Below are 56,090 nucleotides of genomic sequence, written 5' to 3'. Positions count from 1 at the left end.
CGACAGAGAAGACTCTGTCTCAAAAAAAAAAAAAAAAGAAAAGAAAAGAGCAAGGAGAATTGTCAGTTGATCCTATGACTGGAATCCTGCAGCTAAGATGCCCCTAACCCACTGGATGCTACTGGAGGAACATGGCAAATGCTCACACTCCAAGTCCCCCAGCTCACATTTCTTCAATGACTTCCCTTTTCCATTTGCACAATGCACTACTATGTAGCACGCTAACTCTGCTGGGTGCTAATAGGTTTACCATGAAGTTTCTTGGTCAAATAAAATAAGGAGATGTTGCCCTAAACAATGCTAACCAGGCTTATTTACTGCAGAACTTCTCAGGGCCTTTAATATGCTAATAAACTTTGTACTTTTCCTTCATGGCACTTATTTCAACATAATTAAATGTAATTATTTGCTTAATATCTGTCTCTCCCACTGGACTGTAGGATCCGTGTGAGAAGGAACTCTGCATTATCTTGTATCACTAAGAGTTCAGTTAGAAAAATGGAAAGAGGCAGGATGCCGTGGCTCATGCCTGTAATCCCAGCACTTTGGGATGCCAAGACAGGCAGATCACAAGGTCAGGAGTTCGAGACTGCCTGGCCAACATAGTGAAACCCCGTCTCTACTAAAAATACAAAAAATTAGCTGGGCGTGGTGGTGGGTGCCTGTAATCCCAGCTACTCAGGAGGCTGAGGCAGGAGAATCACTTGAACCTGGGAGGCGGAGGTTGTAGTGAGCCAAGATAGCACCACTCCACTCCAGCCCGGGTGATAGTGTGATTCTCCATCTCAAAAAATAAAAAGAAAAATGGAAAGAATTTAATATCAGGAAATTGGTGGCTACCAGGGAACTAGAAAAGCAAAGGAAGACATTGAGGTAACAGAGAAAGTAACTGCAGGATGCAGGCACCCCCTCAAGGACTGGGGACAATAGTAAGAGATTAGGTTGTGAGAACCTAGAAGGTCAACAGAGGGACCCCCCAGGACCTGCAACCCAGACACCTGAGCAGAGACCAGCTGGGGCTGGCTCCTGGGAGCTCAGATCAGGGCTTCTGCAGAGCTGGGACCCAGACCTCTGGCGGGGGAGCACTGCCCAGTGGAGCCTCTGAAGAGAGAGATGAAGCTGATTCTAGGAGTGTGGAAAAAACTGGAAACTGGAAGTGAAATGACACTGCTGAGATGACATTGGCATGAACAACAAAGACAACAGAAAGGAGTGTATCTTTGTCTGCCTGACAGCCCCTAACAAGGAGCCGGCTGGCAAAACTAATGTAATTCAGACAGTTCCAGTCCCACCATTGCCAAGTTAAGTATGGAAGGCTCAGTTTGGAGCTGAGAGTCAGTAGCTTCTCTTTTTTCATTTTGAGATGGAGTTTCACTCTTGTTGCCCAGTCGGGAGTACAATGACACGATCTTGGCTCCCTGCAACCTCTGCCTCCCAGGTTCAAGTGATTCTCCTGCCTCAGCCTTCCAAGTAGCTGGGATTACAGGCACCCGCCACCATGCCCAGCTAATTTTTGTATTTTTAGCAGAGGCAGGGTTTTGCCATGTTGGCCAGGCTGGTCTTGAACTACTGACCTCAGGTGATCCATCCACCTCGGCCTCCGAAAGTGCTGGAATTACCTGACACTGCACCTAACCAGGTGTCAATAGCTTCTCACTGGCCCAGCCACCCCTTTTGTTGCTCAGCATCCACACACATTCTTCTACAGATATTAAGTCTTCTGTACTACATTAATAAATGTATATTTTTTGTATAACAAGTTTCAATGCATCCTTCATATTAACACAAGGCCCTCTCCCCTTCTCCCACAGAGGGGAGATAGGAAGCCCCAACAGACACTGCACCCATCTTTTGAGTGAGGTTATTCCTTGGCAGTTCTGCCTGAAGAGTTTATAACCTACAAGCTCCTGCCAATAATCCTTCTATAAAATAACAAGGATAAAAGAGGAAACAAAAGAAAAAATTAGTTAATAAAAACAAATATGCTAGCCAGGCATGGTGGCTTGTGCCTGTAACCTCAGCTACTTGGGAAGCTGAGGCAGGAGGATCTCTTGAGCCCAGGAGTTTGAGGGCAACCTGGGCAACACAGCAAGACCTTATCTCTTAAAACAAAACAGACTGAGTGCAGTTGCTAACACCTGTAAACCTAGCACTTTAGGAGGCTAAGGCAGGCGGATCACCTGAGGTCAGGATTTCAAGACCAGCCTAGCCAACATGGTGAAACCCCATCTCTACTAAAAATACAAAAATTAGCTGGGCATGGTGATGCATGCCTGTAATCCCAGCTACTCAGGAGGGTGAGGCAGGAGAATTGCTTGAACCCAGGAGGCAGAGGTTGTGGTGAGCTGAGATCCGCCACTGCACTCCAGCCTGGGTGATACAGCGAGACCCCCTCTCAAAACAAAACAAAACAAAATGTGCATATAGATTAATAAATAGAAAGATAGATGACATAGATACAGATAGACATACACATACAAACAAGGAGAAAAAACTGTATCACTACTATAGTTCTCTTTCTGTAACTGGTCACAATGCTGTAGTTAATATTCATAAATTCCTTCTTACATTATTCATCCCAGGTTCCGTTTGCCTTGAGCCCACCCTTCCATTGTTCTGGCTTTTTACCAGTAGGGTGATCAAAACCTTCATTCCTGAAGGGTCCAAACCCTTAGTGGTCCTGCCTTTGTTGGTTATTTAGTTGGTTGGGTTAGTTTTTTATGAACGTTTACTGTGGTCAGTGGAAGTACCAAGAGGTGTCCTGGAGAACTGCTGGGTTCCATACAGCATTCCCTTTCTCCTAATGGATGGCAGCATTATCTTCTATATCCAGCCTTCTCTCAGGAGCCAGGAGAAACTGGTGGTAACACAGATCATAACAGCATAGAGTTGCTCCCAGAGAACTCAGTAGGGATTACTTTACCCTGGAGGCCAGCAAGCCAGGGAGGTTACCTGGAAAAAGAAAGATCTACTCGGTAACCTAAAAAAGAACAGACAAATGCAGCAGGGTTGGTAAGAGTGTTAAAGGCAGAGGGGACAGCATGTGCAAAAGGATTACAGTTGGGAGAAGACACGTCATAAATAGGGAGTTCCAATTAATTCAGGAGCATGAGCTAACAGTATGAAAGGAGACAAAGGGGAAGAGACGAAGCCCAAGAGGTGGGGGGGTGAGGACAAAGGTTATGGTTGTCTTTCACCCTAAGGCAGTGGGGAGCAAGGGAAGGCTTTAGGCAGGTAACATAGTAACTCATTTGTTCTTTAAAAAGACTTCTTTGATTAAATATAGAGAAGAGGCCAAAGGAGGTCAGATTAGGTAGGAGATACTTCTGGAAAGATGATGCGAGAGAGAAGCATGTGAAGGACATGGGCTCAGGGTGATGGGATAGGTGATCTGGGATCCTGGTCCTGGCCTAACCCTAACCCGAACCCTAACCCCTAACCCTAACCCTAACCCTAACCCTATTGCCTTGGTTTTCTTCTAGGGTTTTTATGGTTTTGGGTTTTACTTTTAAGTCTTTAACCCATCTTGACATAATTTTTGCATAAGGTGTGAGAAAGAGGTCTAGTTTCTGTTTTCTGCATATGGCTAGCCAGTTTTCCCAGCACCATTTATTAAATAGGGAATCCTTTCCCCATTGCTTGTTTTTGTCAGGTTTGTCAAAGATCAGATGGTTGTAGATGTGTGGTGTTATTCCTGAGGCCTCTGTTCTGTTCCATTGTTCTATATTTCTGTTTTGGTACCAGTACCATGCTGTTTTGGTTACTGTAGCCTTGTAGTATAGTCTGAAGTCAGGTAGCGTGATGCCTCCAGCTTTGTTCATTTGGCCTAGGGTACTCTTGGCTATACGGGCTCTTTTTTTGGTTCTATATGAAATTTAAAGTAGTTTTTTCTAATTCTTTGAAGACAGTCACTGGAAGTTTGATGTGAATAGCATTTAATCTATAAATTAGTTTGGGCAGTATAGCCATTTTCACTATATTGATTCTTCCTATCCATGAGTATGAAATGGTTTTCCATTGTTTTGTGTCCTCTCTTATTTCCTTGAGCAGTGGTTTGTAGTTCTCCTTGAAGACGTCCTTCACACCCCTTGTAAGTTGTATTCCTAGGTACTTCATTTTCTTTGTAGCAATTGTGAATGGGAGTTCACTCATGACTTTGCTCTCTGTCTATTGTTGCTGTATATGAATGCTTGTGATTTTTGCACATCGATTTTGTATCCTGAGACTTTGCTGAAGTTGCTTATCAGCTTAAGGAGTTTTTGGGCTGAGACGATGGGGTTTTCTAAATATAAAATCATGTCATCTGCAAACAGAGATAATTTGACTTCCTCTCTTCCTATTTGAATATGTTTTATTTCTTTCTCTGATTGCCCTTGCCAGAACTTCCAGTACTATGTTAAATAGGAGTGGTGAGAGAAGGCATCCTCGTCTTGTGCCAGTTTTTAAAGGGAATGCTTCCAGCTTTTGTCCATTCAGTATGATATTGGCTGTGGATTTGTCATAGATAGCTCTTATTATTTTGAGATACGTTCCATCAATACCTAGTTTATGGAGAGTTTTTAGCATGAAGGGATGTTGAATAATGTTGAGTAACTGAACACCAACATGGCTTCATCTCCAACAGTGAAATTGCTCATATGAAGGTCACCAGTAAGCTCAAAAGGTCCCATCTGCCTTCATTATTTGACCTCTCGGCAACTTTTAAAGTATCAGATCATGCTCTATGATCAAGACATTTTCCTTTCTCACTTCTTGATGACACCACATAAAACTAGTTTTCCTCCTTCTTCACAAACAAACTTTTTGGGTTTCTTTTTTTGTTTGAGACAGGGTCTCACCCTGTCACCCAGAAAATACATCCAAAATGATAGACTTGAATAGGAATAGTAATTAAAAGTCCAAGACTTCAGATCTGTCCGTAGACTCAAGCCTGGCATAGGTCACTTGCTAGCTGGGAGTCTAGGCAAGACGTTTTATCTTTCTAATTCTGTTTCCTCATGAGCAAAATGTGGGCACTATAGTTATCAGTTGGTAAGGATTAAATGAGCTGGTACGGTCATAGCTTAGTCACATCACACAGTTCTCAGAATATTTTATTTTAGTTTAATGAATACGGATCCTTAGTGTACAAAGATAAATTTATAGAATAAATAAATTTTCTAACTACAACTTCTCACCATCATATAGAGTTTTTAACCTCCATGAGGAATATGAGTTCAACATCTCTGTAACTCTTAATATAAAATATTGAACTGATGATACGGTTTGACTCTGTTTCCCAACCCAAATCTCATATAGAATTTTAATCCCCACCCTAACCCTAACAGTCATAACCCTATGCTATGTCTAACCTAACTGAAAATGATTAGAGCCTAACAGTTGACTGAATAAATGATGATTGATCCTAAAGGAATTAAGTAAATAATTCATTAGAGAATTATTAAAGAATTAAGAATTAATATTCCACAAATACTCACTGTGTCTCAGTGGTGCTCCTTGATGCTCCTAGGCTTTGGCTAACCACCCCCGCTTAACCTTCGCAACCACCCCATGGAAGGTCCTAGTACCATCTCCATTTTACAGGTGAGACGTTTGAGAACCTGCCTAGGGTCACACACCTGGGCAGTATCAGGCCTAAATATGAGCAGGCACAGGTGGTCTCAGAAGAGACGCTGATGTCATAACAGTACAAGGAAAAGAAGGAGCAGAAGTGAGCATGGTGTGATGGCCAAACATGCCATGGGCTGACCCCGCGTGGATCCAGCCCCACAGCTGGCCAGGATACACTTTTCCTGTCCTTACATGAAGTTTTCACTTCATCATAGGAAGAGCACAGAGTGCAGGGAGAGTGTTCAAACAGCACTGGTACGTACTAGGAACTAAAGACGTTGGCTATCACTGACTCACTGAAAAGCAATCAGACAAAATACTAGAAATAAACCACAGGGACAGCTGGCTTTCTCTTTAGGTGTCAGGCCTGCATGTGTTTCCTTCGAAGTCTGTCCCCTCATTCTGCAAAACAGACATGAACTCAGGTGATGAGTCAGGGTGCAGGAGCAGTGTGGGGTCAGAGGAAGCCCCCAACCCCAGTCCCTGACGTGGGCTCCTTGCTGGTGGCTTCCCCATCCCTGGGGTCTGACCTTGTCCCCGTGTCGGGGCCCTGGCACCGGCACACCCACTCCACGCTCCAGTCTCCATCTGAGGAGGGAAAGGAACTGATCACGAGCTGGTCCCATGGCCATGGGATGATAGTACCTGGCAGCCAGTGGCTCTGAAACTGTCTCTGCTCCAGGAAAGTCCGAGGCTAAGGCCAGCGGCTCCCACGGTCCTTGGATTGTCTCTGGGGATTGTGGAGGCCCCTTTTCCTCACGTCCCTCTGCAAGCGATGAGATGGGAGGGGAGGCTTAGTGAGACTCCGTCCGGGTGCCAGTCTCCTTCCCAGCAAGCAAGAGCAGCCCTGCTGGCTGCAAAGGCTGTTGCCACGGGGCCATCCAAATATTCTTGCTTTCTTCGCAGGTCTTTCGTCTGAACCAACAATCCATTACTACTAATCCAAGACACCCCAAATCCTGGTGCTTGGTTCACCTCTCAAATATACTCACTGAACCCTCCTCTTGCCACACGATGCCCTCGTCTCCAGCTCAGCTCCTGGCCCTGCCACACAGTGACCTCGGATTGCAAATGAGCAGCCACAGCTCCGCCTTCCAGCCGGGCTGGAGGTTTTGTTGTTTGGGGGTCGGGGGACTTGTCCTTCAGATGAGCTTGACAGCTGAGCAGGTGTGCAACCGGTTTGCCAGTCGCTGGTGGCGCCAAACACCCTTTTCCCGGGGCATGGAGCCCAGCTTCCATTCCTTTAGCACGGGAGAGCGCAGAGGCGGCTCTGACAGCTCATTCCACCGAGAGAGGGAGCGGGAGCCCAGCCGAGCCCCTGTGCGCACAGCAGGTATGGCACTCGGTGCACGGTGCCCTGGAGTCCGCAGCGAGTGCTCGGGGAGGCAGAGAGCTCTCGGCGTGGGCGGCACCCACAGGCGCTGCCTCCCCAGGCTGCCCCCATACCCGGGCCTGCGCGGTGCCGGCGGGGCCATTTGCGCAGCCGCCCGCACACGACCCCTTGCTCCACCCGGACAAAGCGCCCAGGGCCATCCTGAGTCCCTGCAGGGTCAGGGCCTGCGGAATCGCGTGGCCTTTGCCCCACAAAACCACTGTGTGCTGGAAGAGCGCTTTGTCCGCTTTGCCTCGAAACTGGACCCGCACATCTGAGCCTGCGTTTCCGTTTCCCCGAGAGACCCCGGACTCCCTCCCCAAAGGACAGGAACGCAACGCACTGGCAGAGCTCGCTGATTGGATGGGGCAGAGAAGTGGGCGGAGTGAGCACTAGGAGATCCTGTCATTGGATAAGAAAGAGAAGTGGGCAGGGTGGGCACTGGTAGAGTCTCTACTGGTTGGATAGGAGCGAGAAGCGGGCGGGGCTAGCACTGAGATCCTGCAATTGGACGGGCATGAAGTAGGTGGGGCGAGCACTGAGGAGACCCTGCCAATTGGACAAGAGAGAGAAGTGGGCTGAGTAAGCATTGGTAAAGCCTGCTGATTGGACAAGAGACAGGAGTGGTAGGAGCAAGGACTGCGGAGAAGGCTGCTATTGGATGTTAGGGAAAAGAGGGCGGAACAAGAAGGTGGCGAGCTCTGCAGATTGGACAGGAGAGATAAGCAGGAGGAGCGAGCAATGAGTGGAGCCAGCGGTGAAAAGAGCCCTGATAATTAAACAGGGGAGAGCAGTGGAACCAGAATACAGGTTACGGTCACGGTGACAGCCAGAAAGGAAATTCCAGCACGGATGCCGACCGCACCAACCCAAAACTATGACCCGAGTCCTAACCCACCCTAACCCGGCCAAAACCGAACACCAAACCCTGACTAAATGCGAAACGCTGACCCGGACCTGGACCCGGACCTAGTACGAACCCAAGCCTGAACCCTAACCCCTAACCCCTAACCCCTAATCCTAATCCTAGACCCTAACCCCGACCCTAAACCCTGACCCTGACCCTGAAGGGGGACATAGAGGAAAGAGATTGAGAGGTTTGCATATTCAATGACATACATTTTCTTCGTTAGTCGATGTTAGAAAGCAAAGGCTTTTATCTTGAGAAATTTCTGACCTAAAGAATGATGTACAATAAACTGTATTCAACAATTGATCGACATTTTCTAACAAGGTGGAATGAAAATATAAAGTGTGGGGATTGCTACTAGTCCTAATACACTAATCTGTGGTTAGGAAGGTTTATTTTTTTCCCTCCAAACCTAAGCAGTACATGTCTTAAATTACCTTCCAAAATGTACGACTCTTGGAGCCTCAGATGGGCTGGCGTTAGTCAATACTCCACGGCTGTTTGTTGGATGAGTGGACAACAGCATGGTCGACAGGTCCTGGTGCAAAATGTCTTGGGCTGCCTCAGTTTGAATCCTGCTTCTGCCATCGACCAGCCGTGTGATTCTGTAAAAGTATTTTAACCTCTCTGGGCCTTAGTTTCCCCATCTGTAACTTGAGGGCCCACCTCAAATGGGTTCCTGGTGAAGAGTAACAAGACTATATCCGGAGTAGGTTTCAGTTGCCTTTTCCTCCGTCTTTCCAACCTCCCCTCCTACCCTTCCAAATCTTTTTTTTTTCTTTTTTTCTTTTTTTCTTTTTTTTTTTTTGACAAGGTCTCCCTCTGTTGCCCAGGCTGGAGTGCAATGGCGTGATCTCGGCTCACTGCAATCCCCACTTTCCAGGCTCAAGCGATCCTCCTCCTCCTACCTCAGCCTCCTGAATAGCTGGGGCTACAGGTGTGTGCCACCACGCTAGGCTAATTGTCATTGTGTGTGTGTGTCTGTGTGTGTAGAGGCATGGTTTCTCCATGTTGACCAGGCTGGTCTCGAACTCCAGGCCTCAAGCAATTCTCCCACCTCGACCTCCAAAAGTGCTAGGACTTACAGGCGTGAGCCACCGCCCCCACCCCCTTCAAATCTATTAAAAGGTGAGAGTCTCGCCAAGGCAATGAGATCGCAATATGAAGTTTCCATTTACTTTGGATTATATGTCATTATAAATATTAACAAATAAGACTTAAAAAGGACACCTTCGGGTAGGTCAGACCAAAATACAAAACTTGTCTGTGGGACTGCAGTTTGAGGACAGTGTCTGCAGCCGTCACATGGCAGCAAAACGGGGTTAAGCAGTGCACGAGAGTCTGCGTCGACGACAGCCAGAGTCCATGCATCGGGAGGTTCACTCGGCTTGCGAAGGAACAACGGGCAGGGCATGCACGGCCCGGGCTCGGCGGGCGGACGAGCCGGGGCGCAGTTCCCCGCGCTCGCCACTAGAGGTCAGGAGGTGACCGCTTCGGGGCTGGAAGACTGGCCCGTCGGGGATTGGCGCAGGCGGCGGGCGGGGCGGCGGGCGGGGCGGCGGGCGGGGCGGCGGGCGGGGCGGGGCTGGAGGCAGCGCCTGGTTACTGACACCTGGAATGACTTTTTTTTTTTTTTGGCATCAGATTTCCTGTCTTTGTGGGGATGATGGACCCGAGTAAAGATGCCCATTCGGGGTCAAAGGCAGAGCCGCTTCTGCAGCTTCTCAAAGCGTTTTTTGTTTTTTTTTTTTTCTGAGACGGAGTCTTGCTCTGTCGCCCAGGCTGGAGTGCCGTGGCGCGATCTTGGCTCACTGCAGCCTTCACCTCCCGGGTTCAAGCGATTCTCGTGCCTCGGCCTCCCTGAGTAGCTGGGACTACAGGCGTGCGCCACCACACCCGGCTAATTTTTGTATTTTTAGTAGAGATGGAGTTTCGCCCTGTTGGCCAGGTGGGTTTCAAACTCCTGACCTCAGGTGATCCGCCAGCCTCGGCCTCCCAAAGTGCTGCAATTACAGGCGTGAGCCATCGTGCCTCAAAACGCTTTAACAGAAAGACAATCTGCACGGGATCTAAAAGGGTGCTGAGATCCTAGGGAAAGAAGGTTTCCAAACTTCCTGGGGAGTTCCTGCCCGAGTGCCTGTGCTGCCCCTGGGCTGGCTGGCCAGCAAGCCCGCCTCCCAGCCTGAATGTCCCCATCTTTCGGTCCCAGCCCCATTTGCACAGCCTGGGCAGTAGAGGGCCCTGGACTGGGGGGCTGGAGTTCTGGGTTCTTGTCCCAGCTGTGCCCCTTCAGGCCCCTCTCACCCACTGGGCCTCACATTCCCCATGTGCCTAATAAGGAAGTCATGGTAGGTGGGGGGTACAGCCTCTTCTCGCTCTGCCATTCACTTCTGTGTCTTCAGAGAGGCTGTCAAATCTCCTCTCTGAATGAGACCCCCAAAAAAGCAAAGCTAAGAAGATACCCAGAGCTTAACTAGACACCAGGCCTTTTAGAAAGAGACCACCTCTTACCTTAGGCCCTCAGAGGGTGCCCATTCTGTGTGGAGAAAAGAGGAGCCCTTGCCTCAGCCCCCAGAGGCTAGGGTGGGGTGGCTGAGTTTTGGGGCCAGGTTAGACACCTCTGGGGAAGCCTGAAGTAGCACGGATAGTTTCAAAGCCAGCGGATGAGGTGGCAGGACAGTGACAAGACCCCAGGTCTCCATCAAGCACCTGAGCTTACTGAGCCTTCACCTGGTGTCTCTGCTGAGTCTCCGACAGACCAAGAGGGAAGGGACTGGGGGTACCGACCCCCAGAGAGAGAAAGTGGCAGTCAGAGGACCTGGGTTTGAGTCCTGGTTCACCCCTTCCTGGCTGTGTGGCCTTGGCAAACTACTCAGACTCTGGGAACCTGTTTCACCTGCAAGATGGGGATGAGAATCAAACCCACCTTGCAGGGCTGTGAACATGCGTTCAGACCAGTGCATGCAAAAACCTTCACATAGAAACCCTTCCTAAAGGTGGGGAGACAAGTCTCCATGAGCAGCAGGTGGCCAGGGACTGTGTGGGGGCTGGGGTCCTGTTTTCCCTGCAACCTGGGAAAGGCCTGATGGGCACTTGGTAGGATTCAAATCACAACCCTGGACCTCAGGTGGTGGTGTGCTTTGTGTCTGCAGTTGCAAGGTCCCACCGTCGTGCCTGTGAGTCCCTCTATCGGTGTTGAAGGGGTGGGCAGCAGGCGGGGGAACCCCAGGCTGGCAGCTAGCAGGACCTCTCTGGTGTGAGGTCAGCACGTCAATTCCCCTGAAGTGTGGTGTCCAGCACTCTGGGCTGGGGGCTGTGGATCCTGGTCCCAGCTGTGTGGGGGCTGGAAGGCCCTGGGCAGGTCACCTGACCTCTCTGGGCCTCTGTTTCCATCACACACTGATGGGCTGAGCATCACACTGGGACTCTGGCTGTGCAACTCCTTGGCTCTGTATTTGTTCACCCAGCGTTCCTGAGGGGCCCTTGGTAGGCAGAGAAAGTTTGTGGGCTTCAGGCATGGGCCCCAAGATTCAGATAATCTCAAGCCTCCTGGGGAGTCTCACTCAGGGGAGCAGACAGGCCCACCAGCCCGGGTGATTCTTGCTCAGCTCCTGGAGGGTGGACAAGGCCCTGGACGGCCACTGATTACTCCCAAAAGGGACATCTGTGGCGGTAGTGGGACCAAGATGCCATGAGCAAGCACCCGGAGGCCCCCAGTGTGAGCCAGGGAGTGGAGGGGAGGGGAGGGGAGAGTCAGGACGTGTAGGAATGCTTGCTTTTTTCCCAAGCACAAGGGACCCTTTTCTCCACCGCAGCTGACCTGATGCTTATGCCGGGAAGGAGGAGGGGCGGGCTCCGCCCTTGAGGTCCCTCAGGAGTAGAAAGAGATCAGAGTGGGAGACTTGGGTCTGAGGTCTGAACTTCAGCCCACACCAGTTTCTCCATGGTGTTTCCATCACGTCCCCCACCTCCTGCCTCGAGCCTCACACCTTCCTAACAAACCCTCCCCTGGAGAGGAGACCCTGGGTCCACAGCACCCCGGCCCCATTGGCTTTCTCTCTCCAGGCCGTTTTAGACCACTCCCACTGCCTGGACTGCTTTTAGAAGCCCCCACTCACCCTCCATAGGCCTTACGGAAGCACCACCTCCTCCAGGAAGCCTTCCCTGACCTCCCGGCAGAGTCAACAGAGCCCACAGTACTTGCAGACTGGCCAAGCTGGTCTTGGTATTTCTCACCCCAGTTGGAATGGTTTGTTCCCAGCTTCCTGACTAGATGGGAACTCCCTGAGGGCAGGCCCTGTGTCTCATTCACCCCCAGGGCTTGTGGAATAATTGAGTGAAGCATGTGCCAATTTACCCGTCATCAGGAGCCTCCGGGAACTCTGGCAGACTTTCGGCCGGCAGGCCCACTTCTTCCATCTGTCCAGCAGCGAAGGAGATGAGGGATGCAGTCAGGCTTTCTTGGGCTGGAGCAGCCAGTCTTCAAGGTCCCATCCTCCACCTGTCTGTCTGCTCACCACCTCCCTCCTCTGTTCCCACTGTCTGCCAAGGCACCCCCACACTCCTGTCCTCTCAACCAGGGCTGGCCTCTAGAAGGGTCTTTGCTCCCAGATGGGCGTGTCCCCTTCCCCTGGGCAGGTGCTGAGGTCTCTTTCCACCACCGGCCTCTTGGGCGCCAGGGGGCTGAGAGCCCCCCACCCCAGCTCCTTGCCCTCCCCGTCCCAGAGTGGCTGAGCCCTCCACATCCTCCGAGCGGGGACTGCAGTGGCTCTGTGTCCAAGCAGGGGTTCTGGATCTCCCCCAGTGTGGGGGCCACAGGCCTTGGTGGCTGCTGGGGAAGCCCGGGGCCGGAAGTGCTAGGCGCAGGTGGCGGCAGGGGTAGCAGTGGCGGGTGGGCATCAGTCGCTGAGCACGGCCCCTGGGAGCTCGCTGGTGAGCGTGTGCCAGGGCTCGATGCGCTTGTCCTTGTTCTTCAGGCAGTCAAACCAGTGCTTCAGGCGCTCCCCCTTGGTGTGGATGCCCAGAACCACACCACCTGCAGGAGGACAGGAGGGGCAGCTGGGGCACAGGGACCCCCAACTCCCAGGCGTGGGGCCCATGCCCCCTCCCAGGTTCTGTGCTCGAAGGCCAGCCTCTCCCACTGCCCGCTGAGTTCTGAGCATGAACAGGACCTGACCTCCATGCCACACTCTGGCCCCGTCAGGGCCCAGCCATCCTGTCTCTCTTCCACCAGGGCAGGGATAGGGGCAGGGTGCAGAGGCAGCATCAGGGGTCAAGGAATGGGGGCCTGAAGAGGGGAGAAAGGGCCAGGCAGCCCCACTATGCGCAGCCACCAGGCCCACTGGGAATTTGGGGACTCTAGCGCTCAGAGTCCAGCCCGAGGCACTGCCCATCATTGTCTCTTGTCTGTGCTCCACCACAGAGTGCTGTGTGACCCTCCCAGAACTCCTTCCATCTCTGGGTCTGTCTCTTCCTGGGGCACAAGGGTCAGGCTGGAGAAGGTCTGAGGCCCCTGACCTAGGGGCAGGTGGTCCGTGGTTCCAGCTTTCCCCATGGACCAGGAAAGAGGGGCTGTGGCCTGATCCAGGACAGGCACACAGTGAGACGGTGTTCCCACTATGCCCCCTTACCAATGAAATCATTGGATTTTCCAATGTCGTAATCCCAAACGGTGACCTCCAGGGACTTCTTGGCCAGGTCCCCATGCTTGATCTCGTAACAGAACTCCTGCTGGCAAGAAGGGAGTATTAGGGCTGATGCCACGAGGCCTGGGCCTTGGCCGGGGGCCAGGAGGGGTATGAGGTGTAGGGAAAGAGGAGGGACGGGGGTGATCAGTGCTCAGAGTGGATGAGGGGTGGATGCTCACATGTCTCGCCCACTTCCCCCTGAGCTCCACTGGGGTCTTCAGGGCCCCTGTCCCCTCGCCCGCTTGCTCCTTGTCCCTGAGCCTGCTCTCCCCACACCCCGGGAGCCTCCTGACTGCAGAGGCACTGCACGCCCCACAGTCCTTGTCATCCTGGGCCTCTCTGGGGCCTGGCTTTGCTGACCCCTCCCTTCTCTGTGGGACCCTCCCTTCCATCCGGGGTTCCCCTCACTCTCTGGAAGCATCTTCTCGACCTCCCCTGCCTGCCTCTGGATCACTGGTGTGGTGTGGGCTCTACCCAAAGCCCCTCTGCTCTTCTTTCCTTCTTGTTCCTTGGGGGGAATCCGCATTTCCAGCCATACTTGCCGCCTTGGGCGGAAGACTTCCTGGGGCCCCAGGGTGTCTCGAGTCCCCTTGCCCCACACAGAGTTTCTCCCCATCTTTCTCACCCCCTCTTTGCCCTGTTGCCTCCATTAAGAACCCAGGACTCCCCTCAACACTTCCCTCCCCCCAGCCCTACATCCGACAAGTCCTGCCAAGAGCTTTCCAGGGGTCCCCCAGCTCCCCTGTGTCTGTGGTTTGGTGCGGCCCCTCCCCACCGTCTCTGACCACCCTCCCCATCGCGCCATGACCTTTTGAAAACCCAGCCACACCCCCACTGCTGTGGGGCAGAGGAATGGCCTTCATGAAGCTTCACCAGCCCCTCACACCTCATTAAACTCCGGGTTCAGGGTTTTTTTCTTCACCGCTGTCTTATGTTTGGATTTCTTGTCCACATCTGGCCTCAGGTATCTGGAATTACATCCAATGGACAGGCAGAGGATGGGGACATGCTATGGGGTATAGATCAAGCCAGCAGGTATTCAAAGAGCTTTCTGTCCCTGGAGAGAGATTCCTGGGCCCTTCTTTTGTCCTAGTCATTGGATTTTCCCAACGCTATTTTGTGGCAAAGGCGAGACGTTGTTTTCGAGAAGCAAGTGGTCCCTTCATCCATCGCACTTCTGTTCACACACACATTCCTGAAGTTAACCCTGGGGGGTGCCCTCCATCCCCCTAGGAAAGGGGTTTTTCCTCATTTCTGGAAGTCTAATTTTCATAAAGCTCACGTTTCCCACCAGAACAGAGTTTTTAGCAGAGTTGGTCTCTTGTTCAAACTTCTTTTTTTTTTTTTTTCAGATGGCTGACTGCAACCTCCGCCTCCCGGGTTCAAGTGATTCTCCTGCCTCAGCCTCCAGAGTAGCTGGGACTACAGGCATGTGCCGCCATGCGCAGGTAATTTTTGTATTTTCAGTAGAGACAGGGTTTCACCATGTTGGCCAGGCTGGTCTCTAGCTCCTGACCTCAGGTGATCCACCTGCCCTGGCCTCCCAAAGTGCTGGGATTACAGGTGTGAGCCACCACCCCCGGCCTCAAGCTTCTTTTATAAAATAGCAGATTTATTGAGATATAATTCACATATCATAAAATCCATCCTTCTGAAGTGTAAAATGCAGTAGCCTTTAGTAGGCTCCCAGAGTTGTACAACCATCACCACTACCTCCATTGGAGCTTTGAGGAAGGACAAGACCTTTTGTGCAGTCACAGGGAGGCCACCTAGATGTTCTTCCCTCCACAGCCACTAAGGCCTTAGACTCTGATGCAGAACAGCTGTCTTCCTCTGAGGCTCAGAGAGGGGGAGTGACTTGCCCAAGGTCACACAGCCCGCAAGCACAAGTGTGGTGCTTGAAAGCCAGGCTCAGACTCCTTTCTCTATGACAGGGAGGTCATATGCAGGCTGGAGAAGGGGACAAGAGGTCCCCAACTTCTTTGCAAAGCTTCTCACCCTGTTCCTGCATAGATAATTGCATGACAATTGCCTTGTCCCTGCTGAATGTGCTCTGGGGTCTCTGGGGTCTCACCCATGACCAACTCCCTGGGCCTGGCACCAGGGAGCTTAACAAACATCTGTCCAGCGAATACCTGCATCCCTAGGAGTGAAGCCACCGCCCAAAGACACGCCCATGTCCAGCTTAACCTGCATCCCTAGAAGTGAAGGCACCGCCCAAAGACATGCCCATGTCCAGCTTATTCTGCCCAGTTCCTCTCCAGAAAGGCTGCATGGTTGACACACAGTGCCTGCGACAAAGCTGAATGCTATCATTTAAAAACTCGTTGCTGGTTTGACAGGCAGAAAATGATATCTCATAGTTGCTTTACTTTGCATATTTTAAAATTGTGACTTTCATGGCATAAATAATACTGGTTTATTACAGAAGCACTAGAAAATGCATGTGGACAAAAGTTGGGATTAGGAGAGAGAAATGAAGACATATGTCCACACAAAAACCTGTTCATTGCAGCTTTCTACCATCACCAAAAATTGCAAACAACCACACGCCCTTCAACTGGGGAACTCATCAACAACAAACTTGTGGTTTACCCACACAATGGAAGACCACTTAGCAACAAAAAGGACCAAACTCTTGGTACATGCAACTGACAGATGAATCTCAAACGCATTCCTCCGTGTGAAAGAAGCCGGACTCACAGGGCAACACACTATCTGACTGTTTCATGGGAAAGTCTGGAAACCGCAACACTATTGAGACAGAAAACAGGTGAGTGGTTGCCTGGGGCCAGGGAACTTTCTGGGGTCATATTCTCTATGTTGATTCTGGTGGTGGAAACAAGACTATACTAGCCTGGGTGATACAGCGAGACCCCATCTCTACCAAAAAATTAAAAATTAGCTGGGCATGGTGGTGCATGCCTGTAGTCCCAGCTATTCACAGTGCTGAGGTGGGAAGATGCTTGAGCCCAGGAGTTCAAGGCTGCAATGAGCTATGATTGCGCCACTGCACTTTGGCCTGGACAACAGAGCAAGACCCTGTCTCTAAAAAAAGAAAAGAAAAGAAAAACTCACTGGATATGAATGATACAGGTTGAGGATCCATTATCTGAAATGCTTGGACCAGATGTTTTGAATTTTGGATTTTTTCATATTTCGTAATCTTTGCAGTATATTTACCAGTTCAGCATCCCTAACTCAAAAATTCAAAAATCTGAAATCCCAAACGCGCCAATGAGCATTCCCTTTGAGCGTCATGTCGGTGCTTGGAATGTTTGGGGTTTTGGATTTACAGCTTTGGGACGCTCAACCTGTACCTCAATAAACCTGATTTAAAAAAAGTTTGGGGGGATTCCCCTAAGCCCGCCACCCGGAAACAGCGGATTTCCTTAGTTACTTACTATGCTCCTTGGCCATTTCTCTACGTATTGGTATTGTGTCTGCTGTGAACTGTCCTTGGCCTGTTTGGTGACGGGTGAGGAGCAGGGACAGAAGGGTCCTGCGTGCCCTGCCTTCACAAGCCCCTGGAAGGAAAGTTGTTTTGGGATCTCTGCACCCTCAGCCTGGACAACTTGTGCCCATCTGGTGACCCCTCACTCAGCCACCAGACTTCCACGACAGGCTCCAGCCTCGGCACCTTCAGCCATGGACAGTTCCGCCAGCGTTGCCCTCTGTTCTGCTATTTTCTCTACCAGAAGTGCCCTTCCCTCCTCATCTGACCACTCTGGGGAGATCCCTCAGCACCCTCCCTGAGCACACCCTACTCTGGCACAAGCCCACCCTGCAAAGCCCCTGAGGCCCACCCTGTGGCGTCTCTCCCTCCCTTGCTGTCAGGACAGTGGTCCTGGCCACCGGGGCTCACAGAGCCGCCCTGTGCCGCGTACCTCTGAGCCCTCTGCACAGTGCCTTCTGCTTGCCTGTGGCTTTGAGAAGAAACCCCTTCTGGTTATACATAAGACAGCCAGAGAAGGGAGTTGCCCAGGGTGGCACAGCACGTTGCTGCCAGTTACTGCCATTTTCGCTGGCATGAAATGGAGATAACAACAGGAGCGACAGCACAGGCTGCTGAGCGCGTCACACGCAGCCATCGCGCAGCTCAGGGATATTACGTGTAACTTGACATGTCAGCGATTGTCACAGGCACTGCTACTCCTGGGGTTTTCCATCAAACCCTCAAGAGCTGGGCCTGGGGTCAACTTCCAGCCTGGGGAAACTGGGGCAAGTATCACCAGAGATGAGCTTTATAAAAATAATGGTGCTAGCTGGGCATGGTGGCTTGCACCTGTAATCCCAGCACTTTGGGAGGCCGAGCTAGGAGGATCGTTTGAGTCCAGCAGTTTGAGACCAGCCTGGCCTATACGGCAAAACCCAGTCTCTACAAAAAATACAAAAAACAACTAGCCAGGCATGGTGGTGCACACCTGTAGTCCCAGCTACTCAGGAGGCTGAGGGGGAAGGACTGCTTGAGCCCAGGAGTTTGAGGCTGCTGTGAGCTGTGATCGCATCACTGCATTCCAGCCCAGTGACAGAGTGAGTCACTGTCTCAAAAAAGAAAGGAAGAAATAAAGAAAACAAATAAAAATAATAGTGCAGACAAAAGGCCTTGACCCATCTAGCTTTGGCCCTCAGCATCAACCGCTAGATACGTCCCTCCCTTTCTTCTGGGGCACAGGCCACACTCTCTTCCAGGTCTAGGATGCAGCTGAGGGGTGCCCCTATTACCATCTAATCTGTGCCCTTATTTCCTCTGCTTTAGTGAGGAAGAGGCCCCTGGTCCATGAAGGGGCCTTTCAGAGATGGGGACCCCTGAGGAGCCCTGAGCAGCAGCCCTCGTGTCTCACCCAGGGTGTCTGAAACAGACGTGGAGGTCTCAGGTGAGGCGTGGCTCAGATATAGGGAGTGGCCCACAGCTCGGCCTGTCTTTGAAAGGCCACGTGACCTGGCCCACGGCTGGCAGGTGGGACCCAGCTGCAGGGGTCCAGCAGCACCCACAACAGCCACCTGTGGCAGGGAGGAGCTTGTGGTACAGTGGACAGGCCCTGCCCAGATGGCCCCCCACCTGCCTGTGGAAGTTGACCAGACCATCTGTCACAGCAGGTAAGACTCTGCTTTCTGGGCAACCCAGCAGGTGACCCTGGAATTCCTGTCCATCTGGCAGGTGGGCATTGAAACTGGTTTTAAAATGTCACACCATAGGCCGGGCACAGTGGCTCACGCCTGTAATCCCAGCCCTTTGGGAGGCCAGGGTGGGTGGATCACTTGAGGTCAGGAGTTCAAGACCAGCCTGGCCAACATGGTGAAACCCCGTCTACTAAAAATACAAAAATTAGCCTGGCGTGGTGGCGCATGCCTGTAATCCCAGCTACTTGGGAAGCTGAGGGATGAGAACTGCTTGAACCTGGGAGACAGAGGTTGCAGTGAGCTGAGATCACGCCACTGCACTCCAGCCTGGGCAACAGAGTAAGACTCTGTCTCAAAAAAAAAAAAAATCACACCATTTTGGCTTCAGATTGCATATCCTCCTGCAAGGATATATACGCGTGAGATTCAAGTCAATGACAAGTCAGAAGAAAAAACACATATATACGCAAACCAGTATCCTACTGTGTGTGTCGTTTGTTGTGTTTTCGACAGCTGTCCATGTTACAATAATTCCTCTAGTTCAAATTTATTCATTTTTAACTTCATAGTACCACATTCTACACACTGCCCATGTCCCCTCAAGCTTCCCCTGGCTCCTGCAACCACAAATCTAGTCTCTGCCTCTGTGGGTTGACCTATTCTGGACACTTCATAGAAATAGAGTCCTGCAACACGTGGCCGTCTGTGTCTGGCTTCTCTCGCTTAGCATCTTGTTTTCAAGGTCCTCCCACCGTGTAGCATGCACCTGCTACACTCCTTCTTAAGGCTAATATTCCACACACCCGCTACACTCCTTCTTAGGGCTGATATTCCACACACCTGCTACACTCCTTCTTAGGGCTGATATTCCACGCACCTGCTACACTCCTTCTTAGGGCTGATATTCCACACACCTGCTACACTCCTTCTTAGGGCTGATAGTCCACGCACCTGCTACACTCCTTCTTAGGGCTGATATTCCACTGCAGGGACAGACTTCATTTGTGTATCCATTCATCAGTGGACGGACGCTTGGGGTGTTTCCACTTTTGGCTGTTGTGGATAGTGCTGCTATGAACATTCCTGCACAAGTTTTAGGATGGACATGTTTTTCTTATCTCTTGGGTATATAACTAGGAGTGGAATTGCCAGATCAAATGGTGATTCTGTGTTTAACTTTCTGAGGAACTATCAGCTGCTTCCCAAAGTGGCCATCCCATTATTGTCATATTATTTTTATTTGTTTATTATTATTTTGAGACAGTGTCTCGCTCTGTCACCCTGGCTGGAGTGCAGTGGTGTGATCTCGGGTCACTGCAATCTCCGCCTCCCAGGTTGAAGTGATTTTCCTGCCTCAGCCTCCCAAGTAGCTGGGATTACAGGCGCCCGCCACCACACCCAGCTAATTTTTTTGTTTTTAGTAGAGACGGGTTTCCCCATATTGGCCAAGCTGGTCTCAAACTCCTGACCTCAGGTGATCCGTGCGCCTCGGCCTCCCAAAGTACTGGGATTACAGGCACGAGCCACTGCACTCGGCCTAATTTATTACTATTTTTAACTGTAGAGACAAGGTCTCAGTATGTTGCCAAGGCTGGTCTCAAATTCCTGGGTTCAAGCAATCCTCTCAAGTAGTTAGGACTACAGGGACATGCCACTACACCAGGCTAATTTTTAATTTTTTTGTAGAGATGGAGGTCTCACTATGTTGCCCAGGATGGTCTCAAACTCCTAGCCTCAAGCAATCCTCCTGCCTTGGCCTCCCAAAGTGTTGGGAATGTAAGTGTAACTCACTGCACCTGCCACATACAATTTTTAAAGTGACAGAAATATGATCATGGCCATGGGAATGGTGCCCCTAGAGCTGTGCCACGAGGAGTACTGGCCTCTTCATGGTGCCAAGATGTCCCTGAGGCCTTAGTCACCTGGGTCCTTGGTGTCCCCTAGGTCAGGGCCATCCCTCTGTCATTCCCCCTCCCTGAAGCACCTGCCCCTCCTTTCTGCTGAACTAAATTCCTCCCCAAGTCTCACTTTTCCAGAGTCTCCCTGTGAGCTCACACTCATACCTACCTAGTTTCTGAAGAGCCCCGAGCACTGACGGTAGTCACTGTGGCACCTGTAGCACCCTCTCCAAAGGGTCGCCAGCTCCTGCCTGGCTCTCAGAGCTACACAGCCTCTCCTGACCAGGCTCACAGCTCCACAGCTCTGTGGCCCAGGCCACCTGGCATGGCCCCCTGAGTTAGTGTCTCTCCCCAGGCCCACCATCAGCCCTGTTGGTAGAGCTGGGTGGACTCTTATCCACATCTGTGGCCCCAGTATAGGGCTGGGCAAATGTGGGCAGTTGCAAAGGCCTGGCAGAGTTCCTCTGCATCCTCCCCCAGCCTCCTGGCTACCCCTGGCACTGGCCCCGCCTTCTGTCCCCTCCTCCGACTCATGGCCCCTCCTGGGCCCCTCAGTCACAGAGAGGCCTGGACATAGCATCAGGTGATAACTAATATCTGCATGACCCTGGGAAGCCACTCAGCTTCTCTGTCCCTCAGTTTCCCCATCTGTGAAATGGGCTGGCCATGCTTAACCCCTGGAGTTGCCAAGGTAGCCCATCAGGGAACACGGCGCCCCTGTACCTCAGGCACTCCCTGGGTGCCTGCCACCTGGGACCACAGAGCCGGCACACGGACCCCCGTCCTTGGAGGTGAAGACGTGGCAGGCGCCCCTGTACCTCAGGTACTCCCTGGGTGCCTGCCACCTGAGACCACGGAGCCGGCACACGGACCCCCATCCTTGGAGGTGAAGACGTGGCAGGCGCCCCTGTACCTCAGGTACTCCCTGGGTGCCTGCCACCTGGGACCACGGAGCTGGCACACGGACCCCCGTCCTTGGAGGTGAAGATGTGGCAGGTGGTCACATGCACGGCACACTCACGTTTTCACGTAGGGGTCCGAGTAGCCATTGGCGTCCATGGCGGCCAGGTGGGCGCACTGCACGATGCCTACCAGCAGGCCCTGCTTCTGCGAGCTGTACTTGAGGGAGATGAGGATGCGGCCCCGCTCCTCCAGGGACTTGTCTTCGGTCTTGTCCACCTGTTGGACGGGACGGTCACTCAGTCCTCACCTGCTCCCACCCCTCTCTTGGCCGTCCTTGGCCTCCTCTTCCTGAGCCCGCCCATCCAGCTGCTGCAGCCGGGCCTGGTCACGGTCCCTGGTGAGTGGCCTCACTGTGAACTCACAGCCCTTCTGTCATCTCTTCCCTCCCAAGGGCTCTTCCAGGGCTGGATCTCACCCACACCCTCCCTGTTCTTGGCTGCATGTGGCCTACGGTGGCCTTCACAGCCCAGCAAGGGCCAGCCCAGGGGTTGGCAACTGCAGCCCGGGGGCCAGATCAGGCCCGACGCCTGGCTCTGTGTGGGATGTGAGCTAAGCATGGCTCTTACCCTTATTTTAAACAATTTCTTTTTCAAAAAAATAGAGACAGGGGTCTCACTATTTTGCCCAGGCTGATCTCAAACTCCTGGGCTCAAGGGATCTTCCCACCTTGGCCTCCCAAAGTGCTGGGATTACAGACATGAGCCACCATGCCCAGCTGGTTCTTACTTTTTGGAATAGCAGAAAGAAAAATGAAATGAAAAATATTTTGTGACACGTGAAAATGACATGAAATTCACACTTCAGCTTCCATTAACACCATGTTGTTGGAACGCAGCCTTGCCAGCTCCGTGATGCTTCTCTATGGCTGCTTTTGCCCTAAGGACAGAGCTGCATGGTGGCCACAGATTGCAAGGCACACAGAGCCTAACATTAGTGCTAAGCGGCCCTTCACGGGTCTGCAGCCCCCGGCCTGGCGCGCTCGGCTTCCGCGGATGGTCTTCCACCAGGTCCTCCTCACAGCCCGCCCTGACTTTCCCTTGGCTTTGAAGCCGGGTCCCACCTCCACACCTTTGCGCACCCTTAATCCACAGCTCCAGCACCCTCCTCTGACCTCCTCAGTGTTCACCGTTGATAAGTTCCTGGTCCTTCTGGGCCTGGGGGGCTTTTCTGACCCTCAGGGTGGGTTGGCCGTCCCCTCTGCGTGCCCACTGCCTCGGGTTTATCCTGTCATGGCCCGGTGTGGCCCCCTGCTTCCTCAGGGGTCTGCCCCAGCCCCTAAGTTCCTTGAAGTTGGAACTCTACCTGTAAATTTTTATTTTGACAGAGTCTGACTCTTGTCACCCAGGCTGGAGTGCAGTGGCACGATCGTGGCTCACTACAACCTCTGCCTCCCGGGTTTAAGCGATTCTCCTGCCTCAGCCTTCTGAGTAGCTGGGACTACACAGTCTAATTTTTGTATTTTTTGGTAGAGACAGGGTTTTGCCATGTCTGCCAGGCTGGTCTCGAATTCCTGACCTCAAGTGATCCACCCACCTCAGCCTCCTAAAGTGCTGGGATTACAGGTATGAACCACCGCATCCAGATAATACCTGCGTCATCTTTAATACCTCAGGGCTGGGCAAGGGCCTGGCACTAAGGGCCCACTGGAGGCTTGTACTAGTGAAGGCAGGAATGGAGGGACAGATGGTCCCCTGTGCGTTCAACCTCATACAAGCAACTCCAGCCTGGGGGTTCAAAGAAAGGCAGAAAGGTCTGCCCATGACAATGGAGCCTGGTGGATGGAAAAGGGTCACCGTGGCCCCAGTTCCCTGAAGGTGCTTCCTGGAGCCTCTCAGGGTGCTGGATGTGGCTCCCTCAGGAGAACCCCGAAGACAGAGTTCTGGTACATTCCTCACCCTGGAGAAGCTGGGAGCCAGGTAGGGAGCCCATCCAGTGGCTTCCCTGCCTCAGCAGCTGCCAGTGCCTGCCTCTCAAGGCAGATCTCAGCTCCAGGCCTCCCCATCCCCAGCCAGCCTGATGCTTCTCCATTCCTTGCCCTCCCGAGACTACCCGGCTTCTTCCTTCTGGCTGCTGCACACCCCAAACCCTCTCTCCTAGGCCCTCAGCCCACCCAGACAAACCCAGCTTGAGCCCACTCAGACAAACCCAGCTTGAGCCCACCCACACATGCCCAGCTTGAGCCCACCCAGACACATCCAGCTTGAGCCCATGCAGACACGCCCAGCTTGAGCCCACCCAGACACGCCCAGCTTGAGCCATGCAGACACGCCCAGCTTGAGCCCACCCAGACATACCCAGCTTGAGCCCACTCAGACAAACCCAGCTTGAGCCCACCCAGACATACCCAGCTTGAGCCCACCCAGACATACCCAGCTTGAGCCCACCCAGACATACCCAGCTTGAGCCCACCCAGACATACCCAGCATGAGCCTACCCAGACATACCCAGCTTGAGCCCACCCAGACATACACAGCTTGAGCCCACCCAGACATACCCAGCTTGAGCCCACCCAGACATACACAGCTTGAGCCCACCCAGACATACCCAGCATGAGCCCATGCAGACATACCCAGCTTGAGCCCACCCAGACAAACCCAGCTTGAGCCCACCCAGACATACCCAGCATGAGCCCATGCAGACATACCCAGCTTGAGCCCACCCACACATGCCCAGCTTGAGCCCACTCAGACAAACCCAGCTTGAGCCCACCCACACATGCCCAGCTTGAGCCCACCCAGACAAACCCAGCTTGAGCCCACCCAGACATACCCAGCTTGAGCCCACCCAGACATACCCAGCTTGAGCCCACCCAGACATACCCAGCTTGAGCCCACCCAGACATGCCCAGCTTGAGCCCACCCAGACATACCCAGCTTGAGCCCACCCACACATGCCCAGCTTGAGCCCACCCAGACAAACCCAGCTTGAGCCCACCCAGACATACCCAGCTTGAGCCCACCCAGACATACCCAGCTTGAGCCCACCCAGACATACCCAGCTTGAGCCCACCCAGACATACCCAGCTTGAGCCCACCCACACATGCCCAGCTTGAGCCCACCCAGACAAACCCAGCTTGAGCCCACCCAGACATACCCAGCTTGAGCCCACTCAGACAAACCCAGCTTGAGCCCACCCACACATGCCCAGCTTGAGCCCACTCAGACAAACCCAGCTTGAGCCCACCCACACATGCCCAGCTTGAGCCCACCCAGACAAACCCAGCTTGAGCCCACCCAGACATACCCAGCTTGAGCCCACCCAGACATACCCAGCTTGAGCCCACCCAGACATACCCAGCTTGAGCCCACCCAGACATACCCAGCTTGAGCCCACCCAGACACATCCAGCTTGAGCCCACCCAGACATACCCAGCTTGAGCCCACCCAGACATACCCAGCTTGAGCCATGCAGACACGCCCAGCTTGAGCCCACACGGACACGCCCAGCTTGAGCCCTGTGTCCCCCTGGATCTCCTTAGGACTCTAACAGGCTCCTCTCCTAAGCAGCCCCAGCCACCTCCTTTTGCTCACAACCGTGCCCCCTAAGCAGCCCCAGCCACCTCCTTTTGCTCACAACCGTGCCCCCTAAGCAGCCCCAGCCACCTCCTTTTGCTCAAAACTGTGCCCCCTAAGCAGCCCCAGCCACCTCCTTTTGCTCAAAACCGTGCCCCCTAAGCAGCCCCAGCCACCTCCTTTTGCTCACAACCGTGCGCCCCAAGCAGCCCCAGCCACCTCCTTTTGCTCACAACCGTGCCCCCCAAGCAGCCGCAGCCACCTCCTTTTGCTCACAACCGTGCCCCCTAAGCAGCCCCAGCCACCTCCTTTTGCTCACAACCGTGCCCTGCCTAACACCAAAGTGAGTCCCTCTGGCTACATCTAACCCTTTCTGGAGATGAGACTCCTGTGAGGTGAGCAGGGATGTTGAGCAGGGAAGACATACATGCCCCACCGGCCACCTTCGCCACCTCCCACGCCCAGAGCAGACATGGCTAATCGATCCTAGCATTTGCCCTGGGCTCCAATGCCACCTCAGAATCCTTTTCAACACAGTGCTCAGGCAGCCATTCCTGGTGGATCAGGCCAGGCCTGCGAGATCTCGCTATCTGCCGCTCAGGCAGAGCTTTGTGTGTGAGGGCCTCAATGCCCTGTGCTGCTTGTGTCAGTGTGTGTGGTGTGAAAATTAAACAATATAAACCAGCAGGGGCCAGGCACAGTGGCTCATGCCTGTAACCCCAGCACTTTGGGAGGCCAAGGCGGGCAGATCACCTGAGGTCAGCAGTACAGGACCAGCCTGGCCAACATGGTGAGACCCCGTCTCTACTAAAAATACAAAAATTAGCTGGGTGTGGTGGCGGGCCCCTGTAATCCCAGCTATTGGGAGGCTGAGGCAGAAGAATCACTTGAACCCGGGAGGTGGAGGTTGAAGTAAGCCGACATTGCGCCACTGCACTCCAGCCTGGGCGACATAGACTCCATCTCATTAAAAAAAAAAAAAAACCAACCAACCAGCAGGCATATTTTTAGCTCTTTTTTCAGGGGTGGGACATTGTACTTCGGGTTGTTTCATATGAAGACCACTGGGTCTTGCTCAGTATTGCCTTAAAACAGATAATGTTCACAGACTGTAAATTCTAAAACCTACCGCCAGAGGCCTGGCACAGGGGCTCATGCCTGTAATCCCAGCACTTTGGGAGGCCAAGGCAGGAGGATCACTGGAGGTCAGGAGTTTGAGACTTGCCTGGCCAACATGGCGAACCCCCGTCTCTACTAAAAATACCAAAATTAGCCAGGCGTGGTGGCGCACACCTGTAATCCCAGCACTTTGGGAGGCTGAGGCAGGTGGATCATTCAAGGTCAGGAGTTTGAGACACCTGGGCAATATGGTGAAACCCCATCTCTACCAAATATACAAAAATTAACCAGGCGTGGCGGCACACGCCTGTAGTCCCAGCTACTCGGGAGGCTGAGGCATGAGAATTGCTTGAACTCAGGAGGTAGAAGTTGCAGTGAGCAGAGATTTTGCCACTGAACTCCAGCCTGGATGACAGAGCAAGACTCAGTCTCAAAAAAATAATAATAATAAAAGTACCACCAGAATGTGGCTGTACTGCCAGGGGTGCATCCCCAGCTGCACTCCTGCGGTCACTGTGAGTCCCCGAATGGCACCAATGAGCCGGTAGCGCATCCAGCAACACCCTGATCATGGCCATGCACAGGGACGCACATGCTTTCACGAACGCATACCACACATGTGGACACACACACTGTCGCACACAGACACGTACTGACATATGCTCTTACACACAATTCACACACGAGCACACACACACACACGCTGACACCCCACGTACATACCCACGTGGTTGTTTGTTTATGCCAGTGATGAAAACTCAGGAACACTAAGGCAGGGCTGGTGTTGCTTTCTTTTTTTTTTTTGAGACAGAGTCTTGCTCTTGCTCTTGTCACCCAGGCTGGAGTGCAGTGGTGCAATCTCGGCTCACTGCAACCTCCGCCTCTCAGGTTCAAGCGATTCTCCTGCCTCAGCCTCCTGAGTAGCTGGGATTACAGGCATGCACCCCCACACCCGGCTAATTTTTTTATTTTTAGCAGAGACGGGGTTTCGCCATGTTGGCCAGGCTCTCTCGAACTCTTGACCTCATGACCCACCTGCCTTGGCCTCCTAAGATGTTGCCTTTCTTAAGTGACATAGACCATGTGGAAAAACCGGGTTACCTGTGGTTAGTGACTAATAATAAAACAGGAAAAGTTATATCCATCACACAAATGTCTGAGGGGGAGAGAATGTGACAAGGAATAAAATTGGATCAAATTCTGCAAAAGTAACTGGGATTCTAGGAAGAAGCCGTGGCCTCAGGCTGACTCGCCCCCGGGGCTTGACTTGGGCTAAGCTTGAGGTGAGTCCAAGTCCCCGGGCCCCACTGGGGCTGGGTACACTGGGGACAGCCACCGGGCTCTGTCCTCCCAAACTTGCCCCTTGCCCAGTCCTCTTAGGGGGACAACGTGCCATCGAGGGGACCGTGCCTCCGCCTGTGTCCTGAACACTGGGAGGCTGAGGCCCCAGGATTTCTCTTGACCCCAGTGGCACGGGGGACTCCTGGCTTCACCAGCCCTATGAACCAGGTGAAGGTGAGGCCATAGACAAGGGAGGATAGGGGAGGGAAGAGGGACATAGAGACCAAGACTCAGAGGGCGTAGCTGCTGGAGCAGGCCGGGGGCAAATCTGTTCTGACATAACGTTGAGACAAATGCCATTTCTAGGAAAGGATACTCTGCTGTCTCCTCTGCGTATCTCACAGGCACTCAGGTCTAACATGTTCCAAGCGTGCTCCTTGCACGTCCTGTCCACCCATGGTCCCTGCTGAGTCCTCTGAGCGCAGCAAACAGCCCCTCAGGCTTCAGTGGCTCAGGCCCCAAACCTTGGATCTGCCCTTCCCTCACCCAAGGACGTCCTATCTGCTGCCTGCACATCCGGTTCAGAATCAAGCCCTCCTACCGCTGCCAAGGTCAGGCCAGGGTTGTGCCCATCTCTCCCCATCTCCCCAGGCCTCCTGCCCTCTCCTCCCTCTTCTTCAAGCCATCCTGAGCCCAGGCCAGCGAGCCTGGTAAAATGTCATGCCCCGTGATCCCTCAGCTTAGCACCCTCCCGTGGCCACTCAGAGTGAAAGCCAGGGTCCTTCCTCACCTCCACCCCCTTGACTCTCCATGCTCACCTCCCTGGTCTCCCCTCCCCTCTCACTCTGCCCCTCATGAGTCCCATCACAGGCAGGAAGTTCTGCCTTCCCAGCACCTGCCACCGAGCCAGGTACACAGCAGGTGCTCAATCAATCCTCTCACCGGCAGCGGCTTCTCCAGGCAGATGCTGAAGGTCTTGGTGTGGTTGGGTTTCAGCTTCTTCAGGGGCACACGTGTCTCCCCGATGAACTCATTGTGCCGGAATTTGTCCTCGTCACACACAGAGATCCTAGCGGGGGCGGTGGTGAGGGGCACAGCCAGTGCCTCAGACGCACTGGGCATGGTGGAGATGTGCGCAGGTAGGGCCAGCCCTGGCTTCTCCTGCCCCAAGCCCTGCCCTGGTCTGGGGTGGGAGATGCACAAGATGCCTGGGCCCTGACAGGGGCAGAGTGTGGCACGATATCAGGCACTGTCGTCATGGACAAGTGTCCTCAGGTTGGAAGAGGGGACAGGAGAAGGCAGAACCAGTGCCAGGAGTAGCCAGGAGGCTGGGAGAGCCGGTTCTCTGGAGGGAACCACCTCCAGCACCCTGAGAGGCCCCAGGAAGCACCTTCAGGGGACTGGGGCCAGGGTGACCCTTTTCCACCCACCAGGCTCCATTGGCATGGGCAGACCTTTCTGCCTTTCTTCAAGCCCCCAGGCTGGAGTTGCTGGCATGAGGTTGAACCCACAGGGGACCATCTGACCCTCCAGTCCTGCCTTCATTAGGAAAAGCCGGGTGGGAGTGGGGGTTGGGGAGGGAGCAGGCGGCCTGGGGCCCTCACCCACCGCAGGGTCTTGCGGATCATGTCTTCATCTGTGATCCCGTAGTAAGTGAGGGTCTCGTTCCATGTGGGGTTCAGAGTGTTACGGAGAGTTTTTGTTCTGAGCTTATTTGCCTGGAGAAGAGAAAAATGATCTTATTAGCATCAAAGTGTGTGTCAAACAGAAAAATGGCCCCCAGAGATGGCCACATGCTCATCTTGGAGCCTGTGAATGTGTTATCAACATGGCCAAGTGGACTGAGGCTGCAGGTGGACTTAGGGTTGGTAATGAGCTGACATTAGAATAGGGAGATTATCCTAGATTGTTGGGTGGCCCAACGTGGTCACAGGGTTCTTAAAAGCAGAAGAATGGACAGAGAAGACAGTCAGGGACGTCACCAAGGAAGGGGGCCAGAGAGATGCAATGGGGCCCCCTGTGAAGGTGGAGGAAGGGGCCACAAGCCCAGGAGGGCCGATGGCCTCTAGAAGCTGGAAAGAGCTAGGAAACTGTGGGCTCCCCGGGCTCCAGAAGGAATGCAGCCTTGCCGACACCTTGATTTTAGCCCAGAGAGAGACCACTGTTGGACTTCTAACCTGCAGAGCAGTCCGAGAGTAAACTCGCTGCTTTAAGCCACGAAGTTTGTGGTCATTTGTTGGCAGCAGCCATAGGAGGCTCATCCAAGGAGGACCCCACCTCCAGCCCGATGCCACGGGGTAGGTTCTGCAGGAGGCCTGTGTGGAACTGGAGTCTCCTTCCCAGGGCATTCCCTGCCTTTGTGGACCGTCCCCTCTGCCTGGAACCCATCCCGTCCTTGGGTCTGCCTTGGGGGTGGCCTCTCCGAGCTGGAATATTGCTGCCACTCCCTCCTCCTGTGCCAGCGGCTCTGAGCTCCTTGCCTGAATCGGTCTGATGCCTGCCACACCCGGCCCAGGCTGGGAGGTCAGACAGCCTGGGCTTCCAATTCCAGCTCTGTGGCAGCATCAGGTTCCCCACTGTGGAAAGAGCACAGGAATCCCTCTCTCCCATTGCTTTCAGGAGCTGTTTGTAAGGAGACTGCTCTTTATAAAACACTAGGGAAAGTCCTGGGGACTTCCTACAACTGGGCAGCCATGCACTGCCAGCTCCAGTCCCACAAATGAAGGGTCACTGAGCACACTTCCCTGGTCATACTCGCCCTTGGCCCTCACATCCCTGAGCCCTTCTTGCAGCATAAGGGCATCAAGACCCGGTGTGGGGAGCCCATTTCTTCCCCAGGAGTAGGTGGTGGGGCACTGCCATTTCTCCTACAGCCCTGCCTTCCCTAGAGAAGGGGGAAGGGCCCCTTCTGGGGTGGTCCTCCTGGGCTGCTGTGGGCCCCAGGCCTACCCATTTAGCCCCCACGTAAACTCAGACTCTGCCCCATGAAATTAAAAATAAAACAGCACTGAAGTGTAGGATGCACAGAAGGAAGTCTAATTAAGTTCTGACTTTCCATGGCCCAAGGTCACCTTGATGCTTTTATTTAACAGCAATTTTTCTCTCTCCTGTCTGAGATGCACCTGTTGTGCTGGTGCCCTGAGCACATGTGTGGTCGGACGCTTGGGTCATCCGGCGTAGGAATGAGGGGCAGATTCTGCCCACTTCATCCCCCTTACGGAGAGTCAGGGCATCCTGTGGTCAAACACATGGGGCAGATTCTGCCCACTTCATCCCCCTTACGGAGAGTCAGGGAACAGCCCATCAACACGTTAGATGCTCTGAGAAGTCCTGTGGTACAGAAACCTGTTTAACAATGTTTCCCCATGTTATTTAACCACGGAGTCCTTTGTTTGCACCTAATAGTAACTTCCAGCTGAGAATGCTTCTTATAAAATGCTGGCCTGGAAATTCTCCTGGGGTTTCCCCAGATCAGCAGGTAGGTAACGCTGACTCGTGAGGTCCCCAGGAGGCAACAGGGTGTGGGGCAGACTGGGTGCTCTGTGTGCAGTTGAATGGTTGAGGTCCCATCAGCTTGCTTGGACTCTGAGGGGAGTGGCAGCTGTGGTCCTCCCTGGGTGCCCGCAGCCCAGTCCAGGCCCCAAAGCGAAAGGACCAGAGTGCATTGCCTGAGGTGGTGGGCGGGTGCAGCTGGTGGGCAGGCCTGGGTGGAACCCCTCACCTTACTGGCTCCTGGCAGCAGGTGCAGCTTGACGTAGGGGTCTGCCAGCCCATTGTGGTCCATTGGCTTCAGGCCCTGGGCAGAGAACAGCAAACGGTGTGAACTGGAAATCGGGGAGATGGAACTGACAGGGCCTGCAGATGCCCTTGTCCCCTGGGTCTCCTGGCTGGGTCCATTCATGGCCCGTTTCACAGAAGCCCCCGGGCCCCACACCTCCAGATGGAGGGAGTGAGGATGGCTCAATGCTGATGCAATCTCCCCTCCCCAAAACATCCTGGCCCAGGGCAGCTGTCATGGGGCCTCTGTCAGGACAGACTTTCTCTTCTCCTCATCCTGGAAGCCAGGTGGCTCCCCCTTCTCTGAGCCTCCCTCTCCACCCCGCTTTGCTCAGGCCCTGCCATCATCCTGACTCCCGTCCCCCATCTACCAAGCATGGCCTCCTGAGTGGCCACGCCCCTCACTGACCCTAAATCCACGTAACCCCGGGACACAGTCCGAGACTAGGCCCCATTTCTGGCCATATTTGTCACAACTCCCAGTCAGTCCACAGAGATCACACAAGCAGACTGGCCACAGAGGGTCCCTCCACAAGATGGCACCCCTCTCTCACTTTGGTTCTTTTAGAAAACCCAGCCACGCGTGCACAGCCAGAGGCACACAGAAGCATGGACAGAGAGGGGCTTTGCTGACCTCAGCAGGCTCTCGTCTCTGAAAATTGCATTTGTTTCCTTCTGGGATGGTGCACAGGGATGCAGGGAGGCAGCTGTGGCATCTGTGGGGGTGCAGCCGGCAACCCCAGGATAGTATTCAAAGGGCTTCTACCCAGCCAGGCCGGGGAGGCAGCTCGGCGGCTCACACCAGGCCCATCTCCAAGGGAAGGCTGGGGCTCCCTCCCAGGCCCACCCCACCTCGGTTTGACGGAGCTCTGGGGGATGCGGCAGGGGCTTCCAACCACCTACTTCCCTGCCACTGGCAAAGGGCAGAGGTTTGGGGGCCTGGCTGGCTTGGGCTCCAGGCTCAGCTCCTGTTCACCAGCTGGGAAGTGGATGAGTTACTTTGCACGCTAAGCCTCAGCTTTATCATCTGTTAAAGGGGTTGGCCGGGCACGGTGGCTCACGCCTGTAATCCCAGCGCTTGAGCCCAGGAGTTCAAGACCAGCCTGGGCAACACAGTAAGACCCTGTCTCTTCAAAAAACTAAAAAATTAGCTGGGTGGGGTGGCATGTGCCTGTGGTTCCAGCAACTAGAGAAGCTGAGGTGGGAGGATCGCTTGAACCTGGGACACGGAGGCTGCAGTGAACCGTGATCGCACCACTGCACTCCAGCCTGGGTGACAGAGTGAGACCCTGTCTCAAGTTAAAAAAAAAAAAAAAGGGCAGGGGTGTAATAATCCCACCTTCCTAGGGCTGGAGTGAGAGGGAGGGAGACCGTGTGGACACAGGGCCTGGCAGGCAGGGTTTGCTCCCTTCCCTGCACGCCAGGCCCCCATGAGACGCCGGAGAAGTGGCTGAGGTCTGCTGGGTGCATCTGAGCTGTGCCCTGCACTGTGGGGCTGCCTCTGGGACAGGGCCTGGCTCAGTGGCCCTACACGTGCTCAAGGTGACAAGGCTGCTCTTCCAAACCCAACTCCCTCACCCTGCCTTGCACCTCTCCCACCAAGTGCCTGAAGCGCAGAGTTCTGGGAATCTGGTGGCCCGGCCTGACCAGGCGGTGCCTGACTGCTGTGTCTTATTCTTACAGTCCTTATACATTTGTTTGTTGTAGCTTAAAATGTTTCCATTTGGGCCACGTTTCCCGACACGTTTCACTTACAAACCTCTGGGCCACCACATGTTCTGGCGTATGTCTTTGCAGTGGCTCTCGTGGCCCCACCTCCGTGCCCCGAGACACCCGTGGGAGCTAGGCTGGGTCGAGGGGCGCTGTCATGCTGGGACGGGAGGGATGCCTGCTCTGTCCTTCAGACCCCGGGACTGTGACGAGGCCCCTGCTGCTGCTCTCTACTCCTCCACCTGGCAGTTCCCTGAGCACCCTGGGCAGCCACACATTTCGCCAAAAGCAAAAGGACCAGCAGGCACTGCCTGAGGCCCTGTCACTGTGCTGCCACCAACTTCTGTGCCCAAACAGGCAGCTTCCCTGGCCCTGACCTGGGGTTCCGCCAGTGCCTCCACCTTCTGTGGGGCTGGCCTCCCATGAAGCCTGACCTCTGTCCACGGAAGGGGAAGGTGGGGAGGCTGTTTCCAGGGCAGGGAGCTGCTAGTGGGGCCCTTGGGCACATGCTCCCCAGCTTGGGAGTTGGCAAGAGACATAAACTGATCCCATGGTTTAGGGGTGGGCCTCACGGGAGGTGACGTGGTTTGGCGGTGTCCCCACCCAAATCTCATCAGGAGTTGTACTCCCATAATTCCTACAGGTTGTGGGAAGGACCCAGTGGGAGATAACCGAGTCACAAGGGGAGGTTTCTCCCAGACTGCTCTTGACGTAGTGAATATGTCTCACGAGATCTCATGGTCTGACACTGTCCTTGAGGTAGTGAATACATCTCACGAGATCTGATGGCCTGATAAGGGGAAACCCGTTTTCCTTGGCTCTCATTCTCTCTCTTGCCACCAAACATGTGAGAAGTGCCTTTCACTTTCAGCCATAACTGTGAGGTCTTCTCAGCCATGTGTAATGGCAAGTCCAATAAACCTCTTTCCTTTATAAATTACACAGTCTCAGGTATGTCTTTATCGGCAGCATGAAAATGGACTAATACAGGGGGGATGGGCGGAAGCGGCCCCGGGGGAGGCCCTGGCTGGTACTGGCACTGAGGGAACAGATGGGGGGTCTGGCTTTGAGAGGAGAGCCTCTCCCCAAAAACCTAGCCCTGCCCCGCCCTGGGCCTCTCAGAGGCTGTTGCTGGTGAAGTGTTCAGAAGAGGAGCTTTCTAGTCTGAAGTATCATTCAGCCTGAAAAGGAAGTTTTGACACGTGCTGCAATGGGGATGAAGCCTGAAGACATTCTGCGGAGTGAAAGAAGGCAGACTCAAAAGGACAGATCCCGGGGACTGCAGACTCAAAAGGACAGATACCGGGAGACTGCACTTACATGAGGTCCCTAGAATAGTCAAATCCATAGAGAAGGAAGCCAAATGGCAGCCTCCCCAGGGGCCAGGGGAGGAGGAAGGGGGAGCTGTTGTTTAATGGGCCCAGTTTAGTTTTGCAAGCTGAAGAGGGCTCTGGAGATGGGTTTCACAGCAGTGTGAAGGTGGAAGGTACTTAGCACAATTGAACTGTATGCTAAAAATGGTTGAGCGCTGAGGGAAGAAGTAAAAAAAAGTGGTTGAGGTGGGAAATGTATATCTGTGTATTTTACCACAATAAAAATAAAAAGTCTCCCAGAACTGGTAGTGCCAGGGGCCGCGTGTTAACTCATTTAATGCTCACAACAGGCATGTAGGGCAGGGACAACTAACCCTATTTACAGATGGGCAAACTGAGACTGACCCTTCTAAGGGGGGCAAGCAAGGGTGCACCCCAGGGTGTCCAGCCCCCACCCTGGCCCTCCAGAGGCCAGCCCTGCTTCAGCTCACCCACCCTGGGACCCTCCCCACACCCCAGCCCAGAGCCCCAGCTCTTCCCCAGCCTGCACCACCCCTTCCCTACAGAACTGGATTTACACAGAGAAGGAACTGGGCCTCCCACCCCCACTTCTGATACCTGAGGGATACAGCCCAAAGTGGACACACAATTACATGTGTGCACGCACGGTACCACACATGTACACACAGAGACACACATACAGCCATGTATGCGCATACACACAAACGCACCTGGAGCTGGGAAGGGAAGGCCCTGGTGTCTGGCATGGAGAGAGGAAGGGGTGGGCTTTGGCCAGAGTGGCCTGGCAGCTGGCACCTCTCCAGTCCCCAGGCCTGGACCACCTCTACAAAGTTGGACAGAGGGAAAGGAGGAAGGGTCTAGCTTGGTCTCTACCTTGGCACAGCTGGGGTTTGACAAATGCTCAGTTCTGCTCCTAGGGGTGGGCTGGAGCCCCCGCCAGGCAGGGCTGGACATGCCCTGAGTCATAGCATGGGTGGTTCTAGAGGAGAGGGCAGGGGTGGGATGGAGCGTGCAGGCCTCTCAGTGCCCTACCAGGGCCCTGAGGCTGGCGTGGATGGCACTCACACCTACCCATGGCAGTCCACATGTGGCCCAGGCTGGGCTGGGAGACAGCCTGGGGTGGCACGCAGTAGCCTGTCCTGCTGGGTGGCCATGGTGCCAAGGACAGCCCTCGCTGCCAGGCTGGGAGGAGGGGCAGGGGGCCTGCAGGTTGGGAGGCTGGGTGGGGCTGGGCCCAGGCAGCTCTGTGGGAAGCCGCTGGATCTGAGCTGGGCTGACTCAGGCCCTTCCATGGCACTACTACGGAGACTCTACTGGCCATGCAGGCCCTTACCTTGCGAGAGAACATCAATTTTGGCACCTTCCTCCCACAGGGAGTGATGGGGTGAGGGGAAGGGAACAGGACAGTTGAGAACATGGAGCTGACACATGCTTGAGCGGCAGAGCCAGAGGGGAGCACCAGGGGCCAAGCCAGGCTGCAGAGGGCAGAACCAGGGGCCGGGCCAGGCTGCAGAGGGGAGCACCAGGGGCCGGGCCAGGCTGCAGAGGGCAGCACCAGGGGCCGGGCCAGGCTGCAGAGGGCAGCACCAGGGGCCGGGCCAGGCTGCAGAGGGGAGCACCAGGGGCCGGGCCAGGCTGCAGAGGGCAGCACCAGGGGCCGGGCCAGGCTGCAGAGGGCAGCACCAGGGGCCGGGCCAGGCTGCAGAGGGCAGCACCAGGGGCCGGGCCAGGCTGCAGAGGGCAGCACCAGGGGCCGGGCCAGGCTGCAGAGGGGAGCACCAGGGGCCGGGCCAGGCTGCAGAGGGCAGCACCAGGGACTGGGCCAGGCTGCAGAGGGGTCCACAGGCACCCACAACCCCAGCCCACGTAGTGAGGCTCAGAGGGCCTCTGGGCTCAGGCCCTGGACACCCTGCCTGGAGTGGCATCGGCCTCCTACAGTGGCTCGGCTTCCAGGGTGCAAAGTGGGGTCCCCACTCCTCAGGGCGTCTGGGAGGCCTGGAGGCACCAGCACCCAACCCGCCCTCCCTTGGCCTGCAGGACAGACATCACCCTGCCCCTCTCTTTGCCTATCAGCAGCCCCTCCCCAGGCTCGAGGGTCCTCGGTCCAGGCCTTCATCTTCCCATTCTCATCTGTTTCTTTGCTCCCCGCAATGCCTGACTGTCCAAGGCCTTTCTTGGGGATGGGTATTCAAGAAGGTTTAAAGAAGAATTCCTTCCTGGCCCCACACCCCACAGAGCGCAGACATCCAAAAGCCTGGACAGGAACCTGGGGAGTGGTGTGGTCTGGCCTCCCTGACCTAGGCCCTCTCGAGGACCCCGGGCCAGGGAATTTGGGGGCAGGCTGGCGGGGCCTACCTTGGCCTTGGTGATGGTGCAGTGGAGGGCGTTGTTCTCCTGGTCATACAGCAGGCTGAAGTCCAGCATGCCCAGGGCGGCTGCGGACAGAGGAGGGCACAGGTCCCACCCTGGCCCCATCTTGGAGAGGCTTCGCCTGCCCCTGTGAGACCAGATGAGCCTGGCCTGGGCAGGTGCCACCGTTCCATGGCGGCTGCCACCAACCAAGCACCTGCTCTATGCCAGCCCCTCACCCATCCTCCCAGTCCCACCCAACCCTGGGAAGTCACAATAATCTCCCCACTTTCCAGAGGAGGAGCTGAGACCCAGAGAAGTCAGGTGGGTCACTCCAGTTCCCTGTCTGGCCCAGTGCGTGGCCCACCTGAGCTGGGCACCCAGCCAAAGGAGTTCCTGCCCTCCTGGTGCAACTGCCAGTCTGGGCCCCGTGCCTCAGTTTCCCTCACCTGTGAAATGTCACAAGGATCACACAAGGCGGAGGAGATGAGGCTTTGAGAGGGACAGGCCCTGGCCAGGAAGATCAGCTGATTTGCTCAACAGTCCCCCAGCCAACACACAGGACGGCAGCTCCTCTGTCTCTCTGGCCCATTGGGAACCCTGAGCAGGCTGTGAGGAGCCAGCTGAGTCCTCATACTGCTGCCCCCAAGTCTCTCAATGGCAATGGTAACTCCCAAAAGCCAGGGGGAGGGTGCAGCCATAATTGGGTGCAGCTGCCTCCCTCCCCGGGGGCAATCACTCATAGCAGCTGTGGCTTTCCATGCAGAAGCGGCTCCCAGCATGAAGGCCGAGGTGATGGTGGGGGGCAGAGCTTGGGGGCAGTCCGCAGACAGCAAGATGCACATTCACAGATGGCTTCAGAAGCCCAGAGCCTGCTCCCAGGCTGCAGGGCTGGTCAACTGGTGTCACATTCCTTCATTATTTACGAAGTGTTTACAACATGCCAGACTCTAGGGGATGGACATCTGTGAGGCAGAGTCCCTACCCCAAGGAAAGCACAGCCTAAGGGGAGGAACAAATGGAAATAATTTGCCGCAGTAGAGTCTGGTGAGCCGGGAGCCATGGGGAGCCCATGTGAATTGGGACCACCAGGGAAGGCTTCCTGGAGGAGGTGATGCTTCACCTGAGCCATGAGGGATGAGTAGGAGTTGGCCAATGGCAAAGAGGGGCTGGGGGAGGTGACGATTCCAACCACAGGCCAACCAGCAGGTGCAGGCTTAGTGGCTGGTGTGATCCTGGGATAAGGGAAGGCCAAACTTGAAAGACTGTGCTCTTCAGGCTCTGAGCTAGGCTCCCAACATGGATCTAGATCCAATTACGGCCACACCTGACCAGGCCCATCATGTACATCTCGTCTGCGGCTGCTTTCCTACTTCAGAAGCAGACCCTATGGCCTGCACAGCTGAAAATATTTATAATCCAGCCCTTCTTTATAGAACAAGTTTGCAGATCTCTGGGCGAGTGCTGGGCCCAGGCATAACAAAGTTTCTTGGGTCTGCAGGGAAATTGGCTAATGAAAGGCCACGAGTGTGGAGTGTCCTTTATTCTGAGCTGGTGATGGGAGTGGCATTTGTCTAGATCATCCCCTTCTAACACGGATCAGGCACATGTCTCTGTCTTTGCAGCAGTGTGGGGTGCAAGACCTGCCCTCTGACATCAGTCTCCTCGGTTCAAATCCCAGCGTGCACTTCCCTGCTGTGTGGCCAGCTTATCTAACGTCTTTATGCCTCAGTTTGCTCATCTGTAAAATGGAGACAACGGTAGTATCCACCTCACAGCACAGTGTGCCTGGGGTGTAGGAGGTGCTCAGTAGATCATTATAGAAGGAGCAGATCCCTATGGTGGATTTTCTAGCTAACAGTACTGGCTTCTCTAAGACCCATTCTGGAATGAAACTGTCCTCAATTGGCTCATTTCCCTCCCTGCCTTTGGGAACAGAACATACAAATAGTCACTTAAACTTTTCTGAATAACCTGAGTCATTGCTATGGCCACGATGACTCTTCCGTATGTCACGGTCATGGTCCAGAGGCAAAAGGGGACACGAAGCAACCCCTGCACCAGAGGGTCCCGGGTGGCCCTCTTTTCGGTTTTCTTCATGTTTCTGCCTCTTCCTTTGACATCAGCCTGAAACTCCTATTAGATTACTTGTCTGTGTTGGCGCAGACAGCTCTCACCTATTCAATAATTGTTTCTCCCATGAGACCAGGTGATGATACTTGTTGGAACTGTGTGCAAACTAAGAGACAACAGGCCTTGAGTGGCTGGTGTGGTGCTCATGCCTGTCATCCCAGCAGTTTGGGAGGCCGAAGTGGATGGATCACTTGAGCTCAGGAGTTTGAGACCAGCCTGGCCAACATGGCAACAAAAACTACAAAAATGGCCGGGTGTGGTGGCTCATGCCTATAATCCCAGCACTTTGGGAGGCTGAGGCGGGTGGATCACTTGAGCCCAGGATTTCAAGACTGGCCTGGCCAACATGGAAACACCCATTTCTACAAAAAATACAAAAATAGCCAGGAATGGTGGCGCATGCCTGTGGTCCCAGCTACTCGGGAGGCTGAGGTGGGAGGACCGCTTGAGCCCAGGAAGTTGAGGCTACAGTGAGTGTGACTGTGCCACTGTATCCAACCTGGGCGACAGAGCGAGATCCTGTCTCAAAAAAATAAATAAATACTAGGTCTTGAGTGAAGCCTGAGGCACGTTCTCCTGAGCAGGGTATGTGTGCAGCAGCAATGGCTATAGCTGGCCTTCAGCTGCCTGCATGCTAGCTGCCATCTCCACACCAGGCAGGTGAGGCTGCAGGAAGGGAGGTATATCCCACTGCTCCTGCAGCAATGAACACAGCCACAGCCCAAGATGCACCAATCTGTTATTCTCTGAAGCTGTTGGCTTTACATGAGAGTACATGGATCTGCTGTTCAGGTCAGGCCTACCTGGGGTTTGTTCCCCCAGCGAATTAGCCCCCTGAGCACAGGGACCGTGCCTTGGCCACACCTGTGAGACCCACAAACAGCAGATGCAGACATACATGGCTGGTCCATTCAAACCAACTTGCCCTCCAGGTGCTCCCAGGAGCTGGGATCTGGTGTGACACCCAAGTGTAAAAATGCACATTCTCATTTCTGCCTGTTTCCCAACCCCAGAGAAGGACAGCCAGAAGACAGAGCGGCTGCCTGCTCCCCCTGGGACACCCAGCTCCTGCAGGGGAGGAGCCCCTGCACTGGCTCTACAGAAACCCCTGTCCAAGGAGGGCAGCGATCTTCTCCAACTGCCTGGGGGGAAAACTGACACCTGTCACCACCTCCTGGGAAGGAACAGCACACCCAGTGTGTCACCAGGAAGGGACTGATGAATTTCTTTGAACTCCACTGGAAGGTCTGTAAGAAATGATAGTTCATAAATAGAAGCTCAGTCACAATTTTGAGAGGCTGGTGAAGCTCTCTTACGGAGCACATGGCCCAAACTCTTCATTTCCCTTTAGAGAAATGAGGCTCAGAGAGGGGAGGTGAGCTGCTCAGCGTGGCCCAGCAGACCCAGGCACAGAATCTAGGCCTCTTCACTTCCATCCTGATAGTTTCTCCCTTAAAGCCTACTGGCTCCCAAGAAGTTTTTTTTTTTTTGAGACAGGGTCTTGTTCTGTTACCCAGGCTGGAGTACAGTGGTGCGATCACAGTTCAGCCTCCCAGGCTCAAACGATCCTCTCACCTCAGCCTCCCAAGTAGCTGGGACTACAGGCGCCCACCACCATGCCCGGCTAATTTAAAAAATATATTTACAAAAAAAGAGACAGTGGTGTGTGTGTGGGGGGGGGGGGCGGGGGGTAGGTCTCACTACGTTGCTCAGGCTGGTCTTGAACTCCCGGGCTCAAGCAATCCTCCCGCCTTCACCTCCCAAAGTGCTGGGATTACAGGCACACACGGGCCACTCTGCCCTGGTCCAAAAGGCTTTTTTTTGGCCACTTTGTTTAGCTGAAATCTTAGGAGGATGCAACTAAGAAACAAAAAGAGAGAAAAGCAGAGTTGCTCTAGGGGAAGGAGAGTGGGGGCTCAGCCGCTGCCCTGGAGAGCCCTCAGAGTTGGAAAAGCACCTTGGGCTTGTGCTGGGCGTGAGGAGGGCCCTAAGGGCAGGAGAAGGTGCTTCTCTGTGAGCCACAGTGCCCTGCCCTTGGGGTGCTCCAATCACATGACCCCACGGAAGTTTGCATCTTTGGAAAAATCATGAGGGTTGGTCACTAATGGGCCTTTGAGAGTTGTCACCCACTTGTCGATAATTACAGAGCTTTAATGGGGCTAATTCAGAGAAAATCAAGCTCAAGTGCCTGTTGGCTCCTCTAAGGCCGAACACCCCCTGCTTGGCTGATGGAGACCTGACAGCATCATCATAACCTTGGTTTGTGCCTGGACTTTCCTGACACCCTTGGGAATAGGAAATCTGCCCTGATTTTTTTTTTTTTGTTTTGTTAAGAAAAATGTCAGGCTCTCAAATAGTTTAAAAAACAAAACAAAACAACTGTGGCAAGGACCATAGAAAATCATCAAGCTTGTGTTGAAAGCATTTTATAGTTGGGGAAACAGCCATTCAGCCAGGCCGGCACTGTAGGGGGGACAGAGAGAAACGAGCCATCATCCCTGCTTCCCAGGAGCTTAGAGACAAGTGTTAAGATTTTTATAAACATCTTCATTCATCTGCTTTAAATTGTTGAAAGGTTCTCCATCAACTCCTGGACTCAGTTCAGCCTCCTTGGTGTGGCATTCAAGACCTTGTGTGATATGACCGCTTTGGCCTCCTCATAGGTCTCTTCCCCTTCTTTGAGCCACTTGGCTCTATTGTTTTGCCTACACTGGGCTGAGTTTCTGACACTTCAGGACCTGCGTACACAGCTGTCCCTCTGCCAAGAGCACCTCCCTTTCCTCTTTTCCGTCAGCCCACCTCCTCCCTCCTCCCAGTCTTAGGGCTGAGCCCTCTCTGTGAGTGACCTCCACCAGCCAGAGCTTTCCATCTGGGTTCTTGCCTCCCTGTCCCTCGCTGTGGGGTCGCCTGTTTGTCTTGGTTTTGATGAACACCCTCAGGTCAGAGGTTGCCTCTCAGCATTCTTGTATCTCTGTGCCTAACACAGAGCCTGCCACATAGTTGGTGCCGTAACATCGAGTGCATTACAAATATCACAGGTCCAGGTAGAACATGACTGGGGCCAAAGAGGTTCTGGGCTCAAAGGAAGGGGCACCACAGCCCATGGGGGCTGGAATATGCCCCCTAACATGGAGAACCTTTGTGGTGGACTCAACGCCTTGTCCTTGCTCCAGACCTGCACAGGCATCAGTCCTGACCCGGTCCTGGGTGAACCACACAGGGCAGGTTTAACACGGGCACGTGATCCAATTCTGGCCAACGAGACAAAAGGACAGGTCTCCTGGGGACTTCTGGGAGAGGTTTCCTCGCTCTTAAACTGAGACACGAGAAAAGGAATCGGTCCTTACCAATTCCTTACCCAGCCAAGCACCTTATTGTTACATGCGATGCCTGGACCTGCAGCAGCCACCTAGGACCTGAGGGTCCTGCTTGGCTGATGGAGACTGACAGCGTCATTCTGACCTTGGTTTGCACCTGAACCTTCCTCACCCAGGCACCCTTAGGAATAGGAAACGGGACTTGATTTTGCTCTACAAGGAAAAGCGCACAGCCACAAGCAAAGATGGAGAGAACCATCACCCTAACAGTGCTGAGGGGCTGCTGCATTGGTGCACCCTGGTGCAGCAAGACCTCAGCTGTCCTCATTGTTTAAGCCACTCTGAGTTGGTTATCTGTCACTTGCAACCCACGGCACTCTAGTGATTACAGCTTTGAAGAATGGACTGGGCTTCCACAGGTGGGTGCCGGGCAGGAGGGCCTCTCAGGTAGGGGCAGGCTCCCGAGGACAGGCTCAGGGAACCGGAGACCGAGAAGGCGCTGTCCTCTTCACTGCACGCACCCTGGACCAGTGCCAGCCCTGATCATGCAGCTCTTCCAGGCCCACTGCTTCTTCCCGTCCACTAGGCCACAGCCGCCCTCCAGGCCCACTATGCACACATCTTCCCCTCCAAGGTTTGTTCTGCCCCTGCCCTGACTCCCAGCCCTGTGGGGGTCCTGACTGCACCTCACCTGGCTCAGACTCTTGACGCTGCCCTGGCTGCCCCACCACTGCCTCTGCCCGAGAGTCACGTGAGGCTGAGAGTAGGGGCAGGGGCAGTACTGGTGCCAGATGGGGGGCGGTCCAGTGGGAGGACCCTCAGCCTCGCGGGCTGCTCCGTGGGACTGATGACTACATGATATTCTGGGCACCTCACGGATCTTCAACTGCAGGTGAAACGGATGCTGGTGGTGGGTGCAGGGCCGCTGGGAGCTGCTGCATGGGTCCCAGAGGCTGGACTGGGGCAGGTGCCAACTGAAGCTGCTGGGGCAGCATGGGCAGGAGGTTCTGCACACAAACCTTGGAGAAGAAGATGTGTGCATAGCGGGTCCACTGCTGCTGCCCCTGCCCTGACTCCCAGCCCTGCCTGACCCCACCTCACCCTGCTCAGGCTCTGGTGCAACCCTTCCAAAAGCTATTTTCGGAAAATAGCTCCTGTTGGGGCTACAAGATGGAGTGTGAAGAGGGCCTTGGGCCACAGGGAGGTGCCTGTGGACTAGGGGGAGTTCATGCACCCCTTCTTTCCCCAGAGGGGCTGGACTCAGGTGAGTATGGGGGTGGGGGCTCCTGCACTTCGACACAGGCAGCGGGAGGGTTTTCTCCCCATTCCCTCTGCACTCCCAACTTGAGCTATACTTTTTAAGAAAGTGATTCACCCTGCCTTTGCCCCCTTCCCCAGAACAGAACACGTTGATCATGGGCGATATTTTTCATTGTGCCAAACAGTTGCCATGACCGTCATTAAACCTGTTTAACACCAAATAATAAGGAAAATAAAATAAAAAATTCGAGCTTGGTGCAGAAACTCACCCCAAATAAATCACCTACCAATATATTTACATAATGGTGGAAATATTCCAAAATTCAATATTTTGGGATTTATACACAAAAGATAAACAAATTAGAGGCCAAGAGGCTGCCAGAAGGGAAAAACGGGGCCTGGGAAGGCCGTTGTGAGGAATGAGCTGGGCCTAAAGAGGCCACTGGCAGGCGGGAGCTGGGCCTGCCGAAGCGGCCGAGAGGCAGGAGCTTTGGACTCGGGAGGCCGCAATGAGGCGAGAGCTAGCTGGGCATGGAGAGTCCGCTGTGAGTCCGCTGTGAGTCTGGGCCCGTGCAGGCCTTCGAGAGGCAGGAGGCCGGGCCTGCAAAGGCCCACTGGAGGTCAAGTTCTGGGCCTGAAGAGGCCACCAAAAGTCAAAAGCGGGGCCTGGGAAGGCCGCCAAGAGCCATGAGCTGGTCTGGGCTGAAAGAGGCCACTGGGAGGCAGGAGGAGCTGGGCCTGGAGAGGCTGACTCGAGGAAGTTTTGCACCTGGAGAGGCCGCCGAGAGGACGGAGCTGGGCCCGGGGAGGCCGACTTGCTGCTCTTCCGGGCCCAATTCCAGGCCGACTTGACGACAACTTGGGCCTGCTGGGAGCTGGGCAGGAGCTGAGTCCAAAGACGTTGTTGGGAGGCCAGAGTCAGGCCTGGAGACGCAGCCGGGAGGAAGAGCTGGGCCCGGAGAGGATGCCAGGAGGCTGCAAGTGGGTCTGGAGAGGCCGATTTGAGGAGGCCCGGCCTCCGCCTCCCGCATGGCGGCCTCTGCAGGCACAGCTGTTTCTCCTGGCTGCATCTCCCGCCTCCCAGCAAACAAGCTTTTTTGGCTCAGCTCCCACCTGCGTTTGTAGACCCCGAAGTTTCTGCAACCAAGCTCTTCAGACCCACATCCCACCTCCCAGTACCTGAACAGTCCCAGCTCCGGCTGGAGAACAGAGTCTGTAGGCCCCGCTGTTGCCTCCCAGGGGAGTCTCCAAGCCCAGCTCTCACCCCACCACGACCTCCCAGGCCCAAGTCGCTGCCTGCCTCACAGCAGCCCGCGTACAAACCTGCTCCTCCCTCACGGTGGCCTGTTGAGGCAGGGGCTCACGCTGACCTCTCTCAGCGTGGGAGGGGCCGGTGTGAGGCAAGGGCTCACGCTGACCTCTCTCAGCATGGGAGGGGCCGGTGTGAGGCAAGGGGCTCACGCTGACCTCTCTCAGCATGGGAGGGGCCGGGGCGAGGCAAGGGGCTCACGCTGACCTCTCTCAGCGTGGGAGGGGCCGGTGTGAGGCAAGGGCTCACGCCGACCTCTCTCAGCGTGGGAGGGGCCGGTGTGAGGCAAGGGGCTCATGCCGACCTCTCTCAGCGTGGGAGGGGCCGGTGTGAGGCAAGGGCTCACGCTGACCTCTCTCAGCGTGGGAGGGGCCGGTGTGAGGCAAGGGGCTCATGCCGACCTCTCTCAGCGTGGGAGGGGCCGGTGTGAGGCAAGGGCTCACGCTGACCTCTCTCAGCGTGGGAGGGGCCGGTGTGAGGCAAGGGGCTCATGCCGACCTCTCAGCGTGGGAGGGGCCGGTGTGAGGCAAGGGGCTCATGCCGACCTCTCTCAGCGTGGGAGGGGCCGGTGTGAGGCAAGGGCTCACGCTGACCTCTCTCAGCGTGGGAGGGGCCGGTGTGAGGCAAGGGGCTCATGTTGACCTCTCTCAGCGTGGGAGGGGCCGGTGTGAGGCAAGGGGCTCATGTTGACCTCTCTCAGCGTGGGAGGGGCCGGTGTGAGGCAAGGGCTCACGCCAACCTCTCTCAGCGTGGGAGGGGTCGGTGTGAGGCAAGGGGCTCATGTTGACCTCTCTCAGCATGGGAGGGGCCGGTGTGAGGCAAGGGGCTCATGTTGACCTCTCTCAGCGTGGGAGGGGCCGGTGTGAGGCAAGGGCTCACGCCGACCTCTCTCAGCGTGGGAGGGGCCGGTGTGAGGCAAGGGGCTGACGCTGACCTCTCTCAGCGTGGGAGGGGCCGGTGTGAGGCAAGGGCTCACGCCGACCTCTCTCAGCGTGGGAGGGGCCGGTGTGAGGCAAGGGGCTGACGCTGACCTCTCTCACCGTGGGAGGGGCCGGTGTGAGTCAAGGGCTCACGCCGACCTCTCTCAGCATGGGAGGGGCCGGTGTGAGGCAAGGGCTCACGCCGACCTCTCTCAGCGTGGGAGGAGCCAGTGTGAGTCAAGGGGCTCACGCTGACCTCTCTCAGGATGGGAGGGGCCGGTGTGAGGCAAGGGCTCACGCTGACCTCTCTCAGCGTGGGAGGAGCCAGTGTGTGGCAGGGGCTCATGCCTCTGGGCAGGGTACCAGAGGCATGGGCATCAACAGGCCACCGTGAGGGAGGAGCTGGGCCGCATGCGGGCTGCTGGGAGGCAGGCAGGGACTTGGCCCCAGGTGGCCGCCGTGGGGGCAAGAGCTGGGCCTGGAGAGGCCCCTGGGAGGCAAGAGCGGGACCTGCAGAGGCCGTTCTCCAACCATTGCTGGGCCCGTACAGGCCACCGGGCGGCAGGAATGAGGCCCAAAGAACTTGGCTGGAGAAAGTTCGGGACCTACAAAGGCGGTTGGGAGCTGGGCAGGAGTTGAGCCAAAAGAGCTTGCTTACTTGCTGGGAGGCATGGCTGGGAGATGCCGACTTCAGGACAATTTGGGCCTGCAGAGGTCACCGGGAGGCCCAAGCTTGGCGTGGAGGAGCCCACCGACCGGAGACCATTTGGGTCCTGCAGGTGCCATTGGAGGGCAGGAGCTCATCGTGGAGGGGGCACCGTGAGGCCTGACCTGGGCCTGGGGAGCTTGGCTTGAGGAAGCTGTGGGCCGACCAAGGATGCCAGGAGATGGGTAGGCACTGAGTCCAAAGAGGTTGTTGAGAGGCAGGAGTCAGGCCTGGAGACGCAGCCAGGAAGAGGAGCTTGGCCCGGAGAGGACGCCTGGAGGGTGCAAGTGAGTCTGGAGAGGCCGACTTGAGGAGGCTCTCAGCCCGGAGAGGCTGCCGGAAGGGAAAAACTGGGACTGGAAAGGCTGTTGTGAGGAATGAGCCCCATGGGCCTGAAGAGGCCACTGGCAGGCGGGAGCTGGGTGTGTAGAAGCTGCTGAAAGGTTGGGAGCTTGGCTTGGGGGGTCCACAGTGAGGCAGATGCTGGGCCTGAAGAATCTGCTTAAAAAGATTTAAGCACATTTACATTTATTAGGCACTTTATTTCCATTATTACATATATATAAATATATATACGTATTATATATCCAATATATAATAAAATGATTATACAACTCACCATAATGTAGAATCAGTGGGCGTGTTAAGCTTGTTTTCCTGAAACTGGATGGTCCCACCTGAGTGTGATGGGAGAAAGTGACAGATCAATAGGTATTAGATACTCATAAGCACAGCGCAACCTAGATCCCTCACATGCATGGTTCACAACAGGGTGCGTTCTCCTATGAGAATCTAATGCTGCTGCTCATCTGAGAAGGTGGAGCTCAAGCGGGAATGTGAGCAAAGGGGAGTGGCTGTAAATACAGACGAAGCTTCCCTCACTCCCTCACTCGACACCACTCACCTCCTGCTGTGTGGCTCCCTACGGCTCCATGGCTCAGGGGTTGGGGACCCCTGCTCAAGTGCATCCAAAGCGACCCTTCCCACACCAGTCTTCATAGTGGTCAAGGGCAGCAACCACTTAGCTCCCAAGGCATGTGCCTCAGCTGGCATTTCGTCACAATCAACAGTAAGTGGTAGCTTGAGTCACTGTGAGGTCACTTCCTGGAAATCACCAGCATCCCATTTCCCACTGGCAAAGAGCTCAGCACTGCCCCCTGGGAAACCAAACCTATGCCCAAATCCCATCTGTGTGGATAAACCCTGGGACCCTTCCTAACGTATTAGTCAGAGTCCAATCAGGAAGCATAAACCACTCAAAAGTTTAAAGTGGTAAAATTTAATACGGAGAATTATTCATTATAACAGGTGAACAGCATAATGAGAGATTGGCTAGCACAAAGTAAAGAGAACTCTACAGAATACAGGACTAGCCCAGGCCAGGCATGGTGGCTCATGCCTGAAATTCCAGCAATTTGAGAAGCTAATGCAGGAGGATTGCTTAAGGCCAGGAGCTAGAGACCGGTCTGGACAACACAGTGAGAACCTGTCTCTATCCAAAAGAAGAAAAAAGTTAGCTGGGAGTGGTGGTGCACACTTGTAGTCCCAGCTACTCGGAATGCTGAAGTTTGAGCCTGGGAGGTCAAGGCTGCAGCGAGGCATGATTATGCCACTACAGTCTAGCCTGGTGACAGAGCAAGACCCTGTCTCAAAGAACAAAACAACAACAACCATTTACAGACAGAAAAGAGGTAGAGCTAATAAGCTAAGGAAAGATGTTGAAATGTGACAAGTAAAGTAATATGAGGTCTTTTATCTATTTAAAATAATCAAACAAAAAATGACTTACTAAATTATAATACCCTGTGCTGGCAAAGGTGCAGTGAAATGGGCACTTTCTTATACTATGAGGGGTGTTTAAATTGTGTATAAGCCTTCCTGGGTAAAGCTTGTCAATTTTTTAAAATAATGGAGACAGGGTCTCACCATACTGCCATACTGCCTCCTCCAACTCTTGGCCTCAAGCAATCCTCCTCTCTTAGCCTCCCAAAGTGCTAAGATTATAGCTGGGAGGCACCCAAAACCCTGTCAATTTACATCAAGGGTAATGAGAATGTCCATTCACCATGACTCACAGTAATCTTACTTCTGGGGAGACAATTCAATCTAAACAAAAGGTCATCTGTACACACACAGTAAAAATCTGGGAGTAACTGAAGACAGAGTTGGTAAGTGAAATAAGAAACAGTTCTAAGAAATTAAACTATGGTATCAATAGGCACCTGGTATAAAAGGTCAGTTGATGTTAGCTGCTACTTTTTTGTTGTTTTGAGACAGGGTCTCACTCTGTCACCCAGGCTGGAGTGCAGAGGCCTGATCATGACTCACTGCAGTCTCAGCCTCCCTGGGCTTGAGTGATCCTCCCACCTCAGCCTCCCAAGTAGCTGGGACTACAGGAACGTGCCACCACACTAGGCTAATTCATGTATTTTTCTGTAGGGATGGTGACTCCCCCTTTGTTTCCAAGGCCTATCGCAAACTCTTGGCCTCAAGCCATCCTCCTGCCTCAGCCTCCCAAAGTGTTGCGATTACCAGTGTGAGCCACCACACCTGGCCAGCTGCTACTTTTAGCAATATTATTATTATTCTTCCACTCCATTAAAAATTATTATTTTCAAGGCTATGCAACAGTATGTATCCTACAGCGTAATTGTAAAAACATATACAGTTGCCGTCCCTCAGTATACAGAATTAGTTACAGCCCCCCATCTCTGCATATACCAAAATCCATGCTTACTCACGTTTCGCTGTCACCCCTCTGGAATCCACGTGTACGAAAATACCAAATATTAGTTGGGCGTAGTGGCAAGCACCTGTAGTCTCAGCCACGTGGGAGGTTGAGATGGGAGGATCGCTTCAGCCTGGAAGGTTGAGGCTGCAGTCAGCTGCGATAGCACTACTACCCTCCAGCCTCAGATAACAGAGGGAGACCCTGTCTCAGAAAAAATAAATAAATAAATAAAACAGGTTAGAAATTGTAATGAGGTCTGTTGGGCAAAATTCCATATAAGCAAAGTATAAATTAATAAAGCAAATCATGATAAATTAGTACGATTGACTTTCTGGAGTTTCTGACAATAGAAGTAAGGAAAATGCAGAACACAAAGACAGAGAGTAAAAAGAGAAATTAGGAAAGCATTCTACATGTTTAATAGGAAGACACTGGCCGTGTTCGTGCAGCGGCAGCATGTCGTGACATGACATACTTTGGAGAGAAGTTAACAGATGAGGAAGTTGATAAAAATCATCAGAGAAGCAAAATACTGGTAGCGACACTCAAGTAAACCACGAAATTTCCATAACTTATGTCAGCAAAGTGGGAATATTGTACAGTGTGTGTTGAAGTTCCTATACAACATTGTTTATCTGCCGTTTGTTTGTTTGTAAGGAATGTATATACTAACAGTTCTTCTTGCTGTCAAAAGAATATGTGTGAATAAGTCATTTTAACTTATTCTTCTGTTTTTCTTTTATCTTCCTGCCATCATCCCACAGCCTTACTTTAGAAATTTTTTCTTTAGAAAATTGAACAAGTGCCCCTTGTGGTGGCACATACCTCGAGGATGGGAGGCAGGGGTGGAAGGGTCACTTGAGGCCATTAGTTTGACACCAGCCTGGCCAACAAAGTGAGACCCCATGTCTCCAAAACAATTTAAAAATTAGCCAAGTATCGTCATGTATACCTACAGTCCCAGCTACCTCAACTTACGGAGAAAGTTCAGGGCCTGGAGAGAAGGCTGGGAGGCAGGAGCTGGGTCTAAAGAGGCCATTGTAACGATGGAGCTGTGCCTGTGGAGGCTGTTGTGAGGCAGTAGGCTCATCTGCGGAGACTGCCGTGAGGTAGGGTATGGGCCTAAATAGGCCATTGTGAGTCATGAGCTTGGTCTGTAGAGGCTGACTGGAGAGAGTTCTGGGCCTGGCGAGGCTGCCGGGAGGTAGGAGCTGGGCCAAAAGATTTAAGCACATTTACGTTGATTAGGCACTTCATTTCCATTATTACACTGGAATATATAATAAAATAATTATAGAACTCACCATAATGTAGAATCAGTGGGCGTGTTAAGCTTGTTTTCCTGAAACTGGAGGGTCCCACCTGAGCGTGATGGGAGAAAGTGACAGATCAATAGGTATTAGATTCTCATAAGCACAGCGCAACCTAGATCCCTCACATGCACGGTTCACAACAGGGTGCGTTCTCCTATGAGAATCTAATGCTGCTGCTCATCTGAGAAGGTGGAGCTCAAGCGGGAATGTGAGCAAAGGGGAGTGGCTGTAAATCCACACGAAGCTTCCCTCACTCCCTCACTCGACACCACTCACCTGCTGTGTAGCTCCTTACGGCTCCATGGCTCAGGGGTTGGGGACCCCAGCTCAAGTGCATGCAAAGCGACCCTTCCCACACCAGTCTTCATAGTAGTCAAGGGCAGCAACCACTTAGCTCCCAAGGCATGTGCCTCAGCTGGCATATGGTCACAATCAACAGTAAGTGGTAGCTTGAGTCATTGTGAGGTCACTTCCTGGAAATCACCCTAAACCTGGGCCCTGACACTAAAACCCTAACCCTGGGCCCTGACCCTAAAACCCTAACCCTGGGCCCTGACACTAATACCCTAACACTAGGCCCTGGCCCTGAGCCTAAAACCCCAAACCTGGGTCCCGGCCCTGACCTTAAACAACCCTAAACCTGGGCCCCGGCCCTGACCCTAAAGCAACCCTAACACTGGGCCCCGGACCTGACCCTAAAACAACACTAACACTGGGCCCCGGCCGTGACCCTAAAACAACCCTAACCCTGGGCGCTGGCCATGACCCTAAAACAACCCTAACCCTGGGCCCTGATCCTAAAACAAGCCTAACCCTGGGCCCCAAACCTAAAAAAACCCTAACCCCGGGCCCTGGCACTAAAACAAGCCTAACCCTGGGCCCTGGCCCTGACCCTAAAACAAGCCTAACCCTGGACACTGGCCCTGACCCTAAAACAAGCCTAAACTTGGGCACTGGCCCTGACCCTAAAACAACCCTAACCCTGGGCCCTGACCCTGACCCTAAAACAACCCTAATCCTGGACCCTGGACCTGACCCTAAAACAACCCTAACCATGGGCCCTGGACATGACCCTAAAACAACCCTAACCGTGGGCCCTGGACATGACCCTAAAACAACCCTAACCCTGAGCCCTGGCCCTGACCGTAAAACAACCCTAACCCTGGGCACTGGCCCTGACCCTAAAACAACCCTAAACCTGGGCCCTGACCCTGACCCTAAAACAACCCTAACCCTGAGCCCTGGCCCTGACCGTAAAACATCCCTAAACCTGGGCCCTGGCCCTGACCCTAAAACAAGCCTAACCCTGGGCCCTGGCCGTGACCCTAAAACAAGCCTAACCCTGGGCCCTGGCCCTGACCCTAAAACAAGCCTAACCCTGGACCCTGGCCCTGACCCTAAAACAACCCTAACCCTGGGCCCTCGCCCTGACCCTAAAACAACCCTAACCCTGGGCACTGGCCCTGAACCTAAAACAACCCTAACCCTGGGCCCTGGCCCTGACCCTAAAACAAGCCTAACCCTGGGAACTGGCCCTGACCTAAAACAACCCTAACCCTGGGCCCTGGCCCTGACCTAAAACAACCCTAACCGTGGGCCCTGGCCCTGACCCTAAAACAACCCTAACCCTGGGCCCTGGTACTAAAACAAGACTAACCCTGGGCCCAGGTCCTGACACAAAAACATCCCTAACCCTGGGCCCAGGCCCTGACCCTAAAACAAGCCTAACCATGGGCACTGGCCCTGACCCTAAAACAACCCTATACCTGGGCCCTGGCCCTGACCCAAAAACAAGCCTAACCAAGGGCCCTGGCACTGACCCTAAAACAACCCTAACCCTGGGCCCTGGCCCTGACCCTAAAACAACCCTATCCCTGGGCCTTGGCCCTGACCCTAAAACAAGCGTAACCCTGGGACCTGGCCCTGAACCTAAATCAAGCCTAACCCTGGGCCCTGGCCCTGACCCTAAAACAACCCTAACGCTGGGCCCTGGCCCTGACCCTAAAACAACCCTAACCCTGGGCCCTGGCCCTGACCTAAAACAACCCTAAACCTGGGCCCTGGCCCTGACCCTAAAACAACCCTAACCCTGGGCCCTGGTACTAAAACAAGCCTAACCCTGGGCCCAGGTCCTGACCCTAAAACAACCCTAAACCTGGGACCTGGCACTGACCCTAAAACAAGCCTAACCCTGGGCCCTGGCCCTGACCCTAAAACAACCCTATCCCTGGGACCTGGCCCTGACCCTAAAACAAGCCTAACCCTGGGCCCTGGCCCTGACCCTAAAACAAGCCTAACCATGGGCCCTGGCCCTGACCTAAAACAACCCTGACCCTGGGCCCTGGCCCTGACCCTAAAACAACCCAAACCCTGGGCCCTGGCACTAAAAGAAGCCTAACCCTGGGCCCACGTCCTGACCCTAAAACAACCCTAACCCTGGGCCCTGGCTCTGACCCTAAAACAACCCTAACGCTGCGCCCTGGCCCTGACCCTAAAACAACCCTAACCCTGGGCCCTGGCCCTGACCGTAAAACAACCCTAACCCTGGGCACTGGCCCTGACCCTAAAACAACCCTAAACCTGGGCCCTGACCCTGACCCTAAAACAACCCTAACCCTGAGCCCTGGCCCTGACCGTAAAACATCCCTAAACCTGGGCCCTGGCCCTGACCCTAAAACAAGCCTAACCCTGGGCCCTGGCCGTGACCCTAAAACAAGCCTAACCCTGGGCCCTGGCCCTGACCCTAAAACAAGCCTAACCCTGGACCCTGGCCCTGACCCTAAAACAACCCTAACCCTGGGCCCTCGCCCTGACCCTAAAACAACCCTAACCCTGGGCACTGGCCCTGAACCTAAAACAACCCTAACCCTGGGCCCTGGCCCTGACCCTAAAACAAGCCTAACCCTGGGAACTGGCCCTGACCTAAAACAACCCTAACCCTGGGCCCTGGCCCTGACCTAAAACAACCCTAACCGTGGGCCCTGGCCCTGACCCTAAAACAACCCTAACCCTGGGCCCTGGTACTAAAACAAGACTAACCCTGGGCCCAGGTCCTGACACAAAAACATCCCTAACCCTGGGCCCAGGCCCTGACCCTAAAACAAGCCTAACCATGGGCACTGGCCCTGACCCTAAAACAACCCTATACCTGGGCCCTGGCCCTGACCCAAAAACAAGCCTAACCAAGGGCCCTGGCACTGACCCTAAAACAACCCTAACCCTGGGCCCTGGCCCTGACCCTAAAACAACCCTATCCCTGGGCCTTGGCCCTGACCCTAAAACAAGCGTAACCCTGGGACCTGGCCCTGAACCTAAATCAAGCCTAACCCTGGGCCCTGGCCCTGACCCTAAAACAACCCTAACGCTGGGCCCTGGCCCTGACCCTAAAACAACCCTAACCCTGGGCCCTGGCCCTGACCTAAAACAACCCTAAACCTGGGCCCTGGCCCTGACCCTAAAACAACCCTAACCCTGGGCCCTGGTACTAAAACAAGCCTAACCCTGGGCCCAGGTCCTGACCCTAAAACAACCCTAAACCTGGGACCTGGCACTGACCCTAAAACAAGCCTAACCCTGGGCCCTGGCCCTGACCCTAAAACAACCCTATCCCTGGGACCTGGCCCTGACCCTAAAACAAGCCTAACCCTGGGCCCTGGCCCTGACCCTAAAACAAGCCTAACCATGGGCCCTGGCCCTGACCTAAAACAACCCTGACCCTGGGCCCTGGCCCTGACCCTAAAACAACCCAAACCCTGGGCCCTGGCACTAAAAGAAGCCTAACCCTGGGCCCACGTCCTGACCCTAAAACAACCCTAACCCTGGGCCCTGGCTCTGACCCTAAAACAACCCTAACGCTGCGCCCTGGCCCTGACCCTAAAACAACCCTAACCCTGGGCCCTGGCCCTGACCCTAAAGCAAGCATAACCCTGGGTCCAGGCCCTGACCATAAAGCAAGCCTAACCCTGGGCCCTGGCCCTGACCCTAAAACAAGCCTAACCCTGGGCCCTGGCCCTGACCCTAAAGCAAGCCTAACCCTGGGTCCAGGCCCTGACCCTAAAGCAAGCCTAATCCTGGGCCCTGGCCCTGACCCTAAAACAAGTCTATCCTTGGGCCCTGGACCTGACCCTAATACAAGCCTAACCCTTGGCCCTGGCCCTGACCCTAAAACAACCCTAAACCTGGGCCCTGGCCCTGAACCTAAAACAACCCTAACCCTGGGCCGTGGCCCTGACCCTAAAACAAGCCTATCCCTGGGCCCTGGAACTGACTCTAAAACAACCCTAACCCTGGGCACTGATCCTAAAACAACCCAAACCCTGGGCACTAACCCTAAAATAACCATAACCCTGGGACCTGGCCCTGACCCTAAAACAACCCTAAACCTGGGCCCTGGCCCTGACACTGAAACAACCCTTACCCTGGACCCTGGCCCTAACCCTAAAACACCCCTAAACCTAGGCCCTGTCCCTGACCCTAAAACAAACCTAATGCTGGGCCCTGGCCCTGACCTAAAACAACCCTGACCCTGGGGCCTGGCCCTGACCCTAAAAAAACCCTAACCCTGGGCCCTGGCACTGACCCTAAAACAAGCCTAACCCTGGGCCCTGGCCCTGACCCTAAAACAATCCTAACCCTGGGCCCTGGCACTGACCCTAAAGCAACCCTAACTCTGGGCCCGGGCACTAAAACAAGCCTAACACTGGGCCCCGGATCTGACCCTAAAACAACCCTAACACTGGGCCCCGGCCCTGACCCTAAAACAACCCTAAACCTGGGCCCTGACCCTGACCCTAAAACAACCCTATCCCTGGGCCCTGGCCCTGACAGTAAAACATCCCTAACCCTGGGCCCTGGCCCTGACCCGAAAACAAGCCTAACCCTGGACCCTGGCCCTGACCCTAAAACAAGCCTAAACCTGAGCCCTGGCTCTGACCCTAAAACAACCCTAACCATGGGCCCTGGCCCTCACAATAAAACAATCCTAACCCTGGAACCTGGCCCTGACCCTAAAACAACCCTAACCCTGGGCCCTGGCCCTTAACCAAAAACAACCCTAACCCTTGGCCCTGGCCCTGACCCTAAAACAAGCCTAACCCTGGGCCCTGACCCTGACCCTAAAACAAGACTAACCCTGGGCCCTGGCACTGACCCTAAAACAACCCTAACCCTGGGCCCTGTCTCTGACCCCAAAACAACCCTAACCCTGGGCCCCGGCCCTGACCCTAAAACAAGCCTAACCCTCGGCCCTGGCCCTGACCCTAAAACTACCCTAACCCTGGGCCCTGGACCTGACCCTAAAACAACCCTATCCATGGGCCCTGGCCCTGACCCTAAAACAAGCCTAATCCTGGGCCCTGGCCCTGACCCTAAAACACCCCTGAACCTGGGCCCTGGCCCTGAACCTAAAACAACCCTAATGCTGGGCCCTGGCCCTGACCTAAAACAACCCTGACCCTGGGACCTGGCCCTGACCCTAAAACAACCCTAAACCTGGGCCCTGTCCTTGACCCTAAAACAAGCCTAACCCTGGGCCCTGGCCCTGACCTAAAACAACCCTGACCCTGGGCCCTGGCCCTGACCCTAAAACAACCCGAACCCTGGGCCCTGGCACTAAAAGAAGCCTAACCCTAGGCCCACGTCCTGACCCTAAAACAACCCTAACCCTGGGCCCTGGCTCTGACCCTAAAACAACCCTAATGCTGCGCCCTGGCCCTGACCCTAAAACAACCCTAACCCTGGGCCCTGGCCCTGACC

General features: G+C 54.4%; 1 protein-coding gene and 1 long non-coding RNA gene across 2 annotated transcripts; both read right to left on the bottom strand.

Annotated features, from left to right (window-relative positions):
- Window positions 1–12,289: 12,289 nt before the first annotated feature.
- On the bottom strand, window positions 12,290–37,348 carry LOC115933239 (double C2-like domain-containing protein beta). The gene is made up of 9 exons (XM_063695478.1): window positions 37,285–37,348; window positions 36,654–36,733; window positions 31,199–31,273; window positions 29,086–29,195; window positions 28,420–28,546; window positions 21,623–21,780; window positions 14,466–14,547; window positions 13,523–13,619; window positions 12,290–12,927 (listed from the first exon to the last, which is right to left on the bottom strand). Exons 1-9 carry the CDS (start codon window positions 37,346–37,348, stop codon window positions 12,791–12,793), a joined length of 930 nt encoding a protein of 309 aa, XP_063551548.1. The 3' UTR covers window positions 12,290–12,790.
- An 8,689-nt stretch (window positions 37,349–46,037) lies between these two features.
- LOC134756824 (uncharacterized) lies at window positions 46,038–50,389 on the bottom strand. Its single transcript, XR_010130102.1, has 5 exons — window positions 50,328–50,389; window positions 50,002–50,234; window positions 49,034–49,224; window positions 46,912–46,969; window positions 46,038–46,790 (listed from the first exon to the last, which is right to left on the bottom strand). It is a non-coding gene; the product is annotated as an uncharacterized lncRNA (long non-coding RNA).
- Between the last annotated feature and the right edge of the window lie 5,701 nt (window positions 50,390–56,090).

This window comes from Gorilla gorilla, chromosome 12 (genome assembly GCF_029281585.2).
Source record: "Gorilla gorilla gorilla isolate KB3781 chromosome 12, NHGRI_mGorGor1-v2.1_pri, whole genome shotgun sequence".
Taxonomy (NCBI): Eukaryota; Metazoa; Chordata; class Mammalia; order Primates; family Hominidae; genus Gorilla; species Gorilla gorilla.
Note: the sequence above shows the minus strand (reverse complement) of the source record. Positions and strands in the feature narration are given on the sequence as shown.

What these genes read in the sequence shown, in the direction of transcription:
- LOC115933239 (XM_063695478.1), bottom strand. Translation starts at nt 37,348, where the DNA reads ATGGCTGCACCCTCCCCCTGGCTTTTGGGAGTTACCATTGCCATTGAG. An exon ending in ATGATCCGCAAGACCCTGCG is followed by an intron (nt 28,547 to 29,085) that starts GTGGGTGAGGGC and finishes CGCCCCCGCTAG; the next exon opens with GATCTCTGTGTGTGACGAGG. An exon ending in AAAATCCAATGATTTCATTG is followed by an intron (nt 12,928 to 13,522) that starts GTAAGGGGGCAT and finishes GTCCTCCTGCAG; the next exon opens with GTGGTGTGGTTCTGGGCATC.